This window comes from Crocodylus porosus, unplaced genomic scaffold, assembly GCF_001723895.1.
Source record: "Crocodylus porosus isolate Cpor-Errol unplaced genomic scaffold, CroPor_comp1, whole genome shotgun sequence".
Taxonomy (NCBI): Eukaryota; Metazoa; Chordata; order Crocodylia; family Crocodylidae; genus Crocodylus; species Crocodylus porosus.
The window spans coordinates 42,949,046-43,021,134 of record NW_017728950.1 but is presented as its reverse complement, the minus strand read 5'-3'; the positions used below and the strand labels follow the sequence as shown (position 1 = coordinate 43,021,134).

Below are 72,089 nucleotides of genomic sequence, written 5' to 3'. Positions count from 1 at the left end.
TTTCTGAACCAAGAGCTTTAGAGTTTTGCATTTCAGGTAGATGCTCAAGAATTTTTAAAGGTTTGTTGTTTGGTTTTGTTTTACGATATTATGAACTCATTGGGTTGCTATCCTTAATGTGGCTCATGGTAGATTAAAACTTCAATTTTATAGACTTGTTTTCTACTAAATGTTTTTTATTAGTATCGTGTAGCGTGCATTAATTTTAAGGCAATTTTAAGCAGTCATTAGTTGGTTCAAAAATACATGTCCAGATAAAGCTTACATAAGAGTACTACTTTTGTCTAAATAGTGTCTGCTATTATAATGCCAGCAGCAGTGAGCACTACTGTTTAAATTGTTCTAATAGCTTTCTGTCTACCTTGCTATATTGAAGGGATTCTCTTTAGCATTTTGGGTACACTTAGACTCCGCCCAGAAGCGACATCTTAAAGAGAGAGAGATATAAAAAAAAGCAGCATTCCAACTACTCTTTCATATTTGGAGAGTGGAGTCGGGGGGTTATTGATTTTTAAAGTGGTTCAAAAATATCTTGCAGCCTTTCTTTGAACAGCTTTTGTATCAAAACATGTTCGTTCCAAAATAAACCTTATAGAGGGAGTAGTACCTCTTGAGGGTGTTGATATTTTTAGTAGGTTATATAACCTTTTGAAGCTGCTTCCTGTTCATGTGTGCACTGAATTTAAGCCTGCTGCCATGTATACATAACTATTTTAGCTGTGTAACAGTGCAAAAATATATTTTGGATACTAATGGTTCAGAGAGGGCTGCTGCTTAACTTTATACTGGGTGTATCTATATATGCAATTAGTGCTCCTCAATAAACTCTGGTGCAGTTCACGCTGGAGTTGACTGCTCCGGGGCGTAGCATATTCACATGAGCCCGGGACTGCAGCAGTTTGAGCCAGAGTGGAGCAGCCCTGGGCTGGCGGCAGGCTTAGCAGGGGTCAGCCCCAGGCTCTAGGTGGTGGCACTAGGGCAGCGGAGGGGCTGGCTGGGGCACAAGAGTCCCCAAAGTGCGGAGCCATGTGGCTGACCACCTGAACCGACCGTGAGCCCATCACCATCCACTTCGTGCTTTCTGTGCAGTAAAGGACTCCATCGTAAGCAGGGATACTGGTTTTCCCTGTTTTTAAAAGTTACTTTTATATTTATATATAATATAACTATAGATATACATCTGTAGCTATATAGCCTACTTGGTAGGCTTCCGAATTTACTTTTATTTATATATATATCTTTGGCATTTGATTTTAGGTTTTTCATCATGGAAAATCAGAGCTCCCTCTGCTCCCTTCACTCACCAGGACACGGGTCCAGCTGCAGTTGTTTCCCTCTCCTGCTTTGTAGTGCTGAGCAGCCTTGGTATGCAAGTGCCCTGCCAATGCCATTGCCCCTCACTTCCCACACACAGCCTCCTGGCCCTGCTGGTGCCACTCACTCTCAGTGCACAGCCCCCTGGATCCTACTGGTGCCCTTTACTCCCCATCCACAGCCCCCTGCCCCCCTACCCCAGCCCTGCTGGAGGGGCCCCCAGGCTGTCAGGGCTATAGGGCCAGGGACCCAAGTCTGCAGCCCCCTGCCCCAGCTCCTGCCTGTGGGAGGAAGCAAATGCTGCAGCGGAGCCTGGATCCCCTCCCCCACTGGTGGCATGGCTGGAACACAGCCCATTTGCGGGGAGGGTAGATGCAGGCTAGCAGCTGCAAGCTCGGGGTTCCTCACCCTGTTGCCCTCCCCCCGGGCCCTCTGAAACCAAGCAGCTCCAACCTGGCACAGCCGGACAGAATTGGGCAGGGAGGCTTGATGCCACTACTGAGAGCCCTGTGCCACTATGGGGAGGTGCCCCCTGTCCATCTGGCAGCAGCAGGGGGTAAAAGTCCACACTGCCAGCCCTGCTGCTGCCAGGCAGGCAAGGGGTGCCTCGCCATGGTGGTGTGGGACTGTTTCACTGGTAGGTGTTATAGGGCTTTGGCCTCTCTTTTCGTTGGTGCCTTGCCCCTGGCGACATCAGGGTGAGATCTGGATTTGGTGCCACCTAGATGGTTCGGGTACTGCTCCTACTCACCTGCCATGTCTTTGTTCTCTGGGGAGGCAGTTCCCTGTAGGTGGCCTAAGAGGATCTCGACCCTGGGCTTTCTTTGTGGGGATCCAGCCTTCCCTTTACTCCACCCTCACCACATTCACAAGCAGGGATAGACTTTGCTCTTCTTCAGATCTTGTGCTGGGATGATCCTACCTCATCCACTCTGCCTGCTTCCAAAGGTCAGGTCTTCCTGGTGGTCCTTCTTCCCAGGTCATCCTTAGTCTTCAGACTGAGGCCTGGGCAACCTGGTCTGGTATTAACTACAACTGAGAATCCAAACTAAACTTAAGAAGTCGGCATCTGCTGACAGGCTCCTGGGATCTTGTCTCCTAGTTGCCCAAAGTCTTGCTGAAGACTCTGATGTCTTTTCTGCCCAGTGGACTTTTGGATGGATTGGCTGTCCAATGCTGGGCATCTGTTGGCCCTCTTGGGTAGGCCCCCCTGGGAGGCCTGTACCCATTCCCCCTTATTACCCGTCTGAGCTACAGCTGGGCTGCCAGGGTCCCACCAGCCAGTAGCACATGCCACTCCCACATGGGGCTCTGTACCCTCTTGCACCTCCTTCGCTGTGTTGTCCAAGTGTGCTGGCAGTCCCTCGTTGCCCCTCCCCGCTGCAGTATCTGTGTTCCCTGGTGTGGCTGTGACTCTGCTCCCAAGCATCCAAGGGGACTGCTTCCCCCTAATGGAGCTCCCTGGCATCCCTCCATTTCTGGGGCTTGGGCTCCTCGTTCCATCCGCCAGAGCCTTCTGGCAGATGCTCAGCCTCTTTTCCCAGTGTTCAGGGCTGGTGCCCCTTTCCTCTGTCGCCAGTGTCTCCTGGCAAGCATTCTGCTCCCTTCTCTGCAGCACCGGCCCAGCTGGATCCCTGGCTGCCTTTTGAACAGCCTGCACCTCTTGGGAACCATGTCCTTGGTGCTCATGGATTCACAGGCTCAGGCAGCTCCAGAACTGCCGAGCCCGTGCTGGCGTTTCTCCCCAGCTGCCGCTCTTCTTGGCTCCTGTAGTGAGTATTGGGGCACATCAAGTGAGGGGTTGGGACACATTGAGGGGGCTTTTGCCTTCCCTCTCACAGGCTCCCAGTAGTGGCACTGAGCTTCTGCTCTGCCATGCCCACTCTGCTCTGCCATGCCGGGTTCTGCCTGCGAGAGTACAGCAGGGTGGGGAGCCCTGAGCCTGCATCTATGAGCCTGTACCCACCCCCACTCTGCCCACTAAGCTGGGGGGCACATGCCCGCCATGCCCTCATGTGGGAGTGCACACAGCAGGGGGGAGCCAGTCCCCCTGCCATCTTCCAGATGAGTTGCTCGCAGCTCTGTCCCATTTCCCACCTTGGTCCTGTGTCTGCGCATTCCCACCCAGGCCCCAAGTGCCACCCTGACTGGGCAGTGCCCCCAGTCCTGCCCACCTGCTTCCCTCCTTCGCTACAGGGGCTTCAATTTCCACCTCCTGAGCCTTACCTGCAGGAAGCTGTAGGAGCTGTTCTCATGCTGCCTGGCTGCTATGTGCATGTGCACATGCATATGGCACTCTCTGCCTGATCACCCTTCTCCCATTCCCCCCAGCCTCTCTCAGGTTAGAACTCTGCCAGCCTGCATGGGGAAACCTGCCATGTTTCATGGCCTTCTCCTTTAAAGGAAACAATCTGTGTTTTATCAATTTTACTATGGTTTTTTTGTAGCAAGTGGAAAACCCAGATACGTGGTCAGAATTATGGCAGAATTAATTAATTTACTGCGCGCAAATGCCAGCACATGTATAGATGGTGACGCTTTGCTGTGAAGCTAATTGGTCAAGTCCACAGTAAAACACACACATAGATGAACCCACTGTGAAGCAGGATGCTCTGTTCTTAGAAAATTTATGAGCTGTGTCAGCGGAGAAAATAAATGAAGGGAGAAAATCACAAAAGGGAGGTAACTTATTTTTAAAAAGTAAAACCTTGAATTTGAAAGATGGGAAGTATTAAAGATTATTGAAAAAAGAAGTATAAACATCAGAGGTTAGGTACCCCACACAATTTCTTGTGCATCCCCACCTGGTGGGGGTGTATCCTTTCTGTAAGTCAGATGAGTAAATGAAAGGTATAAAGCTGACTGAACTACCATACAGTCAGCCAAGGTTTTACGATGTGCCTATAAATGTGCCCCAGTGTTGTGGGGAGTGACATGCATTTTAATTAGAATGGCTCTCCGGAGCTACTCTAATTTAAACACCCGCAGCATGTTGTGTATTCAGCATCCTGCATTTCAAAAGGTCAGTGGGGGAACTTTAACTAAAGCTCGTTCAAGGATCTTGTTCAGCCAGCTTTAGTTAAAGTGCCCCTTGCCGCCATTTTGAAATGCAGGACACTGAATACGTGAAACACTGCAGGACGCTGGCTCATTCCGATTTAGAACACCCCAACAGACTCAGTCTGCTACAGTGTGTCATGGCACATATAATAGTGCCCATAGCTTCTGTTTTTGAGGGGTGCTTGGCAATGGTTATTATTTTGCTACAAACTATATACAATTGTAATTTTTTTTCCAAAGCTTCAGATGCATTTTGTAGTATCTTATGATATATTAAACTGCATGCACAAGAAAGTCCATAGTTTTTGTGAGGCTGCAAGGTACACGGGCTTATTCAGTAGCATCTACATGAAGTATACAATATATAGTAATTACATGTATGTAACTTTGCTTATTAATATGGGACACTTGTTAGCTTTATAACTATCTGGGCACATCTACACATGCTATTAATGCAACACAGTAAGCTGGTGCATTTTGCACCAGAGTTTTATGCACCTGGGACCGCAACGTTTTGAACCAGGTTGGAACAGCCGTGACTGGCAGGGTGCCTGGAGGGTCAGCCTGTCAGCCCAGGGTTGCTGTGACCTGGCTCAACATGCTGTAGAGAAGCTGACTGGGGCATGAGGGTGCTCTGATGTGGGGCTAGCTGGCAGGCAGCCCCAGCACTGAAGCAGTCTTGTGCCCCAACCAGTCCCATCAGCATCTACATGTGTATTGCTGTACACTAAATAATGCCACCATAGGGTAGTACTTGTATTTATAAGTGCTAACCTATGGCAGTGTTTATGAGTTTACTGTAGCATAATAGGGTCGCACATGTAGATGCTTACATTTTTTACCATGGAGCTAATTAAGCAACTTGTGTAGATGCACCTTCTGAGTACTTCATCTGCAACTGAAGAAAACCTCGCTATTTTTGTGGATGCAGCACAACTTAGTTTCATAATCTTTTTGCATGTTCTTGAAATACCTTGAAGGCAGGCAGCTGTGCTGGTGGTTGGAAAGGGAATGTAGGTTCTACCTAACTTTATTTATTTATTTATTTATTTATTTATTTTTGAAATATGTACTTGATCCTCTAAAATCTTTGTTGGTGAAGCGGTCCAGGTCTTTGGGGGGCTGAAAGTGCATGAATGTTTTTAATTATGTATATATATTAAAGTGTATGCACATGTAATAAATGAATAAATTATTATAAATGTGAAGAAAGAGAAAAGTAAAAGTTGTACATGCAGCCTTTAATTATGGCATTTCCTGACACTGCATCTTTAAGATGCTCTTGTTTATAAGGACTTTCTGGTACGTAATATTTGCTAGAATTAAATCTTGTAAGGTGCTTCATAGTAGTTTTAGAAATACATGTATCGGAGCATTCATAACAGTAGGCTGCTTCAGAGCCAAGTCTGTTGCATTATCGAATACTTATGTCTTCTTCCATGTGTAGCCAATGGAGTCTCAGTAAGTTTTATATTGCTATACAAAAATATCAAGTTATTTTTATTAAATAATAACTTACTTCAATTCACACCTGAAATTCACTTGTCCTTTTTAGTTTTGGTTAAGTTACTTTAAGCAAAGGATTAACATGAAATAAATTTGAAAAGAGAAAGCTTGCATATAGGCTTTTACTTTGATACTTCTCTGTAGCAGTGGTTTTCATGCAACTGATGCCACCTAGTGTGTTTTGTATAAAATTAGCACTGTTTAGTGTCACACATGCTAGCCAGTGATAAGAGTGAAAATGAGGCCTGTCAACTTTTATCCATAGGGAAGAAGTGGATTAGCACTAATATGGTTTAAGCACAGGAATGGCAGGAAACAGAAAATGTGCTTTTATTGCTGCCCCAAATTGTTGTATCTGCATCATGAATCTCTCTCTCTTTCTGTCATCTGTGGTAATATAATAATAACCTATATTACAGGGATTGAAGTTTAGCATGTGCAAAACATTTAGTTCCTCAGCTAGATGCTGCACAAATTATAAAATTGTATGTGTGCATATATTATGGATATGACTATTTACATACTATTATTTAAATACACTTTCTCCTTTGTCCACTTACTACAGTGTTAGTGAACCTTCATGACCATTTCTCTTTTTTTTTTCCTAGCTACTTAAAAAGCAAACTTAAAACAAAATCCCATCATATGAAATCATTGACACCAGTTTGTCAATAAGAGAACATTGTGGATTTGCTGTTACTTAAGCTAATAAATTGATAGCAGTATTATATTGCCTTCTAGCTATCAGGCACAAAAGGAGACTGAGGCTTACCTTTCCCAGTAGGTTTCATGTTCCTTTATTTGTGACAAAATTCTGTGAGATTCCCAGAAACTTGTTTTCCATTTATATTTCTGAAGAAATGAGTTTTTACTAGTCTTTTCTTAGCCTTATCTTAATTATAGACTCTCTGCTTTGGAGAGTCTTAATTCTGAAATGTCCTAAATTTTGACTTGGCATGTTAACATTCTGCATATAGTGAAGCTGCAACAATGGTGTGGAGAATATGATCATATTGAGTTGAAACTACAGTACACATCATTGCCTCTGCTTGGTTTTCCTTTTAGAGGTACTTATGTAATGTTGCACATCAGATTTTTTTTAAGGTCAGTGAAGTTAGTATTTCTTTAATTATGTGTGATTACACTTATAGGATGTTCAATTTGGAGGACTGACATAAAAAGTAATGTTGTGGGATTGGGGGAAAGCAAGGAAGGAATATACATTCAGAAAAACTTTTCTTTCCTAAGGCTGTGTTGCTTGTACTCAAGATAGCTCAATTAAATATATTAATTAAATACCTTTCTTTATTTTTTGTTGTTACTGAAAAATTCTAGGGCCTGCAAGAAGCTGTTATACCATAAGCAGAGTCCCAAGAAGCAGGCTTGATTTTAAAAAGTAAAATTACTGGGAAGAAAGAAAAATCCCCAGACTTTTAATACAAGTCCTGTAAGGAACACCTTTTAGAAAGTTATGGCCTAATATAAAGTTGGTTCTTCCTTTTAGTGCTAACATAGAATTGGCGTGTAAAATAATGAATTTGTTGAATTGATTAAAATGGTTTATGTTGGACTTAAATAAGTGTTCTTCTTTGGAAGTCTTCATTTTTTTAATATCTGAAAGATTGGGCAAAGATTAGGTCTTCATTTGCTCCCTAGGCAGGAAGAAACTGTTGAGGCCCCTCTTTTACAATGAACTGGTTGCCTTTAAATTGCAAAGACATTGATTTCCAGTTGGTCTGTTTCATGGTGTTCAATAGTACTCATATTTATTTAGATAAAAAAAAATTGGAAATTGCTAGAACAACTTAACTGACATAACTGCGTTCAGTGAGGTCTACGTTGAAGTCAATAACTTTCTGAAGACATCATCTTTGGTAAACCTTTTTCTATTGTGCTGCAGAAATGAGATTTGCAGTGCTGTTTTGTTAATAGTTTATAAAATATAGATGTTCAGTAAAATTACACATCTGTAAAACTACTCAAGTTTTCCTGACAATAGTCTCTGCATTTAAACTGGCTTATGTAAGTGGTTCTTCTGGTCATGTAAGTTACAGTGTGTATGTATCTACTCAGTTACATGGCTTGAGTCTTTTACTTTTTAAGGTATTTTTTCTTAACTGTTTTACTGTCAAGCAGTCCCTTAATGAAGTAGTTCTTAAATGCCAAAAGAAAAAAAAATGATCAACATTTTTCTTTAGAATTCAAAATGTAGTATCTGAGGGAGCATTGTATTCTAATACAATCCTTGTAGAGGCTTTTATCTGGTTTAGAACATCATATTTTAAGAAGTTCTGGACTGTGTCAGTATCATTATTTCATCATTTTACATAGTCAGCTTTTTCCAGTATTTAAATAACACTGCAAAGTGCTGCAATAAAAATCTAAGCTGAGCAACCAGTGAAGCAAAATCCTCTTTGATAAAGATTCTAAAATCTAAAACAAAAGCTCGGGGAATGGTTTATGGCTGACAGTGGTGAGCAATCCAGAAATGAAACTAGAGCTGAGAGTCACCATTATTCATATAATTAATTTTGCGGAGCATTATTCCCACATGCATCAACTCCTTCTGAGTTGATTTAACCATTTTTGTATGCAATCTTTTTCAAAAGCTAATGATAAGCTGTGCTCAGTTTTATCTCTACATACTTCTATGGCTGTATGGATGATGGTATTTTGCACCTATGTATCTCTACAACTTTGTGATACTATCTTTTGATAAAGTCATACTTAAGGCCCTGTGAGACCTAACACTGTAACCTGAACAAATATTAATCAACTTAGTGTTGTTCAGCTTAGTGGAGCCAATCGTGTGGTAAGGTGAAACTTGCTCTGACTGTCCTTCATCTGTACAGCTTTGAGCTGCCACTAGGGGCTTGGTGAGCAGGGGCAGGACTAGGAGCAGGACCCACTTGCTGCTCCTACTGGGCAGAAAGCAGGCCCAGTACAAAGTCAGTTGCAGTGAAACCAGAGAGACTCAGGGAAGCAGCTTCCCTGGGGCTCTCTGATCTCGCTGTAACTGACACAGCAGCTCCATGCCGAGAGCAGGGCTGTCAAGGCTTAAGCCTGGTGGTCAGTGCAGAGCCGTCATACCAGTTTCAGCAAGACCAGAGAGTTCCAGGTCTGCAGCCCTGGAGCTCACTCATTCTAAGCTCTGATCCTTTATTCTCTGGAGCTCAGGTGGCTCCTGCTCCCCATGCCACCACCAGCAGGAGTGGAGGTGGTCCAGGCAGTGGCACTTGCTCTGCCCAACATCCCTTGGGGGCAAAGCATCCTGGCTGGCCCTGCTACATCCTGGTGTCCCTGCTTCTCCTGAGTAGGAGGGGCCATTTCATTCTGGGATACTGAAGGACTTCAGCTTGGGCAGAATAGCTGTGAGAAATGGCCACATGGTAATGGAACAAGAACAAAATTAGGCAGATAATCCTGCCCTAGAGTGACATAACTTTAAGCTGAATAATGAGTGTTTTAAGCCACTTAAAAGATGTTAACATGCATCCAGACCAGGGGCTAAGAGCTGCAGAAACTGCCCTAAACTTACTGTATAACAAGGCCCTAAGATTGTCATTGTATCGGGCAACAAAGGTGCTCCTCTCTAGCTGATGGCTGTTTGCTTGTCAAAAGAGCTATGGCCCAGCATGCCTAATAGACAGGGAGGAGATAAAGCTCCTTAAGTGACAGTGACCAGTTGCATTCTAGTGGGAGGAGCAATTGACAGGTATATGAAGGGAGGCACCAACTCCTTCATAGCCAGTTGTCAAGGGAGAAAGGATCTCGTTCCAAGGTTAATAGCTTGGTGTCTCTTGAGTTGAAAAAGAATGACTAGGAAATAAGGAGAGACTTATGGCAGAATCTGAGAGGAAGGCAAGGCCCTTGAACTTCAGAGGAACAAGGACAAGACACCTTGAACCTCAATGGAGGGCCCCAACAACAGGCTGAGGCTCTTTTCTGAATTTAGCTGTAGGGGCTGGACAACTAAAAACACTGACAGAATTTCCTAGGACGCTACTTCAAGTTACAGCAGGGTGGGGTATTTCTGTTTGTTTTGTTCATACTTTATCTCCAGAACTAAGAGAACCTTCTTTTTGTTTCATATCTCTTTCTGTTTTTATGTAGTAAATCTGTTCTGCTTCTTACCTCACTGCTTGTCTTGTGATGAGGGTGATTTTAAAGTCAGCTGACATCAATAGATATACCGCTTTCATGGAAATGGGAATCAATCTTCTTTCTCTCTTGCAAACCCAGGAAAAGTTTAGAGCTGGAGGAACTCTCCTCCACTGAGCTGTAAGATCTGGTCGGGAGCAGGTGAAACCAAGGCTTTCTAGGGGAAGAGGAGTTTCCTGATCATAGCCCGAGTGGTACACGGGAAGATAGCAGGGAAGAAGTCTGGCGGTCTAGATTTCACTTTGGAAAGGTTTATCACATTGTGTTTTAACTGCATTTGATTTCTTTCTGGGCATGAGAGCTCAAACAAATATGCCAGTGGTTCTGCTGTGACACTGGCCACTTCCTTCAGCATCCTTGGATAAAGATCATTCGGGCTTGCTGACTTAAATACATCCAGCCCCTTCAAGTGTCCCTTTGCTAAGTTGGCACTAACAGGCTGGTTTCCCTCCTGTGCTTGTCTATAATCCAATTGGGGGATTTGCCTTGATCTTGAACAGAATACAGAAGCAAAAAACTCATTGTAGAGCTCAGCTTTGTCCCTCCTATCTGTCACCAATTACCCTAGTCTGCCCTGTAGGGGTCCTATGTTACCCTGCACCTTTTTGCTCCCTGTATATCTGTAGAAGGACTATAGGTTGTCTTCAATTTTTGTTGCCAGCCTAAGTTCCATTGCTGCTTTGGCCTTTCTAACTAACTCCCTGCAAGTGCAAGCCCAGTGGGTATACTCCTTGGTAGCTACCTTGTGCTTCCACAGCCTGTATGTCTCTTTTTTTTTTTTTTTTTTTTTTTTTTTTTTTCTTCTACCGAGATCAATCTTTTTTCCCTACACGACGCCCCTTGGCTTTCCTGGATTTCCCTGTTCAGCCAAGAGGGTTTCTTGGCCCCTTTGCCCGCTTTCATATGCAGTGGGATTGTCTTCTGCACCCGAAGGATCTCTGCCTTTTAGGAATGACCACCCTTCCTGGACTCCCATCTCACCAATGTTCCTGATTATCAGTGCCTCGCTAACTATTTTTCTGAGCATATTGAAGTTGTCCTTTCTGAAGGCTAGCACTTCTGCCCTACTGGTTAGCTTTCCTACCCTTTGCCAAATAGTAAATTCAGTCAATTGATGGTCACTATCCCCTAGGTTGCCTTGTACCTGCAGATCCCCTGCCAGGTCGTCTCCTGTAGCCAACACCAAGTCCAGTAAGGTGTTTCTCCTAGTAGAACTGTATACTTTCAGTGTTGGCTGAAGGTCCTGTACAGACCCATAGAGGGGTTCTCTAAACCAAGGAAGGAGGGAAGGAAGAAAGAAAAGATTATTATTGATGTAACTTGCAGGGAAATGCTATATTTACTAGAATCCAAGATGAGGGGCTTGGGGTTTTTTTTGCCCCCAGTCAACATGATACGGGGTGAAGAGCCGTATCTTGGATTCAAGTACCAGCTGGAGCAGGCACCTGCTGCGGTCCTGGCTCCAGGCCTGAGGTGAAGCTAGAGCAAAGCAGCCACCTGTCCTGGGCTGGGATGGTTCATACTGCAGGGAAGGGGCCACATATCAGGGAAGGTGTAAGGGAGACAGTACAGTTGTGAAGTGAGAGTGTGAAGAAGACCAATGGAGGAGGGGGCATGCAGGGGAGACTGCACACCCATCCCCCTACTTGTTTAACTTCTGCTCTTACCCTGGCCCAAGCCAACCTGGCCAGGCCTGGAGCTGCCACCTTTGCTGACTGCCCCCAAAGCCAGAGCTGCTGCAGAAAGTAAGTGTTGGCAGGACAGGCAAGTGACTGGGGGGGTTGGGGTTGGGAGGGCAGACAGTAGCAGGGGAGGTCTCAGGAGGGCAGGCTTAGGCATCGGTAGGCAAGGGTGGAAGCCTGGCTGCCTGCTTTCCATGTTGCAGCACTGGCGGGGGGCAGGGAGGAGCAAATTTTAAAGTCATTCTCCAATAGTTAGTTGGTGTACATGGAAAATTTATAAGAAACTTATAATTTTTGAGGACCCCAATAATTCAGTCATAAATTAAATTTGAAGTCGTCTTGGATTTGGTAAATATGGTAGTAATATCAGGTGGAGGAGTGTAAAAAGGGAGTTGGTACTGAAATGTTAACATTTTTATTGTCCTAATGTGCAAATCCTCCCCATTGCTCATTTGCAATATATTAGCTACTGTAATTCCCTCCACTTTTTTTACTGTATTAAGGATCCATACTTCCTTCATCAGAGAAAGCAGACCCAGAATGATTCAACTGAAACTATGTCTATTAACATTTTTTTTGTGTGTAAGAAACTGATTACCACAGCTCATGTGACAAGCCATGCAGGTTCCACAGACCCCTTTTCCATCAAGACTGATCAGTAATGAGGAAGAACAAAGCATGTATATGTAACCTGTCTTACTAATTGAAGGCATTGCAGTTTTGTAAAGAAAGCACAAAAATAATTCAGAAGACTTGAGTTCCATTTCTTGCTTTATGACTAGTCTGCCAAGCGATGTGTAGACAAGGCACTTCTCTCAATTTTCCTACCTCTAGAATGGGGGTAATGATGCTGATCTTTGTAAAACATTTTGAGATATACTGGTAAAAAGTGCTATCAAAGAGTTAAGAATTACTGTTGTGTTCAGAAGTACAAAGCAAATTGCAACCCAAATCACCAGCCACCACAATAGAAGTCAAAATATATGACTGACCAAAAAATCTGTAAAAATCTTGTATAGACTACTTGAATGAGTTTTTAAGGTAAAACTCTCAAAAGCACATGAACCTCATTTTCAAAAGTGATTTTCCACATTGAGCCTTGTTGAAAGTCCATGTAACTTAGGCTAAGTATATAAAACACATTTGAACTTGAGATTTAGTCTACTCAGTGAATCAAATCCTTTAGAAAATTGTATCTTTGGCAAAAGAGGAGCAAGATGCTAAAAATTAAGCTCCTGATCCTGATGCTTAAATAAGTGACCTGGTTTTTCAGAAATTAAATCGGGTTACTTTAAGTAATTGGATAAATCAGGTCACTTATTTGTTTGGATATGGTCTTAGAAGCCTAGCTTTCAGCCCTCTTTTAAAAAAAGTTCTTAACTATTGTACTCGCAACAAGAAGTTAAACTCTTGCAAATATTTTTCATTTTGTGAATGTGTGATTTTTTTTTTTTTTTTTTTTTTTTTCCTTAATAAGATTTAAGAAAATAGATTTAAAGCTGTACTGCAGCATGCATAAATCAGTATCCTCGTTTGAAGATGCACTCTATAATTAAGCATGCCTGGCTTGAAAACTAAATTATAGCTGAAGAGGTTTTTGTTTTATTTTGTCTTTTTGTTTGTTTGTTTTCATTTATGAAACAAATGCTGTTTTGGCCTCAATTACAATCTGTATTTTAATCTTTTTTCTAATGAAATTAGAACCTACGAAGGAGTCAATTCTCTCATACGTGTGTGTTCTCTAGAGTTTTGTTTTTCCCCCTCTGATTTTAATGTCTTGGTTGAAGTGTGTTTGAGTTCCTGGTAAAGGTTTTCAAAGTTTTGCTGATGCATTAATGTGGTATTTCAAAGTATATTAGTCTTATCTGCTTTAAGGGGTATCCTGGCTAGAATCTAGCATAGCAGGTTAGATAATTTTATCAACACTCATGCTGAGCAGTTGTCGGAATTAATATGTGATGTTGCACATAAGCATGAAACAATCAGATTTTGCATGATCTTGATACTTAAATACATACTCTATCTATAAACAAGTATTGGTTGCTTAAATAGATCTGTTTTAGCATTCAAGTGTCTAGGGGGTAATGACTGACTTTTGTATCACCTTCTAAAATGATACAAAGTAATGGGAGTGCCCAAAAGCAAAAATGGTAGGCAAGGAAGAAGCGTGGCAGAGAGAGTATCTCAAGTAGTATACAAAATTTGAGTTGCTACTATGTAGAATTATGTAAAAGTTTTGCATAACCCTATTTATGTGAGCATGTTCTTGGATATATCTTCATGGTTTATATGTTGGATGTTCTTAGGGTAGTGGGTTTGTTGAATATAAGAATTGGAACGCATGAGTAGCTGTATTGGGTCAGATGAAGCAAATGAACTCAGTGGGAAATTTGAGGAGAGTGAATGCACAGGAAGCATAAATGCAGCTGACAGGTTTATTATTTGCAGACTGTTTTTATTAGTAATCACATATTGGAAATACACATCTTCAGTACACATGCACGCACGTATATGCATACACACACATAATAGTCTGCAAATAATAAACCTCTATCTGCCACATTTATGCTCCCTGTGCATGTGCTGTTCTGAGATTTCCTACTGAGTTCATGCGCTTGATCTGACCCAGTACAGCTACTCATGCATTCCAGTTCTTATATTTAACAAGTGTGTGTGTGTGTGTGTGTGTGTGTGTGTGTGTGTGAGTATTTGAGGCTCATACCCTTCATATTATGCTTCACCTGGGTTTGTCGTAATTCCTAGGATTTTGTTCAGTTAGTTTTGTTTTTCCCAACTAAACTAAACTAAACAAGTTTTGCTTGTTGTGAAGTAACACTTATTGTCCTGTTGTGTTTCCTTGACTTGTCTCAACTGTTATGTTTGTCCAAAGGCATTCAGAAATAAAGTAACTCCAGCCACAAGTGTGGGAGGGAGCGTTCCAAGGCTGGCAAGCAGAGAATATATTGTGAACATGGAGCAAAGCTACTTGTGCATTGCCATTAAATGATTCAACAAAAAGTAACTATAGTCTCATATACACTCTTAGCACATTCATATATCTCACATTAACATTTTTTGTAAAAGTAGCTACATAATTGGCTCTGTCAGTCCATTTATAGCACTTGATTTAAACCATACACTTTTAACTTTACAAAATTATTTCAGAACCCTAAGGTGAACACCATGTGGTTCTGTCAATTTTGTTGGAATTTTATTTAAACTTGCTCCAACACCATTTCATTTCACGCATATGGATCATAAATGCATGTGTTTAGCAGTCCTTCCCCTTTCTTCTCTGCATTAAGTAATTGTAAATTAAGTATTTTCTTGTCCTCTGATGTAAGTTTTTAGCCTTTGTGCAACATCCAGTTTACTCCCCACTTATGTAGGGAACTTTCGTACAAACTGTTTCTGGGCCATTTATTTATAGGATTTCTTATGTGGGTTTGTACTTCTGATGCTTCGCTCATCAACTTTCCTCATAGCCCTTTCCAATATTGTTCCAGAGAGCAATATATCATACAATAAAACTTTGTGAATAACTATTTTATTATAAAGCACTTTTGTGAAGGCTCAATTAATTGCATACTATTTTAGCTGAATAGGTGGATTCCTCTTGTAAGTTTGGGGAGAAGTTAAATTAATCGTGTATCTAAAGTCTAGAGTATTCCATATCGAAGTGTGTTTCACTCTATACCAATAAGAAAATTTCTTCTTCTCCAGTGAGTTTTTTGCTGTTCTGTTCATCACTCCCTAATCTTTCACATCATTGTCCCTCATAGTTAGAATAAATAAATTGTTGGGAATAAACCTATGAGTTCTTTAAAGCAAAAAGTAAAGAAAAGCAAAACCTATAAGTGATATAGGTTGTAGTCATGTTTTTAATGTCTGGAGGAATACTATTATTAACTTCAGTCAGTACTCATTGCAGATCTTAGGATATATCATACTTTGGACTGCATCATGTTTCCCCCCCCCCCCATAATGGCTTCTGCAGCATTTCTCCCCTGTTCCTCACGCTAACACTTGGAATACAGTATAACCAACCCTTATTGTACAGTTTCTATTCCATTTGCTGTAGCCTTCTTATATCCAGCATCACTCGGCATAAATTACCTCGGATATGAGAATTTAGTGTTTTCAAAAAGATATTTAATTATTCATTACTAATATTTAAATACTGTTTCTGGTACACTGAGGCTTTCAGACTACTAGGTAAATAACTCTGTGTTTGTCAACACGTGCTAATCTAGCCTACGCAGCCACATGGATGGTAATACATGGCTGTCATGCCCTATGTCAGCACCTGTACCTTATGTCATCGCAACAAACGGTAGAGCTATCGAGGCTTATATTCCAAGTCTGACAGCACCATGATTCATTGCATTCTACCATTCAGTAGGTGTTGTGGGCCTACAGTTTAGGAAACAGTTTAGGCCTGAAAAATTCATTTCCTGGCAGTAACCCAGCTAGTATGGCACTGTTGTGTCACTCTTTGTGTATCAGGACTGACAGCTGATTCTTTTTGTGAAGGCAGTACTCTTTTATGCCTTGGCACAAGCTGCTGCCAGGGGATGTTAGCCAGATCATCAGAAATGGTTTTGATACCAGAAGATATAGGGGCACCAGTTTGCAGTTATTAGCATTATAGCAACTGAACAAGACTATAGGTGGTATAGACCAAGCTGATGGTGTTTTTTTTAGGGCAGATAGTCTCTGCACAGAGAAGACCACTGCACCTTTCTGAGGACCACAAGTACACGTCAGTGGGACTGCACTGTGATGGAAATGTGGAATCACTGGCAGTGGGCCCAGAACTTTTGCATGAAGAAAGAGGCAGTACTAGAACTGTAATAGGAAATTGCTACATCTCTTGAGCAGCACAGCATTTTGATGAGAGATCCAATAGGAGCTCAGAAGGATGTTGTTTCCACCCTGTGGAAACTGGCAACCCCAAACTGCCAGTGTGTCTGGAGCAATAAGCTTGTGGTTGAAAAATCTACAGTGGTTGTTTTCTTCATTGCTGTTTGTGATATTTTTCTTACCATGCTTCCCCCAGGTTTGTCAAAATCTGAAGATCACTCTAGAAACACGCACAGGACTTTCAAAATATAGATACAATTGAGATGCGTCCACCCAGCCTGTTCATATCTTTACCATTTCAACCAAGTATGTCATTGTGCAGGCTCTTGTGGACCACTGTGGCCTATTCATCAGCATCATACTCGTAATAATACAGTCATCACTGGGGTGTCAATGCCAACTATGATTGTGGGTAATTCAGCATATGCTCTTGCTGCCATGACAGATGATGAAATACTTTGTGTGCCAGAAGGACAAAAGGCTGCTTAACTGTATGCTAAGCTGTTGATCTTCTTTTCTAATGAGAATTTCTCTAGAGGAGGTAGCCCACGTTTTTTTTTTTTTCTCCTAGGTAACTTTATTCACTGAGTACCCAAAACACTTTGGTACAAGGCAAAATCATGATGCAGGAATAGTTGTTAGAAAATGCAACGGCAGTAATGCTTTTGCTTGCACCTTTTTGCAAGTTCCCACAGTCTTAGACAGGATGCTGCTTCAGATAGGAGAATGGAAGAGCACAGATAATCAAGCTAACTCTGGGCTAATTAGCCTCCCTGAAAAGTAGGAAATATGCAGCGCATGACCTAGGCTAACAAACATAACTTTTAAGTTTTCCAGTAAGCATAGCAACTCCTTCAGGGTTAGCTTGGATATGTCTGCATAGCGCTGCCTTCTGCCATGTAGTTCAGATGTATATGAACTAAGAAGGGAGTTACAATAGTGACGGAGGGAAGAAATTTGCTTGAATTTTCAAAGAGTGAAAAATTCTGTTTTACAGTCCAGGAATGAATACAAACCAGATACTGTAATAATAAGCTGACTACTGTACTAGTGGCACAGTGTCTTAACAGGCAGAAAGCTTAGCTTGGTAGTAGGTGCTTTTCAACACTGTCTTATGGCTTCTGATTTTGGCCAAGACTAAGGCTGTAAACTGTTTCTGCTAAAATGTCCCCTAATTAAAGAGGGGGTGAACCCTATTGCATTAAGTAGGTATAACCTGCCAGTTTGCTTTTTTTACCCCTTCTATTTGTTCACTATTCTCTATATACCAGTGGTCTCCAAAGTGGGGTGCATGCACCCCAGGGGGTGCACAAGATGATCCATTGGGGTGCGGGAAGAAAATATTACAACTTCTATTTATATAGATAGGGGTGTGCAATCAAAAAAGTTTGGAGACCACTGCAAAAGTTTAGAGTCTACACTATGGCTAGGAGGGAGGGTTGGGTAAGTGTATCTTGTTGAATCTCTCCTACAATTAAGCTAGGATTATAGAATGGAAATCCACCCACTTATTTTATAATATTTTTCATAATAAATACAGAGATGGTGGTTTGCATTTTACCAGCTTGAGATGTCAGTTTATCCCCTGCTGTTCTGATGGGGGAAAACTTCTTTTGTGTTGTGTTCTTCCTAAGATGCATAAAAACAGCTGTTTCAGGTGAGAGTGTTTCTGATCCTCTTTTCTACCTTTCCTGTTTAGCAGCCTGTTCAGCAGGGTGGCATTTTTGTAGATGTCCAAGTTTTGAGTCCACACACATCCATCTGAATCTGTACTGAAATGGGGCTCTGTTCATTTTCTTTTTTGTCCCTGGCTTTTGTTAGCTCTCATTGAGCTTTTTATCTTTCTTCATTGATGTACTTGCTGCTACTCTAGTTGTCATCAAGCAACTGTGTAGATGTACAGGTTTCCCATGCCAACCATGGTTTTGAGTATCCATGCTTCAGAGAAGGGCGAGGTACAGTCTGAAAATTCCCCCCTCTTCCCATGCCAGCCCTCCTGGCCCTGCTCATTCCTCTCATTTGTTCCCCCAGTCCTGCTGGTTTTGCCAACCATGGGAACTTTCAGGAACCTAACCCCTGTGGTTGGTGAGGGAAACCTGTATCTTTATGCAGTTTGAAAATCCTCTTTGTACTATTGAAGCCCTAGGTTGTGCTCAGTTGGGTCCAAGATTCTGCCATATGTTTGTATATCAGGTGTTTGCATGTTGCAATGTGGGTTTCATTGGAGGTGGCTGTGGCATTTCAAACAGAAGATACAGGCAAAGCCTGGAGAAAAAAGTGCCGGCAAGAAGCAACTGCAGACACCGAGGAAAGGTAGATAAGAAAATAGAACAAAGAAATGCATTGCCAGTGGGATTAGAGGAGAGAAATGGAGGACATTTGAATGCAGCTCCATGTCTTTCACTCAAGTTTCATGGTGCAATAAATATTAAAAGTTTTGTCCATGGTGTCGTCTTTATCTCAGAACATGGTTGATGCCTTACTGTGTGGCACTAGTATCAGCATGCCTTGTGTGATGTGATGAAGCTTACTATGCAAATAAGTAAAATTGTGGTTGAACGCATAGTTAGCATTCAATGAAGACAAGATGGTAGTCATTCACTTGTTTGGCTGTCTTCATTTGTTGTTTTCATACTGGTAGTGCTTTGATAGAATTTGCCTTGTGTTCAGTGGGGTGAATGTATAACCTTGTATAGTATCTGTATAGTAGTTGTAGGTTGGTTTGTGGTGTTAGCCCAGATTGTAAATTGTCTCAGGGCTCTTCATAATAGATAACAGATGTTTATATAAATGCTGTGAAGTTGCATAAAAATATCTTCCATTTTATGTACTCCGGAGGCAGTGATATTTTTGCAAATGGGCAAACTTAAGCAATATCTGGATTATGTTGGTGTTCTTTCAAACATAAACTTTTCAGTAAAAGATAAATTAAAAAAAATAGAAACAAGGAAGTATCCTGACCTGACAAGTTGCTAGCTGCAGAACCATTTCAAAACCTCTGGTGCAGTCACAAGGCTTGTCAAAATTCCTTTGGACAATATAAAAATTGCACCCAAATTTCCAAAAGACTCACCAGAAACTGGTGGGTGTGCCCCTCCACCCCGAGCCTCCACACTGATGTCTAAGACGGATCAGTAGACTCCATCTTTTGCAACCAAAAATGATACTTTATATAACTATAAGTTGTCTTTTCTGACATTAGGGTTAGAGAGCCAACTTTAAAGTTGCTTTTCAGTTTGCTAGTTTGAATTTCTCTGTGTAATCTGTCAAGGATAGAGGCAAAGGAACGGATGTTCAAATACAGTAGCAAGAGGACCAAGTACTTTACCATCCTCCTCTGCCCTGCCAAAATGTCCTAAAGACTCCTAGAATTCCTAGAAAAATCTGTTGAAGCAATATCTGTCCTTGGAAGTGGCAAGCACACTGGTACATCTGGAGAAGCTGCTTTCCAAACTACTTCATTTAAATATTTAAGACTTTTCCTCTAACGAGATGTTATGGAATTTCAATCTACAAGGGAATGGAAAAAAGGAGACCCTGGGGTACAATGAGGTTCTTACTATTATTAGACTTGTAACAGAATTTTATACAGAAGCAGACAAACAGTCTTTAAACTGCTTGAGTTTCATCTTCCTTTGTTTCCATATTCCTTTCATCTTAGATGATGAAGGGAAAAATAGTCTTGACAATGGTCAGGTATTACATTTGGAAGATGCTCCAGAAAACAGCCCTATACCTTCCTTTTCTCAAACTTTAGGTCACCCATGACATTTTTTTTAAAGTGCAGAGAGAAAAACAGTGGATGAATAATTCAGAAAAAGAAATCGTCACATACTGACCCTTGTGTGCAAATATTTTAATTAAAAAGTTATTTATGAGAACTTAATTGAGAGCTGCAGATGTATAACAGCTTGGAGAAGGAGATGAGAAATTGCTGTTTCCCCTAAAAAGAGTGATTTTTGCCCAGTATAAGATTTAAGAACCTCTGTGTAACACTTTATAGATTGGAGGGAATAATTTGATCTATGCATTGTTGGGTTCAAAATTAATGTAAAACTAAAAATGTCTGGAGTGATTTATTTCATTGCTGCTAGCTATAAATGCATTTAAAAGCCCCTTTCTTTCTGTTTTCATGTTTATACCTTTCAGATATTTTAAGACTTCTTATGTATGACTCCGTCTTACTTAGCCTTTGTAACATAGCTATACATACTGTTCTGGCAGCTGCATACAGGTGACATTGTAACACTTGCTTTCCCAGTTTTTTCTTGTGCAAGCAAGTTTTGACACTTGGAAATACATTCTGTAATATTAGTTTTGAGTTCTACAGGGGTTTAAGTCAGTAGTTCTTAACCTTTTTTAGGACCAAGGCATCCCTCCCTAACTGTCCTGAATTTAGTGGCACTCCATCTGAGAAGCACTGAGCTGGAATCTAGCTGGTTCCAGAGGAGGATGGTGAGGCCGGGACTTTACCCCTCTTTGCCCTCCTCTTTCCATCATCTGTCCCCAGTCTGTACCTGAGCACGGTCCCTGCTGCCAAGGCAGCTCCTCTGAGATCTTGTACACCAGTGACCAGAGTTGCCTTCCCTTGTGGCCCCCACTAACCATAGGACCAGGGAAGAGCAGATGATACAAGCTGGCCAGAAAAAATTAGCAGAATTCTCAGAGCATGGCAGAAGCCAACAGCATACCAGTTGAGAATCTGGGTTGCCAACTGTCTGTACATTTCTAAACAGCCAGGAAAAGAAAAATCAAGCTAAAAATGCCTGTCTGTAAAAATCTGTGGAGCAGAGGTGGAACCTGGGTTGTCCATGAAAACACTAAGCAACCAGAGCTTGATTGAAGCTCTGTGGTTAGGTAGAAATTGGAGGCAAGCTGATAAATAGACAGAACACAGCACCACCACCTGGTATCTGAACAGGAGTGTTGCATTCTGCAGGGAGCCTTGTCTTGGGGCTTTGTAGACCTTTACCTCTTAGCCATCTGTTGTTTCTGAGTCCTGTCAGCTGCTGGGTCTCAGCTAGGTTTCTTTGTGGGGGAGGTCTATGCAGGACAACTGGAGTGGGGCCAGTTGGGGAAGGCAGTGGGATAGCATGGTGCAGAATATGGTGGGGGCCTCAGTGTGGTAGGATGAGTAGGTGACCCCTGGGGTGGAGGTAAGTTGATATAAAACCGTTGGTGCAGTCAAGCAGGTTTGCCAACCCAAGAAAAAAGAGTTTAATGTAAACATTGTATTGACCAGCAGTCTTTTAAACTTTTTTTATTGTTGTTAGTGTTAAACACCTAAATTTAACTCGGCTCTTTCAACTAGGGCCTAGCAGCAGTCAGGGCTTAGAAGTTATGTTTACATTATGTAAAATGTATATCAGTAAAAAAGTAGAATTGTCAGTAACAAGTTTTGTAGATAGTAAAAAAAAAAAAATTAGGTTGGCAGCTGTGTTGAGAATCACCAGTTTAAATGGAGGGAGTTTTGGGAAACAAGTGTACAATCAGGAGACTTTGCACTGTGGGTTCTGATTAGAATCTGTTCTTGACTTAATTTTAATTTTCTAGTTTTGCCAGTGTGAGCACAACTCTTTAGCAGCTGTTCTTTTTATCCGTAAACATGGAGTTAACTTATCTGTTTGTTTAGTTATGTGGCTGTCGTAATGTTAGTGTCTGCATATCCTATAATGTCTCTCTCTTGCTTCCCACCCTTTTTGTAGGAGATAAAGTTAATGTGATTTATGTGTATAGGCTGGTGGTGCTGCTTGTTTTTTTTTCCCAGGTGAGAGGGGGAGAAGCAGAAGGAAAGTTAAGCCAGACATTTCTGTATGTAGTTCTGAAAATAGTTAATTCCAGTGTCAGTTTTGTCTCTTGTTAGAGTAAATATTGTAATCTAGATCTAGTTGGAAATAAACAGTTTCAGAAGTAATCTTGTCTGTGTGCTATATAAGTGAAGGATTCTTCTAGTTCTTTTCTGACAACAGCAATCAGAGATGTTCAGCTGAAAGGCAGCATATTTGACTGTAGGATGGAGAGTCTGTCACATTGTCCTACAATAACCTTTCTATTTAATAGCTGGTAACCTGGTATCATGATAGGTGAATGAAAATAATTGTTAAAAAGTGGGGTTTGTCTCAGGTAAAGGTGAGATTTAGAGAAAGGTAGTTGGGAACAGGGAACCAGGCCAATATTCTCTACTCCTATATAACATTGGATCAGGAGAGAAGGGAGTTTTGATAAGTGAGGAAACACAAAGTTAAGGTACATGCCACCCCCATGTAGGGTGGATGAGAGAGAGCTGACTGCATGTTAGCCAAAGCTGAGTTGGGAAGTCAACAAAATGTGGCTAAACTGCTGCCTGTGATAAGCACATACAACAGCAGAGGGCACCAGACTGTAAGAAGGAACTTTCCATATCTTGATGGCTTATTGATGGGAGGGAAGGGAGGGTTGTTTGAGAGGTTGGCAGAGTGAGCTTTGTTATATAAGGTAGAGAAAAGGGCTGACACCACTAGCCTTCAAGTGACTGTAACCAATGTGTAATAAAACTCTTCCTGAATTGCCTACCTCTCCTGTTGAACACAGCTCACAAATATTACATGACCAAATAGCATGACCACTATTCCCACTCCACTGTACAAAATATATAGTATGGGATGGGGGAGGACTTCTTAGGTACCACACAGTATCCTCTCTGTACAGAGAGCCAAAGTAGCATCTCAAGCACAAACGTACGTTAGTCTCAGTTGCCTATGTGGTCAGCAACACCCATGCAACAAATTTAGAGTTCAAAGCAAAAAAGTATTTAAAAAGGTAGGAAATTAGTACCATGCTTAGGAAGCTCGGGTAATGCAGAGTCAAGGTGTGGTGATATTTCAATTCCTTCCAGAATGCTCAGTTCAGTAAAATTCACTCCTGTGAGGGCTACAGATCCAGGAAATATGCAGGCATGCACCTTAAATCTGTATCCAACGTGGTCTCACTCGGCCTTTGCAGAGAGTGCGTGCTGTTGCATACAGCATGTGACCACTGTAGGACAAAATGCAATGCTGTCTTCCTGTTAATAGAAATTTATTTTTAAATTAACAGCAGTAAACAGGAACTATCTATTCTTGATGTACGCTCAAATACTGGGCCTTCACAAAAACAACCCTCTTCCTTGCCATGCACCAAGTTTTCTGACCCCTTCACAGTCCTCCTTACTTATCATAACACCCAGTCACCCTGATCATATCCTACGGTTGCCAATATCTGAGAGACTCCTGGGCAATTGCTGCTTATACCTCCTGAAATCAGGCACACTGAATGGCCTGAAAGGTATGTTCACCCCTTTTCATTTTGATACACATGAGGGTACAGAGATAAGGGCTTTGATCCCACCAGAGGGTCAGGGCCCACCCATATTTTCTCAGACAAAAATCTCGACTCCAAGTTGCTTCACATGGAAATAATTCTCAGTGGTCATTACCTGATCCAGGGAAGCAGAGATGAGGTTGCACAGGCATGGGCTTTAATTCTATTTCCATTTTTTTTTTAAAGTGAGAATTTTGCAGAATTTGACTTTCTGGAATAATACGTGTTACCACCAGGTAGCCTTAACTTTGTCTTCTATGATTACATTCATAGTTAATTTTGTCAGTAAACTTGTAAAGTCACCTGCCCAAAAGCCCGTTCAGTAGGTGCTCTCGCTGTAGGATCCCTTGGGCTTGTCATGTTAACCCTATGCCTAACAGTGATGCTTTCTTTTTTCTCTTAATCCAGTCGTCATGAATCAGGAAGATATGTTTGTTTGATAAAAATCTACCTACAAATTCTCTTCCAGTTTGTTTGATAAAAATCTACCTACAAATTCTCTTCCAATTAACTATATGCTGGTCTCTTCAAAAAAGACCTCATGCACATTTTCTCCTCTAAAAAGCAATTTTCTAAATTTTTGGTTCTGTTTTTCTGTATTAATCAATCTGTATAAGATTTACCAAACAGTGTTGAAAGATGGGATTTTTGTTCGTTGTGTTTCATTTTTCACAGTGCTCAGCTGTTTAATCAACCTAATATATGGAAATTGATCTGGTCTCTTTCTCATCACCAGCGATACTCTGCAGGCCAAAAACTGCATTGATAGATATATATATATATTTTTTTATTAGTGCCATTGCATTCTCCAAATTGCATGCCTTCATTTGTCCCTGTGCAATCCTTTTCGTTTCAGGGTGGGGGGTTGCAAAATTGCTCCTCAGGGCAGAGTTTGAAGATAACCACATTGCATTGATATCCTTGTTATTGGAGCTTACTATTTAACCTAGGTCAGAAAATGATTAAGCTAAATTTCCTAGAGCTATTTTGAGTCTGCATGACTGAAATAAATGAAAAGTAGTTTTAAACAAGTCACTGCAGTGGTCTGTTGAGTAAGAAGCTGTTGGTAAAAAAAAAAAAAGAATCCCGTTGTAAATTATGCCCAAGTTAGGTATGGAATTTTCAGCAAACCTGTCTATTTTCCTTTCTATTTCAGTTGCCTCAAAATCTTGTAAATGACTCCATAACCACTAATGTTGTGACGGCTACATCTTCAGTTGCAGAATTCTTTTCACTTTAATTCCAAAGCCCATTCCTTTCCTCAGATGGTCCATATAGCTACAGAAGGGCTTCTGTTGTGTAAATTCTTCCATAGAAAGCCCCTGCATACCAAATGATGAGATGACTTTTATTATCACAAAAATGCTGCCTTTGCTTAAAAAACCCCAAGAGCTCTGGTAGTTAGACATGTTTAACACTTCAGTTAGTTTTGCCCTTTCTATGATTTCTGTGTTTTCATTTTGACTAGGCTGGAGATGCTATCCAGTCATTCCAGACTAGTTTATGATAAATCCAAAGTTCGGACAAGGTAATCTCTTTTGAAAAAAGTAGTTTATTTAGCTAGTGTTTTTCCACTTTTTTTTTTTTTTTGGGGGGGGGGTTGTTTTTTTTACCCCCTCTGACATAATTGGGGAAAAGTTTCTTTTCATCAATGAGAAAAAGAGATTCACACACCATTCTAAGTAGTTAAGGACAGCTTTAGATTTCTTAGGAAAGAAATGTGTGTAGATGAAATGGGGGCCCTAAATTGAAGCAGTGCATTTTTAAAAACAGGGCTTCGATTTAGGGCCCTTTACCTGCCTCTCTGGTGGTGGAGAGAGGAGGACGAGCTGCCGGCTGGCAGAGCGGTCCCTGGGCTGCAGGGAGGGCTGGTCCTTCTTTCTGTGGCAGTGGTGCCCCCTGCCCCCATGCAACACCTGTCCACAGGCACCCAGCTCAGGTGGTCCTGGGGGGCACTGCAGCCACAGAGGGAAGCACCAGGTCCTTGCACAGGCAGGCAGGTTCCAGGGGGGGAAAAAAGACGAGTCTTGCCACTTTTTTTCCTTGGGTGGAGCCTACCCTTCTGGGCTGCTGCCAGGCTGCTTGCAGGGCTTCCTGCAGAGCCCCTAAGCTGCACAGAGCCTGATGTTTCATTCCACAGCTGTAGGGCAGCAAACTAAAACTCCTCAGAGGAGTTCTAGTTTGCTGTGCCCCAAGTCATTTAAAGCACGTTACACCACCGAATTTGCTGCAGCGGCTGGAATTACTGCGCAATATGCTGCCAAGACATGCAAACACCAACACTGTTAAAGTGGTGCAAAAGCATTTAACCTGCTTTAAAGTGTTGTGCACACATGCCCCTTGTTTCGTCTACATATGGCCTTGGGCAGCTACCTACGAAAGCCACTGCAGAGGACTTGTGATGATTACAACAATAGCAATATTTCAGTGGCCCCTAAAGCAACCAAGATCATAGCCCCCTTGTGCTGGCCTCTGTACAAACACACAGCAGAGACCAGCTAATCTGAAGACGTTACTTTGCAAATGCTTAGGAAAGAAAATTACTTCCATTTTACAACTGGAAAACTGAGGCCTCACAGTAGTAAATAATTTGCTTGGGAAATATGTGGCAGTGTAGCAGACCGGGAATTTGATGCATACCTCTTGAGCCCCTAGCCTCTTAACTGCAAGATCATCCTTCTTTCCTAATGTGTTAAAATGGGTGTTGCTAAATCAGTCAGTCTTAAGTTGCTTCATAAAGTTGGTTTTAAGTGCATTTCCAAGTAAACAAGGGACATGGGTATACTTCAAAGCAAAAAGTGAGAAAAGCCCCTTGTTTGTTATCCTATTTCCATTTGGCCAGACTTCAGTGCCCATATGCTAGTTGGTTATGGCATCTTTTTTGCAGACTCCTTCCTTCCTCCCAAGCACTGTGTATGTATGTGAACAATAGTATGCATGTGATGAGCTGCTCATCACCTCTGAGGGGGTGAGAATTTAGTTATGAATTCTGCTGTCACGCAGTTGAGTGGGCATCTAGGCTTGGGGGAATGCATTTTAGATGTTTTGCAGTGGTTGCACTTCAGCTTTTATACCCTGACAGTAAATTTTCCATCAACGCTTAGTTTTTTTAAGTCTGTTCATTATACTAAATATATATTAAATTATAAGAAAGATGTTTCTTTACTGTACAGCAATGTTTGACTGGGGATTTCACCAGTTATGAAATTAGACTTCCCCTTAATTTGAATCTACAACATGTGTTCTGTATGGCCAGTCTGGAGTTACAATATGAGATGAACCTTCTTGTAGCTATTGCCAGACTACAGAAAATTGCAAATATGCCTTTAAAATGATGTTATAACCTGTAGTACAAGAACTAAAAGGGACCAAAAAGTATTTCATTAAACATCTGTTACTGTTGCTTCTTTCAGGAACCTGTTGGACTGTGTACTTAGAATGGAGGAGAGAAAAAAAGTAGAATAACTAGATGTTTTAATTTTAAACCAGTAATGCTCAGCCAGGGTGCTGTGGTACCCTGGGGTGCCTTGCGATCCTTTCAAGGGTGCAGCAAGATGCTGTGCAATGTTAGCACTGTTGGGTATACAAACAAAATTCACAAGATAGACCCAGAGATTTCAAATACAGTAAAATCCCTGTTATCTGGGATTTTACTAACCAGAATACTCTATTAACTGGAATTTTGGTGGTGGGACACATGGCGCCATGCCCCACTGCTTTCCTGCCTGCTGTGCCACTTTCTTCCCTGGCTATGTCCATGCACCTCCCCACTGCTGCAATAGCCTGCGGCCGGCCTGCCCTGGAGTTTGTGAGGAATGGCGCGTGTCCGGACATGGAGGTGGGGGGCGGGTTAGAGCCGGGAGCTCCGGGCCCCTGGGCGGCAGCTCCAGCCCTGTGGGCCTGTGCAGAGTGGCTGGGTTCAGTGCCTGTCACGGGGGGTGAGGCCAGGCTCTCCCAACTGCTTCCTTGGCCGGGTTCGCAGCTCCCAGTGCCTGGGGGAGGGCTGCAGCTAGAGCTGCCAGTGTGCAGCTGGGACCTGCCTGCCCTGGGAGTGATTCCCGCAGCCCCTTCCACCCCACCTAGGGTCAGGGTCAGAGCCGGGAGCCCCATGCCCCAGGACAGCACAGCTGCTTCCCCCCCTCCCCCCGGAAACCCCTGTGCCTCAAGTAAATGGCACTTTTAGCTTACCAGCACCCCCCAGTCGCCACTTTGCCGGTAACAGGGATTTTACCATAGAAATTCATAGTGTTAAAAACATTTTGCCTTGTTGTGATCTTTTTTTGCAACAGAAGAATAATTGCAGTATTTGTCTTTAATCAAAAAATGAGTGAAAATGAAGAGCTCAGCATTTTCTGAGGGTACCTCAAATATGAAAAGCTTGAGAAATTCTGGTGTAAACACACTAAAGGAGTGCTGTTTTTCCTTCTTTAAATATTCAAACACTTCCAGGATAGACCAATCCAATTGTAGATGTCACAGGACTAATTTCAAGTAGTGTTTAGTGTTGAAAGTTTCAGTACAGATTTTAAAAAAATGTAACTTATTCCATTTGGGGCCTGTAGCAAGTCACCTGAGGCCTATGCTGCTTGCCAGTCACTGCAATGAAATATTAAAATTAGTAGTTGCACTCGATGTTGCCTTTTCTTGCTGTGTTTTGTCTTGCGCTCTTACTCTCGTACACTCCGGCAGCAAGTTGTAACAAGTAAAACCTCCACCCTTTCTAAAGACTTGAAGACTTAAGGGAATAAAATGCCTAAGCTGCAACTGCTGGCAAGTAAATCCTGGGTTAAGGTGCTACTTTCCAGGCAGTTGCTCTTATGCAGTTCAGAAAGGGGCGGAATCGTTTTCACATAACCGAGTTGTGATTTGTTGAATTCACAGACTTTTTCCCTTAAAATCCCAACCCTCTCTCTCTTGCTTGCTCTCCTTTTCTATTTTTTTTATGAGAAGTTAACTCGCTGCTTCTCAGAGCACGTCAGCTGTAATCTGGACTCCAGTGAGTTCATACTCTTGACACCATGGGCTCGGAAGCTGATGAATTCAAGGAAGGTATGTTTTTCACTATTTTCAAAGACCTTGATTTAAAAAAGAACACCCCCCCCCCCGCCAAAACAGTGCAGCTAGCATGTTGAGAGCTGCTTTTTTGGAAGTAAAACAAAGCTGAATAGGGGTTTGTGTTCATATTAACATTTAGCTGTTCAAAGGGGAGGGAAAAACTCTTTGGCAGAGTCATTTAAAGACCACTTCAGATTTTGCTGGAAATGAAACAAGCAAAGTCTTGATGCCAGGGTTCCCAGTTTATGTAAGGGTAACTATGGTACATGAAGAATTGGTAAATGGAAAAAATAGTGTATATTAAAACACTAACAGTAGTAGTTTTGAAAGGGGAAGGTTTTAAAACTGGAAATGCTGTACTTTTTAATGAAAGAGGAAGTTGCGTGGGGGAGAAGTGAAAGATCATTATTTTGGGAATGAGCTGATTGCTGCTGACTTCCTTTTCAATATGAGTGCATACTTTTCTGGTGTGTGTTTTTAAAGTGTGTGAGGAGTGAGCTTGAAATGAATGTTGCCAGTGCTAAAGGGTTTCATTTACTCCTTGCAGCCTGGAACGTGTGGGAGCTGGAAATGATCCAACAAAAACACAATTATTCACCAGTGTTGATTTTTAGGGGTTTTGTTTTGTGCAAGTTAAGGGGCAGGGAGGATGGCGGGCAAGAAGCGGGGGATTTCCTGAAATGTTGTATGTTTACAAAAGACCGTTTATATAGAACGGGGGGAGTCAATACTGGGGTAAGAAGTTGGTTTTCTTTTGAAAAGAACTGAGGTTTCATGATCTTTGTAAGTAGTTTCTAGAGAGAGATCAATCCAGTATGTTTCAAAAGAAAATAGCTTAACAATAAGGAAGTTTTTCATTCAGTGAAAACAGTCAGAAGGCTTGTCAGAATATCCTGGAGGTTTTCCCATTTATTGTCCCACAAAAGCCACTGCTTTCATGTTAAAACTCTATTGGCCTAATTCTGCTGCTTTACCTAGTATGAAAGAGAAGAATACTTTGCTCATCCTCAGGAAAAACAGGACTGAACTAGATCAAATATCAGGATACAGGGGACAACATAATCTACTCGGTCTTTAATAAATAAGCTGGATAGCTGATGATTTATAGTGTTAAGGTGTATAGATGCTTTCTCTTCCATGTACCCAAATGAACAAGTAACTGAAAAGCTCAGCGTTTTTTCTTTTGTTTTGTTTTTTCCTCAAAATCCTCAAGGACTTATTGCAGGAATTATTATATTGAGAAGCAGCACTGTGGGGAAAAAAAAAAGTTTTCCTGCAGCAACTGTTGTGAAAGGGGAGAATGTACATTCCTATGGCAACATGCACGTTCCAGCCCAGTTGTACAGTAGCCCAGAAAGTAGTATGCATGCCATGGCATGAAACATTCTTCGGTTGACATGCAGGAAGCATCAGACAACTTTGTAAAAGCGGTTTGACATGAAGTATAAGTTTGACATGAAGTGTAAGTGCAAAGCTCCTAGTATTCTGGGTGATTTAGATTCTTAAAATTCTTCCTGAAAATTTTCTGTCTTGAAATAACTAGTCTTGTGTTGACAAATGTGTATGGAAGGGGGAATTTTGAGGCAAAACAAGGCATTGCTTTATGATCCAATTGGTTTAATTGAGAAAATACTGAATTTTGTTGTATGATTTGAGTAAATTGAGTATGGAATAGAAAAATTTACCCATTATAGAAAAAGTCAGTTTGGACATCACTGAACAAATTTGTTGGTCTTTGGAAACCCCACAAATACATTGCAATCTTAAATTGAGATGACATGGTCTTACTGTACAGAAATGATTTAGAATCTGTCTGCATGGATTTTTGTATGAATGTAATTCTTTGCTTATTGTAAAGAGTTTTCAGTCATGACCTAAAAATACAAGTTGAAACAAGGAATGCTTACATATAGTCAATCTATAAAATAAATATTTTAGTGGAACCATAGCTATGTTAGCTACCTGATCCAGTGTTTAAACTGCAAGGTTTTTTAGGTCCACAGTATAATGGGAAAGCTAGAACTTAATCAAGACCCCACTGAACATAACTGAGGTCCCCAAAGTCTTGAGAGTTGTGTTCTTTTTGCAGAACTCTTGCATTCGGATTCAATTAGATAGCAGTGCTAGTAGCTTCCCGTTTCATTAAAGGTAGTGATCTGGGGGGGTTCTGCATAAAGGAAATTGAAACTTGACAAAATAAAAATAGAAAAAGGTATGGGTCTTAATAGTGAGGATAATTAACCACTGGAATAATTTACTGAAGGAACTGGTGGATTTTTCCTCATGTGAAGTCTTCTAAATCCAAGACTACGTACATTTCTTTAAAAAAAAAAAAAAAAAAAAAAAAAAAAAAAAAAAAAGGTTCAACCACCAGTTACCCAGCATTATTCAGGGATTGCCCTGGTAAAATGCCCTTCAAAGAGTCAGTGTAGATGAGCTCCTTTTTAGCTTTTCTTATCTTTAAATCTAGGATAGCATGAAAAGACATGTGCTAACAAGCCTATTTTTGCAAGAGACTAAAAGTTATGGAAAGAAAACAAATTTTTCTCTTCCATATTGCTATTTGTAAAGGGAAGCACAGGGAGGCAGAATGGTTACTGTGGTATGCGAGGTAGGGACCTACTCAAATAGCAACTTTGTGATTTTTGCGGAAACTGAGAAAAACAGCGGGTTTTGTGAATACCATGAGAAATGACAGTTTCTGTAATTTTTTTTTTTTTTTTGGCATGGAATCTCCAGAAAAAATAAAACACTGGCTACCCAGTGGGAGCCAGGAGCCACTGTGGCCTAGCCGCTCAGTCCACCAAGGGGTGGGGAAAGCTTCTGGCACAAAGGGGAGCAGCCAAAATGGCAGCTGTCCCTTCCTCCCTCACTGCTGACTGGCCTAAAGGACTGCTTTTCATGCAGCCCCACCTCTCTCCTCCACTTAGCAGCGAAGGGTGGGGCTACTGGTGCCCCTCAGCTGGGATGGGAAGACTCACTGTGATTAGCCCACAAGAATGGTGGCCAGCAGCGTGATCAGCCCACAAAATTGCCTGTCTGCCACCTTGATTTAGGAGGTGAGCTTCCACTGTTTAGCTGAAAAACTTGCATCATGGTTCTCAAAGTTCTGGGACTGGCACAGGGAATTTAGAGAGAGACTGAGGGAGTGGTGAAATAAGCCTTCCAGAGCTGATGTTAGTGCCACATAAAGGGATGTCAGCTTGAGTGAAAGGGGAGGGTTTGGGGCATAGTGAGGCAGCTGAATTTCTGCACTGTGTTCCTGCCAAGTATTTGATATTGAAGCGAACAGTGCTGTTTTTGGCTTGCTTTACAGAAAAGAATTGACATATATGGGGATTGTTGGGAATTTAAATTGATTGAGTAGCATCAATAGAGACAAAAAATCTGGGTTTGACTTTATGTAAGTAACTATATATGTTGCAGTAGTGACCGTATAACACCAGTTCAATTTGAAATTGAGAATTCCCAAGGATTTTTCTTTTAGATTAATTACTATTCAGAATGATCATAAATGCAGCCTTGGGGACTGCATCTGATCTCACTTACGCCAGTGTAAAACAAAAATAAAGCTAGCATGAAAAAGATTCCTTATTGGTATATTTTCTTAGTTGTTGAATAAACGAAAGCCTGTTGTATGCAGTTACTCTTTTGTGGCTTTACAGCTTTCTATCATTATTTACCACATGGTCCAGATTAGAGTATTAAAGTGTTCAATGGTACCTTTTAAGTACCATTTATAACAACCTTTTTATTGATCCTTAAGTCACAATGCCATTGCTTTTTAGTATGTTAAAGTTGTTTCATATATTTTATACCATAATGCATTAAGTTTACAATATAATAAATGACTCCTGTATACCTCCCCCCACCATGAAACTCCTATATATAGATGCATCATGGTAAAATTAAGAAATATATCACATAATGTTGTATTTTTTGTCACCCAATTCTGTTTTCCATATTAGATGTGCCACTTGAGGAAGGCTGTAGATGCTGTAAAATCAGTGTGTTTTATGGCTATCTAACTTCATTATTTTCAGTGATTTGATACCAAATGTTTTTCATATTGTCAAATTTACAAAAAATACTGCATTAAGGATTCATCTAAATACATTTATATAGATTTTACAGTTGCCACAGTACAAATGATTTTTCTACAATACTTCTTCCTGAAAGAAAACACTAATTTATATAACACTTCAGAATATTTTTGCTGAGGCAGTCATTCTCAAGATTAATTTGAGATGAACCATACTACTTCTGAAGTAGACTGGAATATTTGGTATGAAAGAGAGATTGTAGTACAAGACCTCATCCACTGTTCGGTAGGCTACCCAGGGGAAAATATTTCAGAATTAGTGTGCGCCCTACTATACCCTTATCACATTCGTTCCTAAATTCTGCATTTTGTCAGGGTGAGATCTTTGCATTCCTAAAAGTGCTCAGAGCTTTAAGTAGACACAGGATTTCTTAAATCCAAGTAAGATTACTGAGGAATGAGCTCACCTGTTTTGTTCCTTTTAGGACTCAGGAAAGGCAAAATTAGCTGCTCTGGCTGCTGTATATGGGGGCTGTGAAGCCACAAAGTATTCTCTATTCTCAGAGGTAAATAGTTGCCCCTCATTAGGGTTTACTGATACTACTGTTACATTCTGCAGTTCTCATTTTCCCAGGCAGGCAGCTGAACTTTTTGGAATCGTCTCCGGGTCCTCTGGCATCCTAGCACTGGAATGGAATGTTCCTCCTTTAACTTGTCAACTGAGAAACCATTTTGAAGGGGCTACTCTTGGGCTCTCCAAAGTTGTTTGCTGCATTCCCAAATATTGTTCAGGGAGGATAACATAAAAGATTGCGTCCTTTTGTTAACACCGAATTGGCCTTTGCCCTGAGCTCTTCTCTAAAGCAAGGGAAGAAGTAGAAAATATTTAAGTGTTTGGAAACATTTGGGAGATGGGAGGATGACAGTCCGATCTGTGGCAGAACTTGAGATCTCAACATTTATTTTTGTTCTGTTCTGTTTTTGAACCAAATGAAGACCTTTACATGGTTCTGCAAGAATGTAATTATGTTGGTGTCTATTTCTGCACCAAAGTCTGAACACTTTGATGTGAAGAGCAGGTAGTTTGGTGACTGGGCTGTGGCTTGGGAAATTGCAAGACCCTGATTTGAACTTGTACTCTAGAGAAAAGTTTTGCATTTTTTTCCCTCTAAATCAGATAGAGACCTAATACAGACATCCAGTTTCTCCTGGGAGAGTCGCTTCGCTCGCAGGAGGAGCCATGAATATACAGTAGTTCCTTGCTTTTTCTCCCAAAAATGGCTGCTCCAGGAGAAAAATAACTTGGGAACAACTAGGATTAAATCACTTCCAGGAGAGTTTCTGCTCTGAGGGCAAATGTCTGTACATGCTGACAACACAAGCTGACCATGGGCTGTCTGGGTTAGCCAATCAGGACTGCCCTATGCCCTGCTGCCATCTGTTACCAGCCAGATTAAGGGAGCCTGCCATACTATGGGGTGTGCACAGGGCACTCTCCTGACTACACACTGTCAGCACTGCAAGGTCTGTACTCTGTAGGGCCTTAGCACTCAAATATCTGTACGCGTGGCTCTGGGTAAGTCTTTCTACTGTGAGAACAAACCTAAGAGAATTCACCCAATTGTGAATGTGTAAACAGCCAGAGTAAGGACCTGAACCCAGTTCTCCTTAATCCCATATTCCAGATTCTAGTGCAGGGGTGGGCAACATGATGGACCTGGCCAGCGGCCGGACTCCGCTTTCCAGTAGCCCCGCCCAAGTTGCTACAGCTGGTTTCCATGGAGATCCCAGGTGCAGTGGGGCCATAACAGCATGGGGCCAGGGTTTCCATGGAGACGGGCCCAAGCAATGCTGGCAGGACGCACAGCTGGGCGGGGAGCTGCTTTAGCGCCAGGATTTTGTGGCAGTGACAGTGTAGTCCAGAGCTGGGGCGAAGCTGAGATCTGTTACCTACACACCTCCACCCAAGGCACGTAGGCAGCAGATCACAGCTCTGTCTTGGTTCCAGCTAGTGCTGTTTGGGCTGGTCTGATCGGAAATCTTGTCCCAGGGGTGTCATGGCACTGCCACTCCTGAGGTCTCCATGGAAACCAGCTGCAGCAACATGGGGAGGGGCTGCTGAGGAGTGGAGTATGCTGTGAGCTGAATCTGGCCTGCAGGCCGAATCTGGCCCACCCATGTTCTCATGTATATGACATTCCCTCTTCCAATAGCACCAGTTAAGCTTCTTAAACCTATTGTTTTTGCAAAATGTAAAAGAGCATATTTTGGCAAAATCTCATTCTGCTAAATACATTCTGGCTGTTCTAATTAGGAGCAGGGAAAGTCTCTGGTCTCGGACTGTGCTGGTAATTGTTTAGGCTTCCTAATTGCTGCCTGTGAATCGCATGGTCAAATCTCCACTTTTCATTCTGCAAGGGACCAGAATGAAGACATGGTGATAAGTTTATTAATTACATATCACACATGTAGTTTCATAATCTTGTATACGTTTTAGAAAAAAAATATTCCCATCTATCCTTGAGTGTGTTACAGTCCAAGCTAAATGTGACATGAAAAACTAATTCAGAAAAGACAAGGTTGCACATAAAAGTAAAACTAGAAAGTAAATGTTTCTGAAGTTGGGTATAAAATGTGAGAAATGGTTATTAATAAGGAGTCACTGTAGGACAGTGAGTTTAGGGACATAACTCGGAATAGAAAGTAGGGGAAATTTGAGAGAATAGCTTAATAAGGAAGATATTGTGGGTAAGTCAGTGTTGATAACGTCAGATCTAAGCAATGGGAAAACATTAGGCTCACGAAGGTGAGGTAGAGCAAATATTTGATATGGTACAATGCTGAAAACCAGTGAAAGGATTTGAGAGCAGGGGTGTGATAAGAACTCTTCGTGCATCTAGAAGTAACGCCAATTTAATTCCCATAGATACTTTCACTGTCCGTTAGGAGAGTGACTCCTCATCTGAGGACCAAGGTTAGTAAATTACATAAAGCTGGTAATTCCCTTCCTCAAGAATCTTTATCTCACCTCAGAGAATCAGGTAAAGAGTGGTTAATTTTTATTTTATTTTTTTTTACTTATTCTGTTTTATGCACTAAGCTAATATTCTCCATGAATGAATTAGCTGCATTAAAGCTAATATATCTGATTTTCCAGGAATTGCCTTTACTGGAAGGCTAAAGGATATACTGTCTTGAATCAGTGCTTTTAACTGTTTTCCTTTCCTACAATGTAATACTGAGCAGCTTTCAGCTGAAGAACACTTTGCAAAAATCGGGTTTCACACAGCTAACTCCATGCCTGAAGTAAGTTCCTCATTTTGCAATTGAAGTAAATGAGGCAGAGAGGGTCTATTTCAGTTACTGACAAGTCTATATATTTTTCTTAATTTGCTGAATGGCAAAAACTCTAATTACTTGCAAAGTTTGGTTATAAACCTTGGACTTGATTTGCCACTATATTGTTAAGATTTTTATACCAGTATAACTCCAAGAACTTAATCCCTTTTATATTAATGTAAATGTATATAACACAGTGGTGATTTGGGTCAGTACCTGCATTTTACACTTTAAAAAAAAAAAAAAATGAAGAAAATCTTATGCTCCAATCGGAATTAATGTATTTGAAAGTTTTATTAGGGAATGTTTCCTTAGATTTAAAAAGGATGCCTCTTCTCCAGTTATTTTGCCAAGCATTTTATACAGCTTTACCTGTAATTCATTGTAGTGCTGAAATTACTGTTAAGAGTTTCCAATCAGAAGCATCAATGGGGGCAACCTTTTTGACATGTCACAAATTAGCCCTGCATCTTCCCTGAGCACCAGTCTGATTTCCTTCCTCTGTTCAATCTGCTGCTCTACTTTTGTGGTCCTTACTCTCTACTCCCTGCTCAATCTATCCCTCTACTTTCTTCTTCCTGCCTTACAGTCCTTGCCCTATCTCCTTCTCTTCTTTCTGCTTTCTTCCCTATCTGCTGCTGTGTTGCCTGTCTTCTTCCTGATATGCTGTGGATTAGAGGAGCGCTAATTAAGATTTCTTTGGGGGCCGATACCATTGGCCAATTATTAACGAGCATATCACCGGATACCAATCCAATTGCTGATATGCAAGCCCTGGTAAACATTGTATCCCCTATTTCCTGGTGTCCCCCCAGTGAGTTTGTAGACAGTCACAGGATCACCTCTCAGCCTTCTCTTGTGGAGGCTGAAGAGATTTGGGTCCCTCAATTGATCCTCATAGGGTTTTTTCTGTAGGCCTTTAACCAGACAGGTGGCCCTCCTCTGAGCCTTTCCAGGTTATCTACATCCCTCCTGAAGTGCGGTGCCCAAAACTGGACACAGTACTTCAGCTGTGGCCTGACTGGTGTTGCATAGAGGAGACATATCACCTCCCTAGACCTGTTTGTGATGCACGTACTTATGCAAGTAAGAGTGTGGTTAGCGTTACTTACTTTGATGTCTAGGGAGATCAAAACCGGCTGGTCTAATAGTAGGATTTGTAGTAATAATTTCTGCATTAGGGGGTGAATTGAGCCACTTGCATCTAGGTATCTTGGATGTTAAATGAGTTTTGGTCAAGTTGGATTGCTGTTCTCCAAATGAGATGTCTAGATTTTTATCTCAGACATCATGGGTTTAAAAGATCTTTGAGTATAGACAGCTGCTGGTTATTTTTAACTTTAGTCTATAATATAATTGTGGCATTTTTTTTTCTAATGGGGGAGGAAGTATGTTACTTAAGAATAGGTAGCTGCCAGTTATTTTTTATTTTAGTCCTTAATTTAATTAAGGAATTTTTTTCTTCCTAATGAGGAAGGATGTATGTAACTAAGAATAGGGAGCCAGTGAATGAGGGATGGATTGGATTGTTCCTGTAATGATTCACATTGCTTGGTTGAGATGTGTAATTTGATTATTTGATTTGATGGAATAGATTAATGAATAGAGGGTGCATCTACATGACATTTAAGGTGCTGTGATAAACTCTGGCACTTAGGCTCAGTTAGTTTCACCACTGTCCCTGACAGTGCTATCTTACGGCAGCAAAAATTAGTTTGCTGCAACCTAATAGCATTGCACATGTGGACTGTGATGCTATGCCACAGCAAATTAGTCTACTGTGCAGTTAAGGGCATGTGTAGATGCACCCAGGGATACACAATTCAGACAGCTCAATCCACTGTGAAAACTACACATCAGAAACCAATCTTTAATAGGGACTTAAATTCAGAGAGTATGGGAGCCTTGTGGAAGGTAAACTTAGGAAGGTTCTCTTCTTAAATAATAGTGTTAATTATGAGAGAAGGCTTTTTTGTGATGTATTTCATTGGACCAGCTGTATAGTTGGGAGAGCTGTTGGCCAAATTTTTGGGCATCAAGTGACCTTCCTCAGGTTGCAGGGTTGTAGGTTGTAGCTGTGTTGGTCTAAGGACATATGCAGGCAAGGTTTTGTATAGATGTAAGAAGTGCTGCAGTACAAAAAGAAAATCCCCACAAATCGCACACCATTACTTACGATATACCATCCTTCCCTAGAACCTATATGGACAATCCTCAAACGATTGCAACCCATACTAGAAGGAGACCCAGTTCTTAAAGAGATCTTTCCAGAACCACCCATCCTAGCCTTTTAAACAAGCACCAAACCTTGCCAAACTCATCAGAAGCAAACTTCTTATGACCCAGACCACACCAAATGGATCCAGACCATGTAGGGGCAAGAAAAGTAAAACTTACCAACACGTCTTCACCAATCCCACAATAACGACACACCGCAACAGAACCATCATTATTCCTGGATCTTACACCTGCACTTTCAGAAATGTAAAATATCTTATCCAGTGCACCAAATGCCCTGATAGAAAATATGTAGGAAAAACCAAACATCAATTGCATACCAGAATGAATGCACACCGAAAATCAATCAAAGACAAAAATATATCCAGTTACCTGTGGGTGCACAAGTCTCACAAGACAATCACTCTCTTTTTTTTTTTATCTCTGTTCTAATCCTCAAAGGGAACATGCAAAACACCTTTCGTAGACAAGCCTATGAACTTTACTTCATAAATCTACGGGATGCAAAAACCATGGACTTAATTTAGACATTGGGTTTATGAAACATTACAACCTGCCTGACATCTAGCACACCAGGTAAACTGCCTTCAACTGACCACTAGCATTTCTTCACACTTTTCCCTGTCTTCACTCCCATCCTTCCTATCTCTATCCTTAGTCTTCCAAACTTGCAGTCATTTGCATCTTCATGACGTCTTGTTTACTTTAGCCTCTTTTCTACCCTGGAGTACTCATAACAATTGCAGTCTCCCAGTGCCTGAAAATGTGTGTTTGTGCCTGAAAGCTTGCAAAGAACTTTTTTTCAACTATTTAGTTGGTCTAATAAAAGATATCACATCTACCCAAAGAACCTTTCCTTTCTCAGTTTGTTAATTTCCAAGTGTAAAAATTGGAAATGCTAATAGCTTCTCCTGATTCATGACATTTCTATGAGGTAGAGACTGGGACAGTGTAGGTTAGTGTAGGTAGAATACGAAATTAGGATTCTAGCACTCTTGTAGGATTCTTATATAAAGGCTTAGGGTTGTTTTATTATTGGGTAAATACTGTTATGTCAAATTTGCCTTTGGGCAGTGGCAGTTGTTGTATTTTTTTTCCTTCCTTTTCTAATTATATAATAGCCAGAGCCTTCATAATCCATTGTGGGAACGAGCACAATTTAAAAGCACATCAAGTTTCATCTCGAAGTGACTTAGTCTGTGTGTAAACTCTTCAAAAAAAAAAAAAACAACAACAACAACAAAAAGGGAGGTGCTGGCTTTAGTAACCAGCATGCCGTAGAAAACTTAAGTAAGTACAGAATGTATAGACCAAACTTGAATTGTATGCCTGCGATGTGAAAAAATTGGTTAGTTTTGCATGCTTGTCTTTATGAAGCAGCTTCCTTTCTTCTCTTACCATATATCAGTCCCACTGGAGGAAGTGGGAGGATAAATATATTCAAGCCTAAGTCATAAAGGTCTAAAGTCTAGTTGCTTGTCCCAAGATACATTGCTCATTTGTTCACATTTGCTGTTTTATGAATGACTGATCTGAGACTAAGCATATTACAAAGCCATTTATCTACAAAACAATAGCACTTGTTGCCACATGCGGTTGCATAGGAAATGTCAGAGCTTGCTATGACTAACTGTTTTCCATTATAAAAATAGAAGTGAAGTTTTAGATTAACTGTATCCATTCAACAGATAGCTGATACCAAGTTGTATGATAATCAAATCTTTTAATAACTTTAGGTGCTCCATTTCTCCTTTGCCTGTGCATGTTGGCAATATTTTAATAAGTTCTTTAGGAATTTTGTGTGTGTGTGTGCGTGCACGCGCGCGCAGGGCTCTGCAGTTTGCATCTTTTGTTGTGGGTGTATCTTAATGGTGTTGTTGAACACAACATAGCAATTACTGATACAAACCGGCCTGCTAGCAGCTTGGTTCCTCTTAATATCAATGTAGTCGAATAAACACAGGCACCACCTCTTACTGTATTTAGCTAACTTTAACTTTATTATAACGTGCATTTTGGGTGGGGGAAAAAGAAACGGGCAGTTCTGTCAAGTGTATTCACTCAGACATATATCCTATGTTGGACACTATTTTCCATAGAATGACTCCCTGCCAAGTATGGGGTGGGGTTGATTAGTTTCTGGAGTTTGACTGGCTTACCAGGAATGTGAAGGTCTTCATGCCACCACTTAGTACTGCCAAATTTAAAAACACTATGATTAACCCTTTTCTGGATGTCAGAGAGTCTAAGGCCCCATAGAACTTAGATTCACAGATTGAAGCTGGGGAAGAGTGGTGAAAAAGTTGTGTGGGTAAATGAGTCTTGGGCTTACTTTTTGCCCCTGGTTTACAATCAGTGCCTTGTTGTATGCACCACGGCATTTTTAGATCGGCCAGGTCTCTGACAGAATCATTAGTTACAGTTAAGAGGGAAAGTATGCTCACTTTCATACCATAGAGAAATTGGAGCTTATATAGGCAGTCCAGTTGAACTTGCTAGCAGTTCACAAAATGTGGGCATGTTGCAGTGAGTCAGAAAGTGACTCCTCAAATGAATGAAATGGCAATTGAGACTTGTGGTTGGAAGTGTGTGTTTGTTTGTTTGTTAAAGGTATCTAAAATAAAAGGTGCTTAAAGATGCAGATCTCTAGTGGGATTTCAAAAACACCCAGGTGACTAATAGATGGTTACCAAATCTAGTCCCTAGTTCTTAATCCTAAACTGGTTACACTTCACTATATCAAACAGTTAAATAAACAAAACAATAAACAACAACAGGTCGGACTCGATGATCTGTTGAGGACTCTGTCAACCCTAACAACTGTGAAACCCTGCCCTATGATGGATCTTCCGGATTGACTGTTGAACTAAATAAATGTCTTAAAATTTAAATATTCATGTCAATTGTGTGTCCCCATTATGGTCACTTTCATAGTATTCCAGCAAACAAATTAATTGGCTTGAGAAACATCAGCTCGACTGAATATTGAAGGTTGTTAGCAAAAAAGTAATGAATAAGTAACCGACTATTGGGACTGGTAACTGGATTTTAAAGATTTTTCACCTAGTCAAGGAGGGAAAGCTACTGTTACAGATATGTCCATTAAAAACGCATTTAAATTTTAAATACTTGCAGGAAGATGCAGACCAAGATTTTATTTCAGGAAAGTATTAGTAAAAAACATCAAGAACTAAATAATTTTAGAAACCAATACTGATCCCGGACAGCTTGTAAGCAGAAATAGCTGACCCATTTTGAATAAATTATTCATTATGAATTTTTTGTTTGGCTCTCAGTTGACAAGATTGATGCCTATTAAGTTTCAAATCCTTCAGAATGCCACAATGATACTGTAAAGGTTTCTAAATCTGTTGATACTAGTTTTAAACTAAATTTGTGTTTGTAATTAACAACATCATGATCAGTCACAAGGCATAAATTAATGAAATGTTATGGGGAAAGAGGATAGTACTGGGGAAAGAGGGTAGCAGTACTATCTTTCACAAAGAAATGGCAAGCTGCTTTTTGGGTTTTTTTAAGACACTGCAAAAATGTCACTTGACTCATTTGAAATTATCAGTAGGGTGTATTGTCATCGGTGGAGGAGGGCTTGACCTTTTCCATAGTAAAGTGATTTCTTCCCATGTCTCCTTTCCCACCGTAGCCCTCATAATCTCAGATTGAAGCAGCCTTCTTTGGCCAAATCCCTGCTTCATGCTTGATCATAAATATGGTATACCAATGAAAAGTAAAATGGCTAGGCCTATGATCTCTTGTAGCACTCAACATTCACTTAAACATGCATAGCAAATGACTCGGTTTCTTAAGCAATAAAATAAAAGTGCTTACCCAGGGTATGGATGCAATTTTTAGACGGTAAATGTGCGTGCAAAGGTTAAAAGTGGGATATTTTACTCTTATTACTAAATGTCATTTATTATTATGATTCTGGAACCAAATAGAACTGCTTCTTGACATAAAGGGAAACTACAGAGTTGTACAACAAGATCTAATTTGACAGATAAATCACTAAATATTTGCGGTTTACTTTCCCCTCATACCTGTTTGGTATCTCCAGTAAATCCACACAGAGTTATGCTAGCATAAATAAGAGCAGAGTCCAATCCTGAAGACCTTTTTGTTTTGTTTTTTCAGACAACAGCAATAATCAGTGGTATTTTTTTAATGTTAATAGGTTAGGACTGAGAATGCAATTTAATTGGGAAATTTTTTAACACAAACATTTTCAGAGTTGTTTTCTTTTTAAAGCCAGTGTTTTATGTAAAAACAAATTTTGGACAATTTAACAGCCATCTTGATTGTTTTCAAATGAGAAGGGCCACGGAATTAAGCCAGAGGGAAACAAGAGCCAGCGCAAAAGTTGTGCAAGGAATAACAAAATGAGTGTATTTGGGTAGGAGGATTTTGCCAGACATGTTTTGTATTGATAGCAGGGAGTGAGGGAATAGGAGACAGGAAATACTTGCAGACAATGATTGCATGATTGGGATGTTGAACAGTAGCAATGCCGAGACAGAACACACACACACACAGTGAAAAGGGCATGGCATACAGCAGCTTGAACCCTTTTTATGGATTAGGTGAGGACTCTTTCAGCATCTTTTTTTTTTTTTTTCCTGAAGGAAGTATTAAAGAAGTGAGACCTGATAGAAATATGTAGGTGTACAGATTGCCGTGAGCAAATGAATAGAGCTTGAAATAGAACCAGAGACAAAAGTTAGATGTCTTCAAAGTCACTTTAAGAGCAGGTTTTTTTAATCGTATCTATTTTCTAGTCATTTTGATGTCACTTTTTACTCTTTGTCTGCTGTCCTCAGACATTTTGGCATTATCTTGCTGCCCCTTTCTTGACGCCATCTTCAAATGTCTCTTCTATGTTTTGACTGCTGAGCTATTAATCTGTTCTTGCAACAGTACCTTTTCTGTGTTATGCTTTACTCTCACTTTTGTATCTGCTGTCACCAAGCAATTCAAATTACAGCAAGCATTTGCTTTTTCTTCTTTCTCCATGGTCCTTCTGTCCCGTAATATTTAGCTTTTGCATGACCTCTGCCCTTTTTCTTTGGTTCACATTTCTCCTCACATTTGAGGCTCTTCATAACTGTGCCTCCATCCCTGCCCTAGTCTTTTAGTTTCCCTTGCTCCCTACATAGTTAATCATATAATCTTTTCTGTCTCCTGTACCCTTACCTAGTTTTCTGTTTTGCCCATGATGTTCCATGGTGAACACTATTAATATACATAAAATATCACCACCTTCAAAAGAAGTCATTCAGCAGTTATTTGATAACCTATTTGACTGTAATAGGAAAGGTGTACTTGGAGTAAATACTGTCTTACTTGCTTCTTGCTTTTTGCAGGGTTCCTATTGTTGTGCTGCTGTTTACTAGGTATGGGTTTGAGACTGGATAAATGATAAACATCTAGGCAGTGTCTGTTTTGTAGAAATAAACAAAGATGCATACATTTCCAACAGAACATTTTTTCTCTCGCACTAGTGTGACTGACACTTGTGTGGGCTTCTAGTAAACACATATCTGTGTACACGGATCTAGGGAAGAGAAGAACCTGTCAGCTGCCTAGATGAAGGAATGGCAGATAATGGAAGATATCTTTCATTCCAAATGAAAGATAATGGAATGGCAAACATCTGAAATGTATGGGAATCCATATTAATACTGCAGCATCTGTTGCTGCATTCATGTTAGGGGAAACAAATGGTGGCTAAGGAGTGAAATTCCAGGTTAAATTAGGCAACCCTATATATTCTGTGTGATTGTCCACAAAACATTTTTCTAACGTGGGTCTGCAGCATCAATAGTCATAGGCAGAGAGGAAACATTACAATTGTTGCAACCTATTTTTTTTGTTAAGGTTGCATTATGTTTGAAGGACCCATGCTTCTAGGAGAAATGGGCATATTTTTAAGAAGGCTTTTTGTATGTCTTAACTAGCTATAGCATGTACCGTATGATACAAGGGATGAACGTGGAAAGCACAGGCATGTAAAACTAGAATAACTTGTTGGCATGGCCTTTTTTCAAAGAGCATGAAAACTTTACAGATGGAATGGCATCCTTTTTTTTAAATCGGGAATAGTGTCCTTTACTGCTGTCCCCATTGTATACTCTTCTTCAGACACTTCTTTTTGGGATAATATAGTGGAGCAACTGACTCTTCCTAGGTTTTGTTCAGACTTGCTTGTTCCACCTTGGAAATGGCTTGCCTTAGCTGCTGGCAGATCTTGGACTTTTGAGTTGAAGCTTTGAATTGGAGAACACCCCTGTATTGCTCATTGCACTTTTTCTATGCAGTCTTGGAAAGGGGGGGCAGGAGGTGAGGAGGACTATATTACTCTTACTGTAGTTCTGATGACTTTCTCTCCACCTTTCCCTGCCCGTCTCATTTTTGTAAATTACACTTCACTTGAATCCATTCTTACAAGGGCCCTATCGCCTTTTGGGAAAAGAAGAGATTCCTGCCGCTGCCCCTTCCTAAGCGTTTGTGATGGAAAGTAAGCAAGTTTGTTTAAAGTTTGCTGGGGATGTCCCATTTCTGAATATTTTTACAGCAGAATTAGATGTATTTTTTAAAGAGATGCTGTAATTCACTGATTTTCAACCAGGCTGTTCGGATATCCTGGGGTGCCATGGAGTCTTTTGAAGGGTACCCTAGGCAGTGAGAGATGAACAGATAAGGGCAGGCTCAGGCTCTCACTGGCTGGCTGCTCCCTCTGCTCCCATTGCCTGGCCCTTGTGCAGTTACATATAGCTATCCATCATCTTGACAGATGAAAGAAAAACATGACAAAAGTCAGTCAGTCAGCAGTGCTTGGCAATGGTGTTGGAGAAGAGCCCAGTGTGCAAGCCACAAGCCTTTCAACAGTGACTACAGGTCTGCTCGTGAGATGGAGGTTGATGCACACTCTGCTTCCTAGCTTGCCTGCGGGCCTCAGCTCGGGCTCTGTGATGGTTCTCCACAGTGACTGCACCAGCTTTGACCCAGCTTCTTCAGACTGAGTAGTTGTGGGCAAGGTTCACTCAGTTGTCAGTGGGAATGCTGAATTTCTTGAGACCTTGTTGCTGTATCAGAGCTTTGGCCTTCTACTGAGTCGTGGGCAGTTCTTGAGTTGGCCAGAAAGCCCAGCCTTTAACAGATGACCTTGAGCATGCACTCCACATGTTCCACCTAGCAAAGCTTGTGAGCATCCAGCATAGTCTGCATAGGCTGTAAGCTGGTCCTCTCAAGGATCTCATTGGTGATCGGTTGGTCCCAAGTGACTTCAAGGATTTTTTTAAGACGGCAAAGGTGGAAGCTGTTCAATCTCCACTCCTGCTTGGAGTATGGGACCCAGTTCTCACAGCCATAAAGGAGGGTACTGAGGACACAAGTCTGATAGATAGACAGCTTTGTGTTCAGGGTTAGCAGCTTGTTGTTCTAGACACATGAGGCAAGTTTGCCAAAGGTGATGGAGGCTTTGCCAGTTCTTGCACTGAGTTCTCTATCAAGACTAAGTGAGCTGGTAAGAGTTGAACAAAGATAGCAGAAGTGATCTATGGTGCCTAGAGCTTCATTATTGATGTAGATTTTAGGTGGGTTGTTGGTGCCCTTGCAATATGACAGCTATTTTCTTGATACCGATTTGCTGTGCCAAATTTGGTGCATGCATCAGAGAACTTGTTAATCATGATTTGCAATTCATCAGGTGAGTTGGAAATGAATGCAGCATTATCTGCAATAAGCAGATCCTGAATAGTGAGCTGGGTGACATGCCTTTTGCTCTGAAATTGTCTGATGTAAACTAAATCAGTAAATTAAATCAAAAGGAAGCTTATAAGTGGAAACTTGGACAAACAACTAGGGAGGAGTATAAGAGTGTTGTTCAGGCATGCAGGGATGAAGTCAGGAAAGCCAACATCCAACTGGGAGTTGCAGCTAGCAAGGGCTGTGAAGGGCAACAAGAAGGGTTTCTGTAAGTTCCCTTACTGAATGGGGGAGGCAACCTTGTGACAGAGGATGCAGAAAAGGCTGAAGTGCTCAATGCCTTCTTTGCCTTAGTCTTCATAGGCAAGGTCAGCTCCCAGTCAACACTTTGGTACCAGACAGCACAGTTTGGGGAGGAGGTGAGCAGCCTTCAGTGGTGAAAGAACAGGTTAGGGACTAGTTAGAAAAGGTGGACATGTACAAGTCCATGGGACCAGATGGGATGCACCCAAGGACATTGAGGGAGTTGGCTGATGTGATTGCAGAGCCAATGGCCAGCATCTTTGAAAACTCATGGCAATCAGAAGAGGTCCTGGATGATTGAAAAAGAGCAAACATAGTGTCCATATTTAAGAAAGGAGAAAAAGGAGGATCCAGGGAACTACAGGCCAGTCAGTCTTACCTCAGTCCCTGCAAAAATCATGGAAAATTATCCTCAAGGAATTCATTTCTAAGCACTTGGAGGGATTAGGAACAGTCAGCATGGATTCATCAGGGTCAGGTCATGCCTGACCAACCTAATTGCATTCTACGATGAGATGACTGGCTCTGTGGATGTGGGGAGACCAGTGGATGTGGTGTACCTTGATTTTTAGCAAGGTGTTTGATGCAGTCTCCCACAGCATCATCACAGGCAAGCTAAGGAAGGATAGGCTGGATGAATGGACTGCAGGTGGATAGAAAACTGGGTGGGGTATCGGGCTCAGAGAGTAGTAATCAATGGCTAAATATGTAGTTGGTAGCTGGTATCAAGCAGAGTGCCCCAGGGGTCGGTCCTGGGGATGGTTTTGTTCAATGTCTTCATCAGCAACCTGGAAAATGGCATAGAATGCACCCTCAGTAAGTTTATAGATGACATCAAGGTGGGGGGAGTAGTAAATATGCTCGAGGGTAGGGTTAGGATTCAGAGTGACCTAGACAAATTGGAGGATTCAGCTGAAGTGCAAAGTCCTGCACTTAGGATGGAAAAATCCCATGCGCCAATACAGGTTGGGGGCTGACTGGCTGGGCAGCAGCTCTGCAGCAGAAGACCTGGGGGTTCCAGTGGACAATAAGTTGAATCTGAGCCAGCAGTGTGCTCTTGTCACCAAGAAGGCTAACGGCATACGGGGATGCATTGGTAGGTGTGTTACCAGTAGGTCAATGGAAGTGATTATTCCCCTCTATTCAGCACTGGCAAAGCCACATCTGGAGTATTGTGTTCAGTTTTGGACCCCCCACTACAGAAAAGTTGTGGACAAATTGGAGAGAGTCCAATGGACAGCAGTCAAAATGGTGAGGGGGCTGGGGACGTGACATGAGGACACGCTGGCGGAACTGGATTTATTTGGTCAAGAGAAGACGAGACTGAAGGGGAATTTAATAGCAGCCTTCAAGTACCTGAATGGGGTTCAAAAGAGGAGGATGGAGCTAGACTGTTCTCAGTGGTGGTAGATAACAGAACAAGGAGCAGCAAGGGAAGCTTAGGTTAGATATTAGGAAGACTTTTTTCTCACTAGGAATAAAACACTGGAACAGGTTACCCGGAGAAGTGGTGGAAGCTCCATCCTTGCTAGACAATGATCTAGTTGGGGATAGTCCTGCTTTGAGTAGGGGGTTGGACTAGATGGCCTCCTGAGGTCCCTTCCAACCCTAATTTTCTATGACTTTGTTGAACAAGCTGCCATCCGTCCTCAATTCAGTTAGTCCGCCAACTATTCAGTTGATAGTTTCCAAAAGCATACCTGAGAAGGATAGAGAAGAAAGCTGGTAAACACTAAAACACAGCCTTGCTTCATGCTAATATCAGTGCTAAACTTGAAAGATGTTTCGTTTTCATACTGGATGGTTGCTCTCATTCTCTTATTGAACTCCTCGAATAGGGAGAGCACGTTTTGCAGACAGCCAATTTTTGACAAGATCTTGTAGATGCCATTCCTGCTAACTGTGTCGAAGGCCTTTTGTGAGTTAACGAATGTTGCGTAGAAAGGTGCGTGTTGTTCACGGCGTTTTTCTTACAACAAACGCAGTGTGAAAGACATGTCAGTTGTGGAGCATCCAGTTTTCAACCCACAATGGCTCAGGGTCGGACTACCCTTGCAACAAGATAAGGACTGTAATAATAAATTCATTTTTGAAATGAGGTGATGCTTAATTCAGAAAAAGCTGTGGAAGGGTGCCTCAAGTCCAGAAAGGCTGAGAACCGCTGCTGTAATTTCCACCACACATGATGGATGTGAGGTAGGAATTAATTGAGGGAAGTTCCACAGCCTGCATTATGCAAAAGGTGAAGCTAGATGATCACACTATTTCATTCCTTTTGGCCATAAAATCTTTCAATTCAGTTTATATTTAAATACTGTAATTTTCGTGTGCAGTATATGGTCTCCTGCAGCCACTAAACATACCTCTTGGGAGCTACAGATTGTTTCTACAGAAATGTTTTATCAGAAAAGTATGTAAACCAAGCTTTTATTTCCTGTAATACGTTGTCTGTATTTTGAGAGAAGTTCTGCTATCTAACTTTGTTCTTCATTTCTTATTGCCCACGTGTTTACTGTGTTTCTTTCTTCCCCTGGGCATACTTTGCTCTTTGGTCCCCTTCCATCTAGGATCAGATGCATAAAAGATGTGGTCCTCTCTTCTCTTTTTTTGGATAAACTGTTTAGCTGCCAATCGGACCCTTTTCTGCCCAATAGCCGTAGTAGCAGTGCCGGGTATGGCCCACAAGGGTGAATTGTATTTCCTGACCTCCTTAGTCTCAGTTCCTTGTTCAGTGAAATAGGCTGGCTTTTCTTTGTCTTGGTGCCTTTCAAAAACAGCTGAAAATATAGGAAGCAGCAAAAGTTCTGAGGGCCACAGCTTGGGTATGGAGACTGCTCTGTGACATTGTGGCTAGGCACAGACATTCAAAAAGCCCAAGGTGGAATCAATCTAAGTTACGCACTTCTGTGTACGTATTGTAGTTTAGTTTGGTGGTGAACAGAACAAACATTCGCCCTTTGGCGGGGGGGAAGGAGGAGGCAAATCTGAGACCGGGTTCTGCCATTTTTAAACCCGTCTGTGTGTGCCAGACTTCTGTTCTGTTACAGGTATAGACAGGTTTCTGATCACTTACACTGCTAAAAGGGTAATGTCTTTATCTGGCCTTTGGAGATTTTTTTATACTATCTGTCTTTTTAAAACGGGTGAAATTTAAATAAGCCCCCAACGAAGATAATCTTTATAGCACTTGGTGCAGATTAGAATCAAAACACCATCTTTTAGAGTCTTTAAACATGTGATCCCTTAAGTCACAATCTGATTAGAAAGAAGTTATAAGTCACGGAGGCAGTTTCAAACTTTGGTAGGCCTTATTTATGCTTGAGGAGTTTGTAGTCCCTGTATTGCCTCTAATTGTTGCATCTAATCATTATGATCGGTACACACATACTTGCGTTGGGGCTTTGCCAATACTCAGAAATTTATGACTGTGGTGTTGCCTGTTCTGAATGTTATTCCAATATTTCAGCAATTACTTCTGCAGCAATAACCGTTCTTACAGCTTTGTCATGTTTCATGATATTTGGTAGTCTTTACCTTGCTAAAGTCATGTGATTGAACACAAACCTCAGTTTTCCTCTTTTTAAGGAAGCTTTCATCTTTTATGGGTTTTTTTTTTTTAAATGTGAGCCCTCGAAGCTTAAAAAGAAAAAAAAATGAAGTTCTAGAAACTGGCAAGTGTTATTTTTTAAGATTCTCATAATCTTGTGGGGACCTGACTTCTGATGCTTGAACACTAGGAAGGAATGGTGTTGTCAGTCCCACTTGTTTTCAAGGAGCTGCTCTTCCAGGGTACGGCCCTGTGTCTCATTACACAAGTCAACCTTACTAAGAATCTAAGGTCCTTATCTTATGCATCAGCTGCTAACACCACAGCAGTGCTGCGGCAAACGTACTTGTCCATGCAGGAAGGCAGACAGGAAATCAGTTGCCACATTTGCAAAATGATGATATGATGTATTCTTTCAGCATATAAATGCAATGTTCAGCCAGCCCTTACTTAGATTTTGCCAATCCTTTTCTTCTGCCTACTGTTCCTGAAAAAATTCTGCTTTTTGAGAGTTAGATTTATGAACAGTGATACAAATAGTCTTTAGGTGCTGATAACCTGTTCTAGTTCAGAATTTTAATTTAAAATGAAGAAATATCTTTTTTTTTTTTTCATTCTAGTATGTTGTTGGGTTTCTAATGATTGAAATGTTTGCTTGACGTCATCCTTGTTAACAGCTTGACAGTCAAATCTATTCTATGTAGAAGGACAAGAGTTGATTAACTCAACCTATTGGGAAAAAACATCAACTTGAAATAGAGACCAAGCTAAATAAGTTCAACTCTAGCTTTCACATTTCATCTGCAGAGTTTACAGGTGTTCAAATTGGGATGTTTTCAAACCTGGACCTCTAAAATCCATTCTTTTTTAAATTCATTTTTAGTTTGACCAGAGTTCATAAATAGGAAATTAGGTAATAAGCATTCTGCTGCAGGAGATGGGGGAAGTGTCTTCCATGCAAAGGAAGAAAGCAAACTCCAGCTATAGAATCGATTCCGATTCCATCCCAGTTCCAGATCTAGCAACAAATTTACTAGCAACCTATGTAAAACGCAACTTGCTTGGGAGACATTTGCACCCATCAATTGGCACCTCTTCCCCCCCCCCCCACAAAAAAAACCCCCTAACAAGCAAGTAAATTTAGAAGATATTACAGAATGCTGATAATAAGCCCTGGTGATTTCAGATATTGAGTTAAAGGATTCCTCACCAAGAATCTTTAATACTGACTGCCTTCCTATAATGAAGGGATCTCAAGGCTGAGCTCTTCCAGATTAGTACAACTGTAGCAATGGAACACGTACCAGAAATGCTTACCATTCTAGACCTAAATTATGTACCATACAGGAAATAAAACCAAGTCCTAAAAAGAAATATAGGGGAGGAGGAAATAATAAGAAAAAAGTTTCAAAAGTGATTAAAATGGGGTAGGATGGATTCAGTCCCTGAGATTTCTGTAACTTGGAGCCATCACAGAATTATGTGATTACATGCCAGTTTAATGCATTGTGTTGGAAGCTGCCAAAATATATGTTCTGGCTCTCAAGAAGTGCTGTCTATCCACTGGAGTGAATGGTGCATACAAAGGCTCAACATCTGCATTAAAAAATATTCTTTAATTGGGGCCCAAATATGAATTTAGATACTGTATTTAAGGCATTAGTTAAAGCTTTTAAATTGGGCATACGACCAGTAAGATCCTCTAAACTGTTGAACAGTGAACTAAGTTGGTCATAGAGGCTCTCGTAATGTTAGAAATAAAAACATGCTTCCTAGTTATGGTGATGAATCTCTTCCTAACAATTTGTGTGCCCCTTTGAGTTGCTTTTACCTTCTTTCTCTATTTCTGTTCATTTCAGTTGTCAGTTTCCAATAACGGTTATTTGGGTTACACTGCTTGCTCAGCAATGTAATTTCCTTTAAGTTTTTTCTTTCAAGGAAGTGAAACTACTGCAGTGCAGTTTTTGCACTTGAACATGCCAAGTGAAATGGAGTGACTGGGGTTGAAGAGAGAGGTACCTGAGAGAGATTGCTTTTGTAAAAAATACTCTACTTCTGTAGTTAGAAGGAAAAAAACCTTTAAATCTGTATCAGTCTGTCAGTTTAGGAAGTGTAGCAAGTTACTATGATATAGTGTGTATTAGATTTGGTTTAACATACAAGGTACCCAGGCTAGTCTTTGCCTTATGTACTTTGTGTCTCTACATGAAACTTGATTGGCATCACTACATTAACAACTGCAGTTCTGCTCATTGATGAAGAGTAAGTATACTTTTAAAAGCTTTGTATGTTTACTTTGAAGGAGCCCTTAAAACTGAGTGCTTAAACTTAGCTCTCTTTAAGTAACTGCTTGCAAAATTGATTTTTTCTGGTAGAGAGAGAAAGAGAAGGTAAAAAGAAATGTCTACAATTAAAGTCCATTTGGATTTTAGAATGTCTTTTTTAAACTTCTTGTAAAGCTGGGATGTAAAGCTGTTGCTCTGACGAACAGATCAAAACATATGCAATAACAGAAAGAGGAGAGTTGACTTGGACTTTAATAATGCTAAGGTAGGTATAGTGTATGCATCACAGCTGCAAGGCTTGAATATTTTTTAGGAGTGCTGTTAAGGATTGTTTAGAGCCTGATTGCTTTTAAGAGCCTGATGTGGCTATGCAAGTGAGGAATTTCATTTTGCTAATACGATCAGTTACTTGTCGAACTCTGTTTAGCTACTTTGTTGATGGTTAAGTCATGACTTCTGACTACTTAAGGTACTAGAAAAGTAAAAACACCTTTTAAATATTTGTGTATATTTCTGAAGTTTTAATAGAGCTCATGCATGGGTGGTTATAATAGGAAATTGTTTGAGGGAAATTTGAGTCTTTTTCTATAATTGTGATTGCAGTACTATGTTGTTTGAGATGTACTTTAAATTGTGGTGGGATAACCCAAAGGACCTGAGTATAATTGTTCTTTTTAGTATTGTAAAAATCTAAAAAATAAAAATTAAATCTTTTGCTTCCATTTTTTTGCTCTCAAAGAGATTGTGAAAAGGTAGTCTTTGAAACAGTAGTGGCTCCTATAAAAATCTGTATAATTTTGTGTAATGTCAGAGGGAAGGCATTGAAAGAGACATGTAGTCTAATAGGCCTCTGTGGAATGATGTCACGGAGGCACGATCAACATTCTTGCTGTTATGAGAAGGAGATAATGGAGCATTTATGAAACTTTTAAAGTTAGAGCTGTATTTTTTTTCTGGTGCAGTGACAAATTTATGCAACCTCAAAAGCAGCTGAAGTGTACATGAAAAAAATAAATCTTTGTTAATCCTAAACATTGGCTACTGATACTTGATGAATTAAAGTATATTTTATTCAAATAGTATTAGTTTTGGTATTAAATTTAAACCATGCAAATCTTTCTGAGACAAGTATTTTTTCAGTTCCCAAATGAGCTAGCTATCATCATTAGCTTCATGTGGTTAAAAACATGTATGTCTTGTGATCTTGATTAGTAGTCCTATAATGGCTAACAATAGGCTCCTTTATATTTCAGTATTCTCATCTAGTGCGAACTTGCTATTTAAAAAGAAGTACTCAAATGATCTAAGATTTAAAGTAAGTGAAAATGGTCTGAGGTTGGATGAAGGTTGTTCAAGATGTGAACCTCCTTGGAAGCTCTCCAGATCCTAGGATGAGCTCCTCAAAGATGCTGTGCAAGGGGAAAATACAGTTTTATGGCTTAACGGCTCTCAATTTAAACAAACACCCTTTTTATATATCCTGGCAATACTTATAAGACTTGATGAATTCACTTGCCCAAACTTAAACAGCTAGTAGGAAACTTGTTTGTTCATATGCATGACCTTACCCATTGGCACCTGTAGAATCTATGCTTTCATTTTAAAAAAAAAATTCAGCCCTTACGTTTGCAAAGAAAACCTTCCATATGCAAAATGAATGTAAATAGGTGATAGACTGCCTGAAACTAAAGAGAGGGTGCTGTTGAACTCAAATTTTGATCCCGCAGATTTTTAGAGTTGTGTTTTAACACTCATTTGCTCACTCTAAGCTTGACTTAATGAGAAGGCACACGGCAGTTTTATGAATAGTTTGGTGTCAAAAAACTTCCACAGTGATTCTTACAAAGCTGCAGCAAAGTTTCCCAATATTTTTATAATGTGGGATCACATTTCAGGAAGGCATAAACAAATCATTTGTCACATTTGGGAAGATTTGTGCTCTTCTGTGTCCATATAAGCAACTACTAAAGCATTCCATGTGAATAGTGGATTTCTGGGGTACTGTACCAACCCTGAGTCAACCCCACTGTGGTCTACTGGTGTGTCAGGCAAAAAATAGGGCTAACATAACTGGAGCATCATCAGATTACATACCTGCAGCACCAGTATCTTGTGCTGGCAAGGGAATAAAGTATAGCTAGTGGAACTGAATTAAATGAGTCTGTAAAGTATATTTTAATAAGAGATTGACTTCTTTCTAACTGTATAGCTCACCTCTTCTGTGCTAATTGAATAATAATTATAGTTATCATGATATCTGAGATAGTCCTGGTTGCTTGATTATTCAGTTCCTTTTGCTTGGTTGCTTCCATTAAAAATAATAAAATGATGCTGTCAAAGCGGCTGATTTCAGCTTTCATAAAAATCCTGAAAACTGGTTCAAAGTTGTGAGCTACGCAGCAAATTTCAGCAGCTTCATTTGTTTTAAATGAAAACTCTCTGAAAACAGTGCTTTTGTAATATATAACAAGACATCTTATATCAGTCCATTTTGGCAAAGTTTCTCTCTCTCCAGCTTTTTTTTGTAAAAACCCACAACTAAGAAGGCAAGGTGCACATGAACCACCAGTAACTGAAATGGTAGTTTTCACGTAAATATTTGTGATTTGATTCTATTGTTTTTAATGGAAACTGCAACAAACAAAACAGTGGACACGAGCAGAAAAATAGTCTTCTGTAAACTGTTGGTAACATGCTTGTAGTAATCTGATTGTTTTCTGTTTTTCTTTTAGTGGCCACAGATGTCTTCAATTCCAAAAGCTTGGCCATTCAGGCCCAGAAGAAGATTCTTGGCAAAATGGTGTCTAAATCAATAGCAACTACCTTGATAGACGATACCAGCAGTGATGTTTTGGATGAGCTCTACAGGGTCACAAGGGAATACACTCAAAACAAGAAGGATGCAGAGAAGATCATTAAAAATCTCATTAAAACAGTCATCAAGTTAGCAATTCTCTATAGGAATAACCAGTTCAACCAGGATGAAATAGCACTGATGGAGAAGTTCAAGAAAAAGGTTCATCAACTGGCCAAAACAGTGGTCAGTTTCCATCAAGTGGATTATACCTTTGACAGAAATTTTTTGTCCAAACTGTTGAATGACTGTAGAGATCTACTTCATCAAATCATCCAGCGCCACCTGACTGCAAAATCACATGGACGTGTCGACAATGTGTTCGATCACTTCTCGGATTGTGAATTCTTGGCTGCCTTGTACAATCCTTTCGGACCTTATAAACTCCACTTGCAAAAACTCTGTGATGGTGTCAATAAAATGCTTGATGAAGGGAACATATAAGTACTTGCATTAAGGTTGACTGTTATTATTAGTTGATGGAATGTGGATGATTTATGAAGGACTAAGGGAAGCACAAAAGTAGTTACTTAAGTATGACAGATGCTTCAAAAAAGGTCTTTACCAAATTGAATCCTTATTATGAGCCAGCCTTTGTTATTCCTAGTCCATCTAGAACAAAGACTTTAAATGATACTGCTTTATTGTGCTTTGCCTAAGAATACAGCTGGAGAAAGGTTAAAGAACAGAACTGAAGAGGAAGACTTGTTACAAAACGAAATAATGTGTCATATGATACCAGTTATGGTTTCTATGTGTTGAGAACATATTAAATCATCAGAAGGCCATTTTTTGTAACAGACTAGTATGGTGATGGTACACCATGTAATTTCTTTAATTTACATATAAAATATATAGTTGATTCATTTTATATTCACATGTGCTCTATGTATTTGTGTAGATCACAGCTTTCTAGTGCTGCTTTTGTGAAGAATTCAGTTTTACAGTTTTCATGACAGTGATGGGGAGTTTGAGCTGTTTTGTTAATCTGCAGTCTAGTGATTACAAAAAAAAAAAAAAATTATATTTGAAAACCTGGCAAGTGACCCTTACAGATCACCTCTGGTGCCTTTTAAGCTTTGATCATTTTGGGAACAGTAAATTACAGTAAAACAGCCTGACTAGGAAAACATAGGCCCTAGAAAATACCTGTACTATATATCATTTTATTTTGAAAACTAAGTCTCTACTTGAAAGCTGAATTACAATACAGTAAATTAGTTATGCAATTAATTAATAACCTGGAGGTTCTTGCTACTAAATCGCCAATCTCTTCTGAAACCATGAGTCAGTGTATAGTCAGTCTGTATATAGTAATGTGAATTTAGGAAACAAACATCTGAAAAAGAAATTTGAAAACAATTTGCTTTGTGTACAGTGAACATAAAAGCAGAAGTGAGTGAGTTTATGGTATTTTGTTGGGATACGTGCTATTTAAATAACAGAGAAATGTCATTTTTAATACAATAGCTTAAGTTAAAGATTTGTATCTAGCTCCTTCTCCTTTACCCCCACCCCCTGGAAAAAAAAAGACTTTCCAAACACAGTAATGTGCTTCAAAACGTACAGCTATTGCATTTCAAACACCCGAAGAGTTTTTTTAGGAAGCCTGTGAAGAACTTTGTGGTTTATTTAATTGCCAAAATGTTGCTGTTTGCTATGTCTTCTGTTTCATGAGTAAACCAAAGAAGATTTGCACTCTAGACTTTGTGCATGTTTTATTCTGTTATATATTAAATTATAGAAAGAAAAAGTGCGAGACAATGGGTAGACCAAAACAATCTTTCATGTATGACCTCCCTATTATTTCTAGTTTTTTCTAGAATGGAAGAACAATTCAGTCTTCACATTAATTCTATCATTGTACTTTTTTTTTTTAAAGTCTGTCAAATATGGGTGGGTTTTTTTGAGGGTTGGGGTGGATTTGTGGATTTAAATTGCCAGCTTCTTTTATATAAGAGCCAACGATGAAGGGTTGAGGTCACAACCATCTGGAGAACTTCTTTGCCAGCAGATGCAAGCTTAGTGTCAAATATTTTGAGCATTGCACTTTGTCCAGCATAGGTCATTTTTGTTTAATGATGCAATAACATAAGGTCACTCCACAGGGTCAGTATATTGTACAGTAATTATTTTGTAACTTTGCAGTTGCATTTTTTTTTTCTTTTCCCTCCAACTTTCTCTCTCCTGAAAGGAGAATGGGAAGAGCTTGTGACATCTAGAAACCTGTGTTCAATATTTGCAGACTTAGGCTACAAACAGATGTTACATTTGTTCCCTGGACAAGTTGTGCCAGCATTTGTCCCAGGAAAAAAAACGTCTTGGGATTGGCGTATACAGATGCAGATATCCGAACAATTGCACTTTGTCCCAGAATAAAATGTTTACCTTGGAACAACTGCAACGTCTATTTGTAGCCCTTGAGACTCTATATCTATTACTAATTTTACCCACTCCTGCTCCAAATGGCATCATTTTGAATTAATTTTAAGTCTACTTGCAAAGAGAATGTGATGCTTTTTTAGAGCTAGGTGTACTATATGCATTCGATATGCGAACTTCTATGCATGGACTTTAGTCAGGATGTGAAACATTCTCATTATTCAATTTTGAGGGTTCCCTTGAGCAGAAATAGGTTTAAAAATTATTTTGTTATAGTGGGAACAAACGTCCAAAAGTCCATGAACCTGAAGTATTATCTAGTAATACGTTTGCTTCTTCAAAAAGGCTAAACTGATGATGAATACTAGAAGTTTGACAGCTATAAGATATCACATCTAGTCAGCAACTTTGACATGTTCTTTCAGGCTGCAAAAGAGTAACTAGCATTCTTGTACAGCTACAAAGAAGGGATTTTCATGAAAATGAGTTTAAACAATTTGATCACAGATCACCAAAGGTCTAATTTTATAGAGATTGTGAAATGGTACATGCACTGAGCTATCTAACTTTATAGTTCATTTATTTTTACTATGTAAACTATTTATATGAGCAGAGTTTGAAAATACATTGACTTAATGGCTTTGTCAAGACGCTGTGTTTTTCCCTGTGAAACATTTTAAATATAGCCATTCAGGAATATATCAACTCACAGCACATTTAAATGCTAGAGTTATTCAAAATCTGTATTCTTTCCTTATCTCAGTTTGGAAACTAAAGTTAGTTGTTTTTTTTTTTGTTTTTTTTTTTTGTCATGGTTTAACTTGCTGATGAAAGAAAGATAATGTCCATTGTTTATTAAATAAAATGTCTAAAGGTGGTGAAACTTACAACACGTTACAGTTTTTAATAGAAGAGACATAGGACCCAAACCCTGTAATGGTAAAAATGAGAATCTTCATAAACTTACTTTTACTGTAGGTGTTTTAAGGATGGTCCTGTACTTGCATGTTGCAGATGTATAATGTACTTAACAGTTTTGGTTTATTAATCAAAATGTTACCAAAACAGATACAACTTGTGGCGTGCTTCTTAAAGCCAAATGTATTACTTTTTGTGGAAATTGACAAGTGATAAATGAGGCAAGTGATAAACATTAAGTAAAATGTTTTAATATCCACCAAATCATTATCATCTTACTTGCATAAAAGGAGACGATAAAGTGTGGTTGTCACTAACATTTTCTGCTATTACTAAATGAGCTTATGTAATCTTTATAAGGCTTTATATAATGATACTAGCCATCGTTACATTTGGATATGTGTATGTAAAGACACAGAGGAAAACAATATCAGATAAATAGCAAACAGTTTTCTCCTTGTCACTGGTGTCTCCTAGGACCAATATATTAAATTATCTTCAGGTTCTGCTATACATACGTATATAAAAATTATCAGCAGCAATCTTGGGTACTTCCTGTAGTTGCTCTGTGAGCAAACCACCAAATGAAATCTTTTACAAAGAGATTCCTTTGCATCCCGAAAACAAGTTCCAGGAAATGAGGGAAGAGGAAATGGCCAGTTATTCGCCATTCCTACCCCTAAAAAACCCGTTGGAGCTTAATCCCCAACTCAGAGAAGCAGCCACTTTTTTTTTTTTTTTTTGGCTTCAGGAAGACTTCATTTGTCTTCCAGTAGCCTGCTACAAACTGGTCATTATAATGTGACTGTGAAAAGGTCTTCAAGGTAACTCAGGAATCCATACAGCTTTACCAGGGTCACTTCTTATTCCAGGGATAAAACATTTGATTGACATCGGAGGTATGCTGGAAACTTTGCACAGGAGGGAAAGTGACATATATTTTTTTACATATAAACTGTCCCTGAAAAGAACATGGCCTGCTTTTTAAAAAAGATACTGTGAAGAACAATTGTTCCTACTTTGCATAAATATCTGAGTAGCGGGGCTGCCTGGTTCCCCAGCTGCCACATGCTGGATGGTGCCTGTGGTCCAGTCCAGCATGGCGGGTCTGGAGCAACACAATAGGCCATGGCCACCGGAGACTGCACAGGATTTGGGAATGCCTGCTGAGTCTGACCCAGGACGGGCCACCAGAACTAGTACACAGTCATGGACACAGCATGCCAGCTCCAGGGTTGTGACACAGTGGTGGACCAACCCATGCACTGGCCTGGTCCAGTCCATGGGTGGGGGGTGCAGAGGATTTCCAGCTACAGAAATTTGGGGCTGGCCGTGGGAGGAGGAAGCACTAGCAGTATTAATTGCTTTGGCTCTCAGATCTTAGTAATTAACGCTGCCACCACTCTGCTGTCCCCTCCCCCAACAAATTTCTGCACCTTGTGGGGATCCCTTTTTCTTGCATATTTTACCCAACTGGGTTGGGGTGGGGAAGATGTGGGTTATATGCAAGAAAATGTGGTAGCCATTTTAAGTTATGGAAAAAAATATGAATAGAAGAAAAATATTGCTACTTCTCTTGCTTTGTTATTTTTTCTTTAAATAAAAATCAGGTCCAAATGTCAGTTTCCTGTTTGTGGCTATGTAATAAGAAATCTCGTGGAATGATCTACATCATGATATGTTTGCTAACTTAACATAACCTAGTTTTGCATTTAATCTATATTCATATTATCAGCAATTTAAGCATTTGCTTTGAATTTTATCTCTGGCCCTTTTACAAAGAAAATATGATACTCGCATTTTAATAGAAACAGTCTCTAGCATCTTAGAAAGTTAACTAAATGCTAGAATGTTTCTTTTACTTGCAAAGAAAACTACTTGTACAACAAGTTCATGAAGTATTTAGACAGGTCAGCTGATATTCAAAGATAAAAGAAAAACACATGTTGGTCAAAATGTTATTAACATTTACCCATATAATTTTCATGACATCTTTGCCAAACATGCACAGAAGTAGTAGAGCTTCTTTTTGGTCACTTCGGGACAAGAGAAATTGCTATCAAAAAATAAATTGTACCAAATATGGTGTCACTGTTTGGAGACAAAATAGAGCAGAAGTTATGTCTAATTCACTGTAAACTTGATATTAGTAGAGCTATTTCTATTACTGTATCAGTCTGTTCATACCATTAGTCAAGATTTCCTAGTGTTTAATCACGACATTCTCAGGTGACCTCTTCATTTGTGGTGCTGTAGATTTTTAAAATTTTAACTGTGATTTCTATTTTCAAAGCTGATATTGGGAGAACTTTTCAGAAAATAAGTCAGCCTTTTCTTATAATTATTGGATGGCACAATAGTGGTGATTTTTAAAATTCTACATCCGTATTTACCTGACTTGGAAGTTGGAAAAGGATATCATGTCGAATAAAATGCTGATAAATATTTAAAGAAAAATCTGACCTAGATAGCTATTTGCTGAGAAGAAAGAAGTCTCGTGGAACCCTTTAGAGGTTTTTGTTTGGTTGGTTGGGGTTTTTTTTTACAGAAACAGTTGGAGAGACAGGATGATTTCGGACTTTTAATAGGGTGATTTAGAGTACAACATTTTATTATGTGACTAAAGGGAGAAGGGTGGGCATTAGGGTGGGACTTTGCAAAAGAAGAGAGAAAAAGTAATGGTAGCTTGAATGGAAATAGGTTAGTTGAGAGGAACAAATGGAAACCAAGAAAGAGGAAGAAGCAACCAAAGAGGAGGAAGTGATGAAGTGGGGACAGTATATGGACTGTGGAGATAAGGGCTCTATATGCGTGAGGAGAGAAGGTATAAGTGAGATGAAATGACCAGTGGATAGAATTTCACTGTGTGTTTTTTATAAAATTATCTTATTTCATTGTGGGCCAGTAGAAAAGGTCCTTTTCAATAGGAGAGGTTTGCTCTAACACCCCAGTGCAGCAAGATATAATAGGTAGATGAAAGAGACAAGCGTGTCTGAAAATATCAGGCCTAAAATGCTAACACTTGACACAGTGATGCCCAAACATCTGGCCTCATGGACCTGATGAATGCCTTGGGGGTTGGTCTGTGGGCCAGATTTTGTACAGAGTCAGCACATGGGGTCCATCCATGGACCAGAAGAACTCCATGCACTGGATCCAGCCATGTGCTGGCCTGATCTAGTACACAGGGCCATATTACCTCCTGCTGGACTCCCCATGGGTCTAGAAATTTGGCAGCAGGGAGCAGCCATTAATTCTGCCGCCACACCCCTGTTGTCAAATTGCCAGAACAGTGGGGAGCCCGTTGGGCCAGACAGCATAGCTCCACAGGCTGGAAAGGGCCTGCAAGCTGATTTTGAGCACCACTGCTCTAACACTACAGGATGTTCCATTGTCTTTTGAACACTGGTTGTAGACTTCAGATGTATGGGTTCTATTGGCTTAGTTTACAAAAAAATTCTTTCTTCAATTTAAAGCTACTCTTTGAACCCTAAAAATGTATTACACATGTTTATAAGGATTGAACTGAAGGAAATGTGGGGGCAGTGTAGCTTCTACTGCCTTTACTATTTGAATGATTATCCAGATGACTTTAAAACTGGCTGTGGTCTGCCTAGCCTATGTATCTTTATTACTGGTTAGCATTTTATTTTTCCCTCACTTTTCTGAGCCTCCTGATATTCCCTGGTGGGCATAATTCTGGAGAGCTTGAGTAAATGACCATTCTGAGACTGGAGCTATGTTGTCCTACCACCACTCATTTACGATTTCTGTCAGCAGCTCTTTAAAATATCTGCTCCAGTTCTTCTTAGTCTTTTGAAGTTTCAGCCTGTATCTGTAGTGGCCTCATTTAAAAAATTCTGAATTAGCAACCACAGGTCTCATTTGTATGTGGTTACTCTGGCCAGATCCAGGCTTGGAATACCTACCTTACTGTGGAGGACAGTTTCTGTTATGTTAAAGTTGCATTTTTATAAAACAAATCAAACATAGGTTGTGCTGCCACCTCCTCCCTCCCGTTCACCTACCCCCATATTACACAGAGAACATGATGGTGTAGTTGTTTCAGCCCAAAAGATCTTTCCTCCCTTTCTAGTTGTATTCAACCTTCTCTTCTGGCTGGGGGGTTGCAATGCTCGTGTTTCACTTTGGAATGAAATGGAAAAACATATTGGGGTTGATGTGGGGGGGTGGGGATTTGGGACTCATTAATTTAAAGAGGTGACTTCAGTAGTTATGCTGGGCTTCAGTCTGGAGGAGAGCATCCACCTGAGTTCTTTTCACCTTAACTGCCTTCCTCCAATGCAGAATTGCCATAGTTTTTGTTCTTTTCTCGCAGTACCTTTTTGGCAGGCTTCTTTACATCTGCAGCCATGTTATCCACTGGGCCTGCTAGCAGCTCACACTGGTAGAGTGCAGGGCAAAGAGATTTCAGTATGGGCAGAGAACAACTTCAGTGACCCCAGCACCAGGTGCTTGCTATAACATCTACCATTGTTGGTATTCTCCTCTAGTAAACCTTGCTGAATTGCTTAAAATGGTGATCAGTCAGCCATAGTCATTGCTGGGTCTTGATCAGGCCCAAAGTATCTCTACCACAGATTGCATTTTCTGTGTTTCAGCTGGTCTGAATTTGCCCCCAGGACAGGTGTACTATGGCATCTCAAGCAAATCTGATGTTGACTTGACAGGGAGGATGAGTTTAGAGCAGGAGTCCTCAACCTCCAGCCCATGGAGCCATAGATATCTGGCCTGTGTGAGCTCCCCACAGACTGGGAGGTTTGGTGGCAGGAGAGCAGTGGCAATAAATATGGCCACCCTCCCTGCTGCCAAATTCCTGAGCCCTGTACACCAGGTTTGGGCCAAGTTATCGCCTGTGGCAGAATGAGGTTGGGCCACATGCCTCATCCCTGGCTGGATGGGGCTGGGTCATGTCCCTATTCCCCCATGGGGTTGGTTTGGGCCAGCTCAAGCTCCCTTCCCCACCCCTGCTACCTCCCACAGGGCTGGGTCAAGTCCCCTTCTCCACAGTGGGACTAGATTGGGGCTGGACCACACTCTTCTCCCCTTCCCCCCCTGCTGCAGGGCTGGGCCATGCCCCCTCCCCCTTGGGGCTGGGAAGGGACCCATGCCAAGTTGGGACCATCTGCCGGATCCAATGCGCGGACAGCCTTGGCACTGCCCATCTGGCCCGCCAGCCAAAAAGTTAAGCACCACTGGTTAGAGAATCAGCAGGGTAGAACTGTACTTTAGAATAATAAGATGGCCCTTTTATACCAAATATTGGTGACAAATGCACTTGTTTGTGAAGCACTGAATAGTGTTTTAGAAAGTCCTCAAGAGAGAATCCAAAGGTCCTACTTGGTTCCTGGTTAGGCAGATTTAGGGAGACAAAAATGACTTAATGCTAGGATTATATTACACTTCTTAGTTAATGCGCTGTTCTCTCCCCTTTCCTTCTCCCTTCTCAGTTAGGGAAATACGTGGGTCACTAGGACGGCAACTTATTCTGTGCATCCCCATGTGCTCTGGGCTACTGCTGAGCACTGCTGAGGTGGGGAAGGAATTTACTCCATAGTCAGTATTTGCTCCTATTATAAGAGGCTGAGCAACTTGTAAGTATGTCTGGAGGGGAGTCATAGTTTGGAGCTGTTCCTGAACAGGAGTCAGAAGTCTGCCATAAATTTTGGAAGAGATTTGTATGTGATGTTCTGCATATTGCAAGCTTTTATAATAATAGAGCATATTGAAATGTTTGCCAAAATCTAGCAGAAGGATGCACTGAGTGTTAGGAAGCAAGAAAGGGGTGTTTGTATCAGTCAGAAATTCCAGGTCTCTCTTTCTTCATACCCAGCTCCTTCAAGAGGGAAGATGCCTGCCGGTACCCACCAGGAGGAACTTCTGTTTTGGAGCTTGGTATGGCCATTAGTTGAGAAATTAAACTTGATTCTATGCAGTTACTAAGAAATAATGTTGGGGTTTCAATTTTTCTACCTGTTTAATGAAGTTGTTGCTCATATGTAGAGTCTTCGTTGTTCAGAATTCTGTGGAAATCCAGATAAATGCTTATTATCTGATCCTTTTTTTATTTCCTATATTTTATATTCACTTCTCCAGGCTGCTTATGAGGAGCCAAGTTAATGGCATTTTATTAAGGAAATGCTTAGCTGTAAAAAAAAGTTTGTCATATATGGAAAGCAACAGCTGTGTTCCAAGATCAGTGTTGCAACTAGTTCCTGCCTCTTTCCTAGCTTCTCTCCACAGGATACATTTTCAAAACTCCAAAGGAGATGGATGCACGCAGCCAGTTTCTCCCTGATGGGTTTGTTCTACTAATTTACTGTAACATGCTAGCTCCACAGTTCACTGAGCCCCAATGAGCAGAGACTTGAGTCCACTTTAAAACTTAGGTCTCTAATAAAACAACAATGCAGTTAGGCAGAGTGCTGCCATAACGCTCTGCTGGTGACCCCAGCATGATTTTTTCAGCTAATAGAGCAGTATGCAGAGCAAATGCCAAACTTCATGTTTCTTCTCCAAACAAGGGAGATCAGAGGCATTTTATGGATGTGATAAATCCTTTTCTAAAATGCTTGCTTTTTCATTTGGTACGTAAGAATGTGCCTACTGTGCCAGTCTGCAGTCCCTTGCCATCCAATTCAGGGAAGCTTCTTTTCAGGTTAAGTTGATGACAAACAAGGGAGTCAATGGCTGGCCAAAGCTTTACTTGCAAACCTCTGCTGGCTTATGGTCCAGAAAAGCAAAGCAGAGGCACTGAACTATTTCTATATTCTCATCATATTTGCTGAAGAATTCTCTGGTAGTAGTTTATTTAATCTGTGGAGAAGCCTTAGTACTATTAGTATCATAAGAGAATTAGAAAATTGGTTGATTGTGGCTAGGGACAGTTATTACACACAAACTGGTTTAAGTGATCAGAAACTGGTTTAAACCTGCAATAGAACAGATGTTCAGTGCATATAAACGACTTTGAAAATGCTGAAACTCATTTGAGATAAACAAGTTGAATGTAGTATCAGACTTAACTGATTTGGGTCAAACTGGTTTATGCAATGTCTGGCCCAGAGCCCTTCCTTGTTTAAGTTAAATCACAGTCCCCCAGTATCCTGGCATGCTGGCTGGGCTGGGCGGGGCTCTCTGCTTCAGGGAGCTGGGCTGGTCCCTCTCCTCTGCTCCCTAGTTGCAGCTCTGGCAGAAACTGCACATACAGGGTTTCTGCCTGGCTTCCTCCTGCTCCCTCTCACCACTATCCCCTCTGCCTTCCGCAGACACCTCTCAGCATTAGCTAACATACCATGTGCTGCCTACGGTCTGTGCTGTGGAAGATGGGACAAAGGCAGACAGTGCTGCTTAGAGCTTTTTGGAGCTAACCAACAGGTAGCTGGTAATGTCCTTCCATTCCTTCTCTGGAACACATTGTTTAAGAAAAGCTTTGTTACAAATTACGCTCTTAAAGCCATGTGCAGTTCACTCTAGGCTGGTGCAATGATCACGCAGAGCAAGTATCCAAAGTCAGATACAGAATCTTTATTCGCTGCAGTGAGGTGCCTCCGAGGAGGGACCCCGCCTACCAGAAATAATACGATTTTATACTTTGTTAGTATGTCAGCGTTAGTTTGTGATTAGCTTGTGCTCGTAAAAATACCCAATCATCTATTAACTAAATCACTTCTATCCAATCAAGCGGCACTGTGAGTGTGAACACTGAAGTTTAACTCATGACTACATGTCCCATATATTTTTGCCCAAATGCATCTTACCTTATAAAAACAATCCTTGTACCACCTTCAAGGTTTCTCCGTTGACAAGACTCCTCTGTTGACTGGATTCAGCTAGTTTCATATCTCATCAGTAACCCTTACACCGTACCCCTCTTCCCTCCCAGCCGTCTCGTAAGTGCTGTGTCCGCTTTTATGAGATGGAGGCGAAAGGACAAAGAAACGGCCTCACTTTTAGCATTACAAAGCCTTGCTTTAGCCTTAAAAGATTCATGTACAACAGCTTGAACTAATGATAGAGACATAAATATGGGGTGATAAATGCTCCCTGCAGTATAACTAAATGCCATGTAAATCCCAGCTGGCTCCCTTGCTGACCTGTGAGGGAGGGGGACCCCTCCCTAATCAGAGCATCTTGATGGTGCCTGGCCATGCTCCCCCCTCAGCTTGGTACTGTGGAAGGAAAGTAAGAGCTACTCAAGTGCCCCACAGCTTCTAGGCTGAGCCACTGCAGGCATGTGCCTCCATTTTTTTTAATCTGGAGGTGAAGTCTATGCAGTTACAAACTGATTCAGCCTAGGCAGGTTAGACTAACCTGCAAAGATTGAATAAATTGAGGGTCAGGCTTTTTGAATGTCTGTCCCTAGCCTATGGGAGTTTGGCTCAGCCTCAACTGTGCTAAGTTAACTTGTTTTCCATGAGAAGACAATATGTGTGGAGTTCATGTGGGAAAAGAGGTATGTGTCTAGGAACAAGGCCTAAGGGGATATGAAAGCAATCTATATTCAGGACTGAGAGATTCGACAGACCTGACATAGTAGGATACTGTTAGTACAAGGCCAGGACTAGTGAAGTGGCTTCCAATACAAGTAATAAAAGATATCAGATTCATCCAAAGAACCTTGTCTTCCAATACAAGAAGCAGTTTTTGGAAGGAAGGATAGGGTAGAAGGAGAGTTCTGATTATGGGAGCAGTATGCCTATGTGTTTATATTTCCAGGACTGAGCAACTCTAACTAGGGGGAAAATATGTTGCCATTCTATAAGAAAGATAGTACTACCTTACTAGAGCAGAGGGCAAGGGAAGTCTTCAGGTGTTGAGGCCTGGAAACTTGAGTTCAAAAGAAGGGCAAGCAGTTGTTATAAAATGTGAAACTTGAGAAGTGCTATGTTAAACAAAAATATAGAGAAGAAAATAGGGTTATGTTTAATTTTGGATGTTAATTCTGGAAGGGGTGGACTTCTGTGATATAGCTGAGGGCTAAATCTGTGCTGAGAGCCAAGAGCTGACGGCTAGAAAGGGAAATTAAGTGAAAGAGCCTAAGCCAAGCCACAGCTGAAAATAACCACAGTAAAATCTGCAGAGTTCTCTATCTGTTGCTCAGCTCTGAAGCTCGGAAATAGTGTCTATTCGTACCATGAAAAGGGGAGTGTGCAGCATTCCTTACTAGATGCAAACAGTAATTTTTCAGGTTCCTGAGCATGCAGATTAGGTAAAAATTGGATGTTCCTTTTCCTTATGCTATGGCAACAACACAATTACCAGCTACAGTGTCTTCTGGCTATTATTGACTGAGTTTTAAATGATCCAATCAGAATCATTTAGAAACTAAAAACGTCACATATTTGAGAGTAAACCTTGTGACCAAAATGCATCTTTAAATAACATTTTCAAAACGTACTGAATAAAGCAAAACAAATACGTCCTTTTTCCCCCCCTAATTCCACGCAATATTTTGGAATTCATGGGAGCATAAAGGAACTGGCAGATATTTTGGAATGGGATTTCTCTGAGAGAGACCGACAGAATTATATTAAAATCATGTGTAGTAGTAGTAATAATAATAATAATATTTGAGAAGAGATTCAAAGCTGTCTCTGGCAAAGAATATGAAGACTCATTTTTCATAAGTGCCTGTGACCAGTTGGCACTGGTTAAAAGCACTTGGATGCAAAACTTATAGACATGCTTTTTCTTCTTTACAGTGTCCACGCATGGATAATTAGTTGTATACAAAGATTTTCTAGTCTAAACATCGCTGTTTGATGCCATCTGGTGAATACGGCTTTCAGGCTTTATCAAGATGAGAGAAATCCACTCTCCTCCTGACTCGGTGATGTCATTATCACTTGCAACCACTTGTAATCCCTTATACACCTTTCTGAAGTGCCTGTAAACTTCCATTATTTATGGAAAGGTCAGTTTGGCACCTGTTAAGTTCCATCTCTTCTCTGTCCAAATTTCTACTTCACTTCTTAATTCTGAATCAATAGGAAGTTTCAGTATGATTATTTTTCAGTATGATTATTTTCCATTGGTTCTCCACCTTTGGTATTTAAAAGATTTCTGGGAAAGAAAAAAACCGAAACAAAGCATTTCATCTTTTTTTTTTTTTTTTGCTTTAAAAGGTACTTGGAGTTTTTGTTTCTTTATAAAGCCAGGCGGTATTGTGGAAGCATAAAATACGAAATAATGTATCATTTCTCTTGGGGATCTTTTCTGATTTATTTTGTAGAGAACATTCAAGGATTTGATCTCGCTGAAGAAGAGGGGGAAAAAAGTATTTTATTAACCTCAATGCAGATCTTGACAGTGGTGTATGTCAATATTCTATAGAGTCCATTGCTGTACTCACAGGACTGCTGCCTCACTTAGCTGTCTGGCTACTATCTGCAGGATTATGCAAATTATTCTGTGAAATGTCACAATAGTGATGACTTCCTGTGTTTTAACTTGTGGTTCTAGCCAGAACTGGATGTTTCCAGAAGCCTACATGGATGTGACTAATTTGGGTATCTGCATAGTTTAATTTATGTATTTGTGTTTTCTCTCTGAATGGTTTACATTTGAACTATAATGACATTGGAGTCTTAAAACAAAAACAAAAACAAAAAAGCCCACCAAATAAAAAACACCCCCAAAACAAGAAGAAAAAAACAGGTGCAAATGTTTGAGATGATTAGTAAAAATAATTTAGCTACATACTCTATTCTTGCGATTTAGGTATATGTGGAGGGATGGGGTATGTTTTCTTTTCTGCGCACCATAATTTTTATATATATGAGGTCTTATTGCCAGTAAAGGGTATGGCAGGCCAGGCAAGTTATTCCAGAGCAGCTATCGCACCATACTCTCATGAAGGTTTATTTCAACGGTCCCAACTAAAAGTTTATTTTGCTCCTTCCATCTAGAAATAATAAAGATACACAGTTTGTCCTGATGATGGGATGGTAAAAACACCAGAAAAGAGCCATTGTAACAAGAAGAGTACAGTCTGTTACTTCCTTAGTCACAGCCCTCACCAGTTGAGGTGATCAGTTCTGCCCTTCTGCAGACAGGAAGTGGCCCCTGACATTTACGCAACAGCCAATAACCTTTCCCTTGTACATACAGATACTTGTGCTTCATTTTGTATTTTACGACAACTTGGTTTTGACTTCAATGTTATTCATTCTATAGTTTTACATATTTTGTTATAAACTTATTTTATTACCTTAATGTACCATTGTATTTGTGCATTTCCAGCATGATTTGCTCTTTCTGTCAAGTTGGATGTTCATCTCGCCAGCTACACTCATAACATCTTAAATCATATAACCCAGTTCTCTTGTCTTCCCTCACCTACCATGCTCAAGGGCATATTTCATCGCAGCTTCCAGTCAGTGTGTGTCTCTGTGACACAAAAATGGCGTGTGACTTAAGGAAATCCAGTATGTTTTAAAAGAAGTGTTGTCTCTCCTTAATCTGTGCATAGGCCACGTTTTGGCTCAATCTGACAATCCTTCCTCTGCTGCCCTATTTTCTAGTCCTTTTCTATAGCCTAATGCTCCCTCTTGTGGCAAAATGATATTTTACATCAACAGTGTACAGTAGTCCTTACAGTTATACAGTACTGCAAACTTTCAGCCACTCAACCAGAGGTAACACAAAGAAAGCTATTCACACAGCTAACATGGTTTGAAAGACTCCAATTCATTTAAAACATCATTCTTTTAGCAGTAGACATTAAAGCACTAATAGTCATGGAGAATATTTGTTCTGATATACTGTAGTTACTCAAATATTTCTTGCACGTTTTCCCCAAAACTTAGCCTTCCAAAGTTAGGGTGCATGTCTTCAACAAGGAAAAGGATATATTTTTTTTCCCCCAGAATAGCAGCAGCTGCATTTTTATTTGGGCAGTGCAGAGGAAGTCAACTGACTTTATGCTCATTAGAATCCACTTGATTGCTTCAAATTGCTCTTCACTCTACTTTATTAATAGTCTTCATGTTCCACAATCAAGCTATCCTTTCTTTGGTAGTTGCACTGACAGATTTGCAATTTAGCCACTACTGGTTCTCCTATTTTATTGCAGACTGGTTTAACTCTTTTTTTTCAAAATCTTTATATCTGCCAGTGAAGTTCAGTATTCAGCATCAAGTACAATTTCAGCTTTTGGCTGAGCAGCCAAGGGCTACTGAAAACCTGTGAGACTTAACCTCTGTGTTCCTGTTCTGACTAAAGGTACAGTTTTGAGTGCAGTCATAACTGGAAAAATCTTTTCCCCTCCTTCATTCTGCCTTCCTAAAAACTAAGAAAACTTACGTGGGATATGTACAAGAAAATTTTATATATACTACATGGCTGTAGCATCAATTTGTGATTAAGTTTTGGGGAAAGGAATGAGTAAGTGTGAAGGCAAAATATGCAGGGATGGTAAGTTTCCCTGCCCCCAGAATAAAATAGCATTGCGTTGCCCTAACTCATGGGGGCTCCTTGCTCCGCTCCTAACTCCCCGGAAAGGTCTTGGAGTCTGGGGGAGCTTAAGAACCTTACAGTATAAGAAACCAAAGATCCTGAAGCCAAAATCCACAAAGGTTTCCACTGGGGCCCTGTTTGTGGTTTGGCAGTATTCATGTAAACACAGATGAAATGTCCTGTTCTAGATGAATCAACATTTTGCAATGAAAACCTGTTTTCTTGAAAATTTTCTTATATTCTGTTTCCAAATTCCAGGGCAATGGCCTTGAAATGTGGAATGTAGCTTAATTTTGGACCGTTGACTTTGGCTCAAACTGCACCCCCAACCCCCACAATGTGCCCCATAAGGAATATGTTCACTGTCATTTAATGCACAATTAGCTTATTCAAATTATGAGCAAAGTACACTGACAACTAGCCAACTGAAAAACATTGCATAGGAAATCATAACGAAAAACAAAAGAACAATACCACTTGGAAGTTAAAAAGTACAAAAACGTGAGTTGGGGGGCTAGGTTCAATTTTTGACCCTTCTGCAAACTTCTGAACATTGCTTATTTTATTTGTGCTTCTGGTTTCTCATCTGCAACAAGGTAATGATCATACTTATCCATGTTACTGGAGTGTTCACAGCCTAACAGGATGTGTATGCAAAGTTCACTCAATTTTCACAAGATCCTTCAGCCATAAATCAGCTGTATTTTTTTTACTACCAGGAATAATATAGTTTCATCTGCAAACTTAGCCACCTCACTATTTGTCTGCCTTTCCAAATCATTTTTGAATCAGTGGCCCCCGGACCCATTATTGCATCATCAATTACCAAGTTAATGCCATATTTTAGATCAGCTACACGTGTGTTAACAATTGTCACATAAAAGGTCAACCAGCTATAAAGTTATTGCTAAAAAATGTGTACTAACTTTATAGCTGGTTGCTCTCCACCTTTAATTTGTAGGTGTAGAAGGGTCTTCCCCTGCAGCTGGGAGCCCCA

General features: G+C 40.5%; 1 protein-coding gene across 3 annotated transcripts; it reads left to right on the top strand.

Moving 5' to 3' along the window:
- Positions 1-28,631: 28,631 nt before the first annotated feature.
- On the top strand, positions 28,632-58,580 carry TNFAIP8 (TNF alpha induced protein 8). 3 transcript variants are annotated; one of them, XM_019555304.1, is made up of 3 exons: positions 28,632-28,973; positions 30,193-30,423; positions 55,191-58,580. In XM_019555304.1, exons 2-3 carry the CDS (start codon positions 30,417-30,419, stop codon positions 55,754-55,756), a joined length of 573 nt encoding a protein of 190 aa, XP_019410849.1. In that variant the 5' UTR covers positions 28,632-28,973; positions 30,193-30,416; the 3' UTR covers positions 55,757-58,580. The 3 variants fall into 3 exon arrangements, with proteins under 3 accessions (XP_019410849.1, XP_019410848.1, XP_019410851.1); XM_019555303.1 differs by lacking the exon at positions 30,193-30,423; XM_019555306.1 differs by lacking the exons at positions 28,632-28,973; positions 30,193-30,423 and adding an exon at positions 52,105-52,435.
- The last annotated feature ends 13,509 nt before the right edge of the window (positions 58,581-72,089 follow it).

What these genes read in the sequence shown, in the direction of transcription:
- TNFAIP8 (XM_019555303.1), top strand. Translation starts at nt 28,943, where the DNA reads ATGGGCTCGGAAGCTGATGAATTCAAGGAAG. An exon ending in AGCTGATGAATTCAAGGAAG is followed by an intron (nt 28,974 to 55,190) that starts GTATGTTTTTCA and finishes TTTTTCTTTTAG; the next exon opens with TGGCCACAGATGTCTTCAAT.